The sequence below is a fragment of the Adiantum capillus-veneris genome, chromosome 1 (assembly GCF_014529385.1).
Source record: "Adiantum capillus-veneris isolate H3 chromosome 1, ASM1452938v2, whole genome shotgun sequence".
NCBI lineage: Eukaryota > Viridiplantae > Streptophyta > Polypodiopsida > Polypodiales > Pteridaceae > Adiantum > Adiantum capillus-veneris.
The window spans coordinates 51,681,016-51,753,104 of NC_140931.1; the positions used below are offsets into that span (position 1 = coordinate 51,681,016).

At 41.6% G+C, this 72,089-nt stretch overlaps 1 protein-coding gene and 1 pseudogene across 1 annotated transcript; one reads left to right on the forward strand and one right to left on the reverse strand.

The window, feature by feature from the left end:
- The first annotated feature begins 16,986 nt into the window (after positions 1-16,986).
- LOC147464730 (pentatricopeptide repeat-containing protein At1g19525-like) lies at positions 16,987-17,802 on the forward strand. The gene has a single exon (XM_086510027.1). The coding sequence runs from the start codon at positions 17,002-17,004 to the stop codon at positions 17,800-17,802; it is 801 nt and encodes a 266-aa protein (XP_086366153.1). The 5' UTR covers positions 16,987-17,001.
- A 16,557-nt stretch (positions 17,803-34,359) lies between these two features.
- Positions 34,360-52,428, reverse strand: LOC147464731 (uncharacterized; annotated as a pseudogene).
- Positions 52,429-72,089: the final 19,661 nt, after the last annotated feature.

The following is a 72,089-nucleotide window of genomic DNA, read 5'->3' on the forward strand; positions in this document are numbered from 1 at the left end:
GACTTATGACCTAAGGAAATCCAGAAGTTGTCAAGTTTGATGCATTATGCACATTGCTGTTGCAAGAGTCACTTTCCAGAAAAAACAGGATTAGGCAGCATCATGCAGTTGAACAGGCTTTTATTGCTTCTTAAAGAAAGGGTGGTAACAACAATGCAACCACTTCTTATGGTTCTGCTGCGAGTGGAAAAAATTATGTTCCTAATGCTTCTGCTGGCAGCAATTCGTCTGGAAATTCTGGTGATAAGGGCAAAAAGAAGATGCGTTGCCATTATTATAAAGCCAATGATCACTTGATCAAGTCGTGTCCTAAGTTGAAGGCCAAAGAGGCTAAGAAGAAAGAGGGTGGTTCCACTGCAAATGCTGGTTCCACTACAAATGCAGCCATTGTTGAGTCTTCTGTGAAAGGAGACTGTAATGTTGATGTTGATGCAGAATGGGCTTTTAGCGCAGAGTGCACTTACAATCCTTCTGTCCATGATGCATGCTTGTCAGTTGTTGCAGATTCACATGTGTGGTATTTCGACAGTGGTGCTACAAAGCACATTACCTCACATCGTGAATTGGTTACCTCTCTTGAGTCTGTCCCTCATGGGAATTCAGTCACTTGTACCAACAACGCCTCTTATCCAGTTCAGGGAGTTGGAAAGGTTGTGCTTACTGCTGCTAATGGTAGTTCTTTCACACTTGTTGATGCACTTTATGTACCTGGGATCAAGAAGAATCTCTTGTCTGTATCCGCACTGGCTAGACTTGAACTTCTAGTCAAATTTGTGGATGACAGATATACAGTTCATGATCTCAGTTTTGGTGATGAAATTGTTGCATCTGGGCTTTTGTGCCGTGGGCTGTATAAGCTCACTTTGTATGACAAGTGTGGACAAAATTTTGCAAATGCTGTTGCAGATTCAAGGGCTATTTCAGATGCAAAACTTTGGCATGCTCGTTTTGGTCATCCGAATTTTTCCAGTTTGCTGTGTTTGCAGAAATCTAATATGGTTGCTTCTTTGACGCCTCTTGAAGCACCTGTCAAACATGTTTGTGAAGGCTGTATTTTGGGTAAGATGCAGCGTTCTAAATTTCCAAAGGATGGTTTAGTTCGGCCACATGCAGGTTGTAGCTTGTGCATAGTGATGTTGTGGGCCCATGCAAACTCCGTCCTTGGGCAATTACCTATACTTCGTGACTTTCATTGATGATTACTCCAGGCATGCATGGGTATTTCCACTTAAAGCGAAGTCCGAATTTTTATGTGCTTCAAACAATTTCTGGCTATGGCTGAGGCTATGGCTGAAAATGTCTCGAAATGTACTATGGGCAGCCTCCGTTTAGATCGAGGGGGGGAGTATATGTCTCATGAATTTAATGCATTTCTGGCTAGTCGTGGGATAAAACACCAATGTACAGTGCCTTATACACCTCAGCAAAATGGTGTTGCTGAGAGGAAAAACAGTTCACTGACGGAAATGGCACGATGTATGGTCAAAAGTTAAGCTTTGCCGCATTCTTTTTGGCTTGAGGCCATCATGTGTGCCACTTATGTACTTAACACGTGTCCTACAAAATCTTTGCAGTCTATTACTCCATATGAAGCATGGCATGATAGAAAGCCTTCTATTGAGCACATGCATGTTTTTGGCTGTTTGGCATATGCTTTGGTGCCACAAGTGCAGCGCAGAAAATTGGATGATAAGGCTGTCAAATGTATTTTTGTTGGTTATAGTGCTGAAAGCAAAGGTTACAGGTTGTATCATCCGCACACAAAAGGTATTCTGGTTTCTCGGGATGTAGTGTTTGTCGAAGATTCTGTTCAGCACTTACTGTCATGTACTAGAGACAGTAATGTAAGCTCACGGGACATTTATGACACTTTGTTGCCTCTTTTCAGTGGTAGAAATACGAATGTAAGTTCCAATGAGGCAAATGTACAACCTATGGGGGTTTCTGAAAATGTTACAGATCAGCCTATTACTGATGCAGATGCACATGATGTACTTGATGAGGAAAGGGCTGAAAATGAGCAGGCTAGAGGTATGCCAAAATGGCTGGTGCACACTTTGCGTGACAGTAAATTGGATGCACCTTTGTCTGTTCGTACTCGTTCAGGCTCTCGCCATGCATCTTATGCATCAGATTGTTATGATTTGGTTGTGTCTAGTTTACATGATGTTGAGGAGCTTCTGTCTTTTGATGAAGCACAAAATTCAAAAAATTGGATGGCTGCCATGCAATCAGAATATGATGCACTTATAAAAAATGACACATGGACTTTATGTGATTTGCCTCCTGGCAAAAAGGCCATTGGTACGAAGTGGGTTTACAAGTTAAAACGCAAGCCGGATGGTGAGATCGATCGCCATAAGGCTCGACTTGTTGCAAAGGGTTATGCACATCAAAAAGGCATTGAGACTTTTTATCCCACTTATCGTATGACTACTATGCATTTTCTATGTGCATTGGAAACTCATTTTGGTTGGGATGTACATCAATCAGACATTGTTACTGCTTTCTTGAATGGTGACATATTTGAGGAAGTTTATGTAACGCAGCCTCGCGGTTTTGTCATAAAAGGACAAGAGGACAAAGTGTGCAGATGTAAGAAGGCTTTGTATGGGTTGAAGCAATCTCCTCATGCTTGGTATGAGAAAGCTGACACTCATTTGGTTAAACGAGGCTTTCGTAACCGTCCAACAGAAAGCACATTGTATGTAAAGCGTGAGGATGATGTATTTCTCATTGTGGTTCTTTATGTTGATGATTTGATGATCACTGGACCAAATGAGAGACATATTGCTGAATTTAAGGCTGATTTGAATGCTACTTTCAAGATGAAAGATTTGGGGCTGTTGCATCATTACTTGGGTATACAGTTTAAGCAGTGTGATGGTGGTATTGCCTTGTGTCAGAAAAGTTACAAAGAGACATTGCTATGTAAGTTTGGACTTGAGGATTGCAAACCTATTGCCACTCCCATGGAAACAAGTTTGAAGTTGAGTCTACATGATGCTGGTGATCCTGCTGATGTCACTCTTTACCAAACTGCTGTTGGCTGCCTCATTTATGTATGCAACACGAGGCCAGATATTCAGTTTGCAGTCTCACAGGTCAGCAGATTTATGCATAGCCCAGGGTCTAAGCATTGGCACGCTGTCAAGAGGATTTTCCACTACCTTAGTGGCACTTTACATCTTGGCTTGTTTTATCCCAAGGGGGGATCATTGCCGCCAGACTTACATGCTTTTTCGGACTCAGATTGGGCTGGTTGTTTTGACACGCGAGGGTCCACAAGTAGTTTTTGTTTCATGCTTGGCAGTTCATGTATATCATGGTTGAGCAAGAAGCAACCTACTGTGGCCACTTTGAGTTGTGAGGCTGAGTATAGGGCAGTCTTCACAGCTATGGTTGAGTGTGTATGGCTCATACGCCTTATGGCTGATTTGGGTGTTGGATAGGAGACTGCCAACACTATCTACACTGACAGTCAGAGCGCATTGGCAGTTTGCGAGGAAACCAGTTTTTCATGCTCGCACAAAGCACATTGAGGTGCATTACCACTATGTCAGGGAGAGGCTCTCAACAGGAGATATCAGCTTGGCTTATGTGCCAACACAGGACAACCTTGCAGATCTTTTCACAAAGGAATTGTCTCGTGAGAAGCTTGAAGCTTTCCACAAATCTTTGGGCTTACTCCCCTTTGTGTACTGATCCTGTCCTCAGGGCATGGCACTTCCCTTTACTCATGTGCCAACTCTCGTTCACCGCATCACTCCAGGGGGGATTTGTTACCATATACATATGGTAGTGATGTGTGTGAACACACTAGGACCGCCGGGCATTTTTTTCCTCTTTAGGAGGTTTTTCCCCCATGCATTGTATATACGCCCATCAATCTAGGGCTATCAATTTTTTCACTGCACACTAAGTAACACACTCTCTATTGTTTGCCTTGAGCTTCCTTCGTCTTCTCCAAGCTGTGTGTGTTTCTCTGCAACCCTAATTCCAACAGTCTCATGAGATTCTTGGATACAAGGAAGGCTAAACAACCAACCTTATCGCAAATGGAGACTCCCTTGGTAAGATCAATGGATCCTCCATATGTTGTTTCTCTAGGGGTCTCAGTGCAATCTAAGCCCACAAGTGATAGCTTTACCTTTCCAAGTCTAGCTCATCTTTCCCTTGATGACACCACGGCTACCATGCCTACCCCAATGATAAACATGCCAAGAAACACGCCATGGACCTCATTTGTTAGTAAAGCACCGCTACATGGTAGCTCAATGCCTGCAACAGTACCTACACGTGTGTACCAATTGTATACACCTATAGGTCCTCGTACTCATGTAGTTCCTACCCCTCCCATTGTTTCAACAACCTATGCTCCACAACCACAACACCCAAGCTCTTTTTTCCATGGGACCATACCGGCTAGCATTAGCATCTTTCCCTTGATGTCACCACGGCTACCATGCCTACCCCAATGATAGACATGCGAAGAAACATGCCATGGATCTCATTTTTTCGTAAAGCACCGCTACATGGTAGCTCAATGCCTGCAACAGTACCTACAAGTGTGTACCAATTGTATACATTGTATAGGTCCTCATACTCATGTAGATCCTACCTCTCCCATTGTTTCAACAACCTTTGCTCCACAAACACAACACCCAAGCTCTTATTTCCACGGGCTAGCATTAGCATGTCACATCCGACGTCTACTATGCCTAGGGCCACACATATGAACTTTGGGCCGCCACATGGCACAACACCGTACCAAACGTGCATGGTGGGAATGGAAGCTAAGCCCTACACTATTATAAATTTTATGTGTATACCTTAAGTATGCATAAGTATATGCATTTTCCATTTAGCATGCAAAAAGCTAGTTGAAGTCTGATGTGTCACTCTTGTTGGGAATGGGCTTCCATCCCGTGCTTCTTTGTGAACCTCTTCTTGGAGCCATGATGAAATGAGCCTATAGAACATACCTCCTATCTACTAGGAATCCTAGGTGGCATATGACATGTATAGCATGGCCAAAAGTGTCCTTAGTCATACTATACCCCATGAGGTGTCATTCTACACATAGTAGGTGCACTTTGGAGTGTTATGGACCTAGAAAAATCCCTTAAAAAAGTGGCTACGAGTTTGTTTGATGTCATCCATGATGTATGCCAAGCTCTCTCTCAATTTTTTATGAAGCTACTTTATGCACATGTTCTCACCATAGCTCAACAACTCTTGACATGTGGCGGCAAGGAGAAGATATTTGGAGAAAGATCTAGAAGAACCTCTAGATATTTCTTGAAGAGAAAGATCTAGAAACTTTGAAGATAATTTTGAGATATTTGGAAAAGAGAGACACTTGTCACACAAATCCCTTGGATATTTCTAAGCAAATATCTTCTTCTAGAGGCAACTTCACCTATAAATAGAGCCTCTTGCCCCTCACTTGGGCATCAAGCAAACCATCAAGCAATCAAGCGCTCAAGCAATCCCCATAATCAAGCCACTCTATCAAGACATCACCCAACCTCCTAGCCATCTCCTTGAAGAAAAATTTCTCTCAATTTCAGCCCAACACATCTTGAGCTTGCTACTTCGTGCCTCAAGCCTTCTATCTCCTCACTTGTAATACTCATACACTCTATGTAACTTTCTTTCGTCAATAAAGACGCATTGTTGATGGCTTGCAAATGGTGTTGGGGACTACTACGCAATATTTAATTCATCAAGTTGGCTACAATACCACAAAGTCTTGGTTGTGCTTCACTTCTTTGGCTTGAGCTTGTGTGGGTCTTTGTGTGTTGGTTGTCTCTCGTATCTCTTTCCTCCATTGTTTGACTGCTTTTTGAGCTTTCTTAGATGAATAACCCCAATGGTGTAACTTTTCAGCCCTTTCACTTTGTGCAACATATTAGAATTAACGTTTGTATTAGCCGTAAAATCCACTTCCAACAGAGAATTGTGTTACTCTTTGGGCCAGAAAGACTGCAAGAGATTCTCTTTCTCCACGTCCACTTATTTTGCCACTACTAGACTACTCTAATTCTTTTGATGTGCACATATTTATTCTCCTCTAGGGGTTGAGTCTTGCTTTCTTAATATTACTATGAACCAAGAAGACTTGTACACATGGCTCACTCCTATCGCTAGGCAAAATATCTACATCTTTGGAAGCACTAAGTTACAGTTTCAAAGAACCATTCGCATTCTATTTGGAGCACAACGACTTGCTGTTATAAATGCATTGGTGAACCCTTTCATCTTACCTTTGATTAGATATGATCAAAGCCTCGATGTTTTCATCTTTGTTTTGTTTTGAGGGTTTCACGTGTGCGTATGTGTGTGTCTACGTGTAAGATTCCGATGGCTTCACACAATGTATTTTCTACAAACACTAAGCTTGCTTAAGTGAAAAGCTTCATAGTCTCCCCACCAACCCTCACAGCTAGAGGCCCGGCGCCTTCCTGGCAAGACCGCCAAATCTTTGACAACGTGGAACCCAAGGGCTTTCTATGTGCCAAGCCCAATGCCAATACCTACTCCACATGTAGTCTCTGGAGCACCTTCACCCATGGTGCCTGCTCACTTAGGTGACTTGGCAACATTTGATCAAGCTATCGGTCGATCTATTGCTGAGAATATGTGTAACATGCCTGATAGAGAACCTAGAAGTAAGGTAGTACAAATAGCCAAGATCACACAAAAATTTAGTGGAGATGGGGATGTGAGAAAGCCTATCAACTTTAGCAGATCTCACCAAGGCCATTCAAGAGAGACTTAGAGACAATCGTGCTCCACAAAACAATCATATGTATCCAAGAAGAGAGCAACAATGGTCCTCAGTATGCTATGGTCCGCATAGTACCAGTGAATGCCCTACTTTTAGAGTAAAATTTAATGGGAATTGCAATGCCTGTGGTGGGAGGTATGGTCATCAAGCTAAGGGTTGGATAGTATTTAAGCGCGCGATGGCCAATAGACCAATCTTAGCATGGATAGACACACCTCAAGTGCCTGCATTGATGCAGGCCCCACCTCTTGAACAAACGTCACAACACATGGTCCCTAGGGCCCAAAATGTTGTTCAAAAAACACCCTTACCACCTCTAGTGCTAGGATCGCAACCACCACATTCAAGAATCACGTCTGTGAATCAAGTGGGTTGTGAGTTATCTATTGCTTGTTTGGAAGGCTATGAGGAAGATATAGACCCTAATATTGCCTATGGGATTGATGCGCTTGAAGAAAGTCCACAATACTACATGGAGGACTATTGGAGACAAGTCAAACATGTCTATCAAGTAGTTGCTTTTGCTGCAAGAGGCCAAAATATCAATTACACTGCCAAGAGACCACCTCTTCAATGCTATGAGTGTGGAGGTCCACATCGCGTGGCCGAGTGTTCTACTAGGCTACAAAAGAACGCCACACTAATGCAAACCAATCAAGCGAGCACGTCTACAAGGCCGATACTCATATAAATCGATGTGGCATAGATCATTTGATTTCCCAATGTTCAAATAATCCAAATGCGCCGAAGATCATGCCATTAAACATGATTGAGGTTATTGAGGAGCCAACACAAAGTACACCTGTGGTACGAGTAAACCTACTCACATGATCGATGCTCCAAAAACAAAATTATATTCTTGAAGAAAGAGACACGGCATCAATTTCCCAATCTCAAGAAAAGAAGAAAACACGAAGGAAGAGATCGCAAAAAGCAACAAAGCCAGTCCCCAGTTCAAAGATAAACATAGGGACTGGTGATGACCCTGTACATATGAACGACGTTGAATAGGATTCTAATTCACGTGAAACCATGGAGACCAAAACGACCACTAAGAAAGAAACCAACAAGGAAGATCATCATGAGCCACAATGGCTAGGACCCAAGAAGAAGATAGGAACTTACCCAAACTCTACAGATTAAGCAAGTCAAGCAATTAAGGAGTTTGGTAGAAGATACCCAAAGGGATCTAGAGCCAACACCTAGGCAGATCCACATTACAGACACAGTATTCCCTACACAACAACAACCTCACCAAGTCCATAGACAGCCATACCTAATGTCATCCAAGGAGAAAGTGAATTAAAGTCATGGGAAAGTGGACATACTCACTTCTTGCTGGAAAGAATGTTTACAGAGGGACCACCTGACCCTATTGAAGAAATGGAGATCCCATCTTCCCCATGTCAAGGGATTGAAGCCCAAAAGGTGCCTTTAAATATTGTTGATTTCATGGCTTCAGAAGTCAAAACCACCATCATGTCCAAACTATATGGAGACCCTGAGCTATTCTTAGCTCTTCGATCTTTCCTCAATGGAGAACTGAAAGTTGGCCTACCACAGTTTGCACAGATGGATGGAGCTAGGGAGATGCCAATAGAGGAGGAACACATAGATCCACAACCCAACCTAGATGAGAACCTTGTTGTAGAAATACCTGTTAACAAGTTGGGACAATACTTTGAGGGTGATGAATCCAATGCAACCATTCCAACCACTACCAAGGGATTAACTGTGAAGGGAATCCTTGATGGTGGCGTTGAGGCTAGCATTGTGACTAAAAATTGCTGGGAAACTATGCGAGGACCTCACCTTGAGACCACAACCATAGTAGTAAAGATGGCCAATGGGTCTATTGTTAAACCTATTGGGATTCTAGAAGATCTCAAGATCAAGGTCTTTGGACATAAAATAAGAAATACCTTCATTGTTATGGATTTCTCCAAGCACACTATGGCATCTGAGATGATCTGAGGACGTCCTTTCATGAGGGAAGCAAAAAGTGTGCATGACTGGTCTAAAAACCATGTCTACTTGTTGCAGTTCCAGGACTCTGTTATTCAAGTAGATCTTGTAATGGGTCGAGCACATCCTCTAGGAAACAGGTTTATAATTTATCATAGATCTGACAGCACAGTTCACTCGGCCCCATTGCAGTATTGTTACACATGTAAAGTGGACACTGATGTTGGGAAAGATTCACCTTATATGGATGTACTATCTGGGATGACTGAGTCGGACAATGTGTATTGGGTTGTCATAAAATCTAATATCTAACCAACCCAAATGATTTTCTCATATTAAATTGATCACTTAATGTGGGAGAATAAACGGGAACAAGTGTTAAGATATAGATATGTGCTTATAGATCTATCTCAACACGGAGCCAATAGTAAAGGGGCCCAAATGGGAGATGGTCTATCAAGAGCAAGGCTAACCAATGGAGCATAAGACCTTAGGGTTAGCTTCATTGAAGACCTCCAATAATGTGTGTAAAAGTCCTTTGACCTTAGGTAAGCTAGGGCTGAGCTTGAGGTGGGAACCCAGCCCAAACTCGAGGTGCTTGTTGTGCTTGTCCTGCTTGAGGTGCTTGTCATGCTTGAGGTGCTTGATTAAGATGCTTGAGGTGCTTGACTGGCTCCATGCTTGAGGTGCTTGACTTGGTGCATGATTAAGGTGCTTGAGGTGCCTTGAGAAGCTTGCCTGAGATGCTTGTGGGAACACCCCCTACTTCAAGTGCTTAGTCATGCTTGATGACTAAGGGGCTTGCTCATCCAAAGTCAAAAAGATCCCTACAAGGAGGGGGGCGAGCCTACAAGGGGGGGGGGGGGGGGGGGGGCATGAGAGAGACACACACACACACACACACACACACACACAAGGGAAGCCCCAGCTTGAAGAGGCAGCAAGGACACTTGTCAAGTTCCTCCTCATGTTGCCCTCATGGTGTGCCTGAAACCTATTGGTTGGCCATCCAAGGGGTCAAATGATAATAAAGGATATTTAATTAATTGATTTTGCATTTATCAAGTCCTCTCTCTCAAAGGGGAAAGGGGAATACTTGTCCCAAGGCTATCCATGTTGCTTGTAATGGCTCCTGCTTGTGATTGGCTAGGCCTGGAGGGGTCCAATGAGCTTCAAGCATGAGCTACAAGGGGGGGTCGACCCAAGCAAGCTAGGGGGGTGCTTAGGGGGTATACTCACCCACACACACTCACAAACACTCTCATTGTGTACTATGCAAAGTGCAAGAGCTGCCTCTCTTTCTCCAAGCAAGTAGAGGTTGAGAGCCTACACCAACACTCTTGGCTATGGAGTGCAAATCCATACAAGAGCCATGCTTCAATGCTTGATCTTGCCATCTATTTCTTCTTCATTACTATGCTATTATGTATGCTAGCACAAGAGTTATGATAAGTGAGGAACTAGCTCTTTCTCGTATGAAATGTTTCTTCTTCCTCTTCCCTACCCTCATTCCCTGCTAGCTCTCTCCACCTTCGAAGGTGTTTGAGGTCTTGGGACTGAGGCTTGGTATAGTTAAAGCTTTCTTCAAGTTTAGGTTATGCTATGATGGTGATGCATGAAGCTTTCCATCTTCATTGCTTCACCTAGGTCACAAGGAACACAAAGAATGTATTGTAACAAGTCTCTCTTTATGTGAGAAATCATAATACAAATGCCTATTGGAGGGGGGACCGGCTCTACATAAATCCGGTCCTCAACTGTTGTCATGTTCTCTAAATTCTCTCTCTTGCAAAAGTATTGTCTATGCCAAGTTAACTAATTGCTATGATTATGTTGCTATCTTCAATTATGTCAACCCGCTATGCTCACAAAATCATTTCTTGAAAGTACTCTCATTAAATTCCGCTACTCTCAAATTGAATAGGCAAATTCCATTACAGGGTTCACTTAGCAGCAACCACATATACTTGAGGAAATAGGGGGACAACCTGGGTAACACTTGAGGGGGATGAAATGTCACCACTCATACCCTTACATATGCTAGAAGCAATGCATATAGCTTCTGATGACCTACAACATGAAGGTTTGACTGGCATTGGAACAAGTAGCGTATCACAAGACTATAGCCCACATGATTTGGGGTCAGAATCATCAGTTGAAATTGACTCTAAGGACGAAGAATCTAAGTTAAATCTTAGTACCAATGTAAGGACAAACCATTCAGAGCCCAGTGGTACCCTAGATGACAATCTATCCACGAGAGCAAAATACACAAGTAGGGATTCATCTAGTGACTCTTCACTAGAGATCAACCGTAATAAAAAATTAGACAAGAAGAGTAAGAGATATAAGAGGCGATGATATCGAGAAAATGTGCGTGCTAGAATAAATGAAAAGAAATATACCGCAGAATGGCTTAATTATATAGGGGCATGTGATGCTCATCGAAAGCTGGTAGATAACTGGGGTGAATACCTTCAAAGTGTTATGTGGTGTAGACCACAACCCATTGACATCGCACTGCAAGAGTCTAAAGAGAAGCCAAAGTTGAGCCGTACCGTAAGGAGACGACAAAATCGAGAGTTAGCTCAACAACAAAAGGAATCGGAAGTGAAATCATAGTCCACAGAACAACAGGACCCCACATACGTACACCCTGCACGTGAACATTTCAAATCCTACACCACAGAGGAACGTAAGGTTGTGTATACAAAGGCTCAAAGAAAACCTATCGATGGAAGCAATGGAGTTTATGACGGTCCAGCGACAGTTAAGGAAATAGAGTTAGCATACCTAGGAGAAAAGTCCAAACATATTTTAATTCCCCAAGATCTCACGGAGACAGAGGAATTCTCAAGGAATTCAAGGATATATTTTCCTGGACATATCATGATATGAAAGGTGTTCCACCTTCTGTGGTGCAATCCACAATCCCCATGAATAGCATGGCTAAACCAGTTCAGCAACAACCTTACCCAATGAATCCTAAATATGCAAAGATCATTCAAGAAGAGATTGAAAAGCTTGTGAAATGAGGATTCATATACCCTATTGAGCACTCAGAATGGCTGTCTCCAATAGTGATTGTGCCAAAAAAGAATGGAAAACTCAGAGTATGCGTGGATCTCAAGAAGGTCAATGCCACCACTAGGAGGAACCATTACCCCTTGCCATATTCAAAACATGTGCTTGAAAGAGTTGCAGAGAAGGAAGCTTATAGCTTTTTAGATGGGTACTATGGCTACAATCAAATCACAATTGCACTAGAGGACCAAGATAAAACAACCTTTATAACCAAATTTGGAGTGTTCGCATTTCGTGCTATGGCTTTTGGCTTAACCAATGCCACTGCTACCTTTCAAAGATTAATAAACATTGCTTTTAGAGAGTATTTGAGGGAGTTTTGCGAAGCTTTCCTAGATGAACTTTGTGTTTATTCCTCTCGGAAAGAACATCTATCATGCTTACGAAAAGTGTTTGAGAAGTGCAGATTGTATTGCATCTCCTTAAACCCTTTCAAATGCCAATTTTGGGTTAAACATGGAGTCATTTTAGGACATATAGTGTCCAAAAATGGGATTCCACAGATGAGAGAAAAATTAAAGCCATTGTTCAATTACCACCACCTACAAACTATAAAGGAGTTCAAAGGTTCATGGGCCATGTTGGTTATTACCGACGCTTTATTTTAAACTTTGCCGAGATAGCTCGTCCATTGTACAAACTTCTTATTGAGTTTCACTAGACCGCGGAGTGTCACCATGCTTTTGAGTCATTAAAAAAGACCTTAACTAGCGCTCCTATTCTACGAGTGCCCGATTGGAATGTAATTTTCCATGTGCATATTGATGCATAGAACTTTGCTATTGGGTGTGTTCTAGCTCAACCAGAAGAACATAAATTGGCCTACCCCATTAGATTTGCAAGTTGTCAATTATATGCAGTAAAGAAATTCCGCTACTACCTTCTTGCCAACAAGTTTGTTTTCTATGTGGATCATCAAGCCTTGTTGTATCTAGTAAATAAACCTTGTTCCACGAGAAGAATTACACGATGGTTGTTAATTCTCCTTGAGTTTGATTTTACCGTTGTGGTGAGACCTGGTAAAAGACATGTCATGGCGGATCATTTGTCTCGTATACCTAATGGTGAAGCCTCTACTGGAGTCGATGATGAATTGCCCAATACTTCCTTATTTCTAATAGAGACCATACCTGAATGGAGTGAGAAGATTGTGAACTTTCTAATGAATGGTTTTCCACCCAAACAGCTTCGAAGGACATAGCTCAAAAACTGTTAAAAGAATGTGAACCTTATTCTCTCATTGCAGGAACTCTCTACAGGCTAGGGAAGGATGATATTCTTAGACGTTAAGTCCGTGAGGATGAGTATTTATACATACTGCAAGAAGCCTACATGGGTATAGCCGGAGGACATTTCTTGGGCGAACTAACAGCTAGAAAGATGTTGCAATCAGGCTATTGGTGGCCTACCTTATTCAACGATGCATCACTTTTTGCAAAAGGGTGTGATGAATGCCAACGTTACAAGATCACACAACGAAAGGATAAGATGCCCTTACATCCTGTTAAAGTGACTCAACCATTTGAAAAATGGGGTTTGGACTTTGTAGGCCCAATTAGTCCGACAGCTCGTAGCACTCAATCTCGATATATTATCGTTGCCAATGACTATGTGACAAAGTGGATGGAAGCCAGGGCGACACATAAGACTGATGCAAGGTCAATTGCCAAGTTTCTCTTTGAGAACATTATTACAAGATTTGGTTGTCCCTTTGAGATTATGAATGATAATGGCACTCATTTTATAAATGGAGTGATAAAAGAACTCACTACCAACTTCATGATAGCTCACCATAAGTCCACACCTTATTATCCACAAGAAAATGGCCAAGCTGAGAGTACCAACAAGACCTTAATATCTATCTTGACCAAAACGGTGAAAGCTCATCGCACAGATTGGGATTTGAAGCTAACTTCAGCCCTATGGGCTTATCGTACTTCTTACAAAGTAGATATTAATTGTACACCATTCAAAATGGTATATGGCCAAGCAGCAGTTATACCATGGGAGTTTGTAATTCCTAGTCTACGTGTAGCTTCACAACAAGCTTGGGATGGTAACCCTTTAGTTGAGCGCTTATACATTCTTGAGAGGTTAGATGAAGAAAGGCAATTGGCCGTGCAAAACGCACTTGTGGAGAAAGATAGGAGGAACAAATGACTTGACCGTCATCTAAAGAACAAAGATATCAATGTTGGTGATAAAGTGCTTATGTATGGAGTGCGTACGCACCAAAAAGAAAAAGTTGGATTATGCGAGAAAGGACCATATAGAGTATGTGAAATCACCCCACAAGGAACCATTCGTGTGGAGACTCTAGATGGAGTTGAAACCATTGGATTCTTCACTGGAAGTAAATTAAAAAGGTACTATGATCCTCTAAGCCAGGAAGAGTTACAAGCCATCCATCAAAAGAGAGCAGCCAAAGAACAGGCAGAGCTTAAAAAGATCCAAGCAAGAGATGAGGCTCGAGAAAGAAAACAACGTCTTAGACGCCAACGAGAGGCTAATCTGGGAATCACGAAAGCATTTTTTGATGACACTGATGATGATTTATTGGAATCTGAGCCACCTCTACGAGCTTGAGTGCTAGCCTTGCTGGCTGCACACAATGCATCATCTTTGTTGAAATTTGTCTTCTTGTGCGCGGCACTTCGTTCTTTCCGGGGGGGGGGGGTTCCTCTCCATAGGTTTTTTTCAACTTATCTTCCTTTTATTTACCCCTTGATGGACACTCAGTCCTTAACTAAGATGTATCTCACAACCCCCTCCCTTCACAGAACTCTCTGTAATGTTTTGTTTGCAGTCCCATAGGTCATATCTAACCTTCGTGGACGATAATTGATCTCTATGTGTGTGTGTGTGTGTGTGTGTGTGTGTGCATTCAAAAATACAATTGATATGTGTGTGTGTGTGTGTGTGTGTGCATTCAAAAATACAATTTCTTTGCCATTGTCGGTCCCCCCTCCCCTCCCCCCCCAAGGTATGAGGGGCAACCCTGCGAGGGGGGTGTTAAGCATAAGTTTTATTGGTGTTGTACCAACATTGATGTTGTTGACAGACATACAATTATCATAGGCAAATCCAAATTGTTGCCTACATGACAAATCACATGGTGTTGATAACAATGCCATATGTCCACATGATTCATGACATTCAGAGGTTGATGGTGTGAGCGTAAATGGTGATGACAATAATATGCGCCTAGCAGAGGTACCACACAACCTTGTTGCTAATGTTTGTGAGCCATTAATATGACATGAGAATCTGATGAGCATAATCTGGTTGTTCACAAGAGAGAGGCATGATTGCGATCTTGAATTCCAGCTAGGCTCATTGCAATCTCAGGGAAGGCACGTCGATGTGCCCTCTTCCAAGCAATAAGTTTGCATCAATCTCAAGGAGGGCGTGTTGACATGCCCTCCTCTAAACAATAAATTTACAATTGGAAAGTCCAATCTCAGGGAGGGCCCATCGATGTGCCCTCATCCAATGATGAAATATTGAAAGGAAAATATCAAAATTTCTCAGAGGAAACATTGAGGTGTCCTTCCAATGACTTGAATTTCTCTTTCCCTATTTCATCCTTGAGTGAGGGCACGTCGACATGCCCTCCCTGATATTGTAATTTCTCAATGTTGATTAGTTATTTTAATTCTTTTGTCTACCAAATTTAAATCTTTTTAAGATGGGAGACAGCATGATAGTCATTTGATTGCTTCTAGTGTTGTGATCTAAGGATCACAGCTTTGTGGTGTTTGCAGTCTTGTGAGTCCATATTGTTCATCTAAGCAAATGAAGTGACCAAGAGTCTCAAAAAAGAAGGATACTCCAATAAGTAGTCAAATTTTGGGTGAAGTTAGTAATGAGGTGGAGACAAGTTTTCAAGATAGAGAGGATTTGGGTGAAGATGGAGAAAGTCAACCTAATCCAGAAGGTGTCAATGTGGTGATTTTGTTCCAGCTGAAGCCCTTGCAATTGTGCCTTTTGTGGTAAGGCCTGAGGTTGGTCAAGATGACATTAAAGAAGCAGAGATCTACGAACAAAGGACAAGATATTTTGAATAAAATACAATTGTTTAATTGGCTATCATGAGTGTCCTTCTATCCCTCTTTGTAGGTTGATGCCTCATGCAAAAGTTAGAGGACTCAGAAATGAAGTGGGTGGTTTGAAGGTTGCTTTTGACAAAGAGGGTTATGTGGTTGAAAAAGGTGCTTTTATTGTTTCTTTGTGGACTTTTTCACACCAAGGGTGCTTCATCTCAAAAGAAAAATCCATCTACGTATAGGATGTCTTCTCAACTACGCGTAGGATGTCTTGCTCTGCCTCCTCTGCTCTACTCATGCATGCCCTGCTCACGTCCGCTCTACTCTGCTCGCGCCTGCCCTGCGTTGCCTAGCTGAGAGAGAGAGAGAGAGATGAAATGAAATTTTATATTAAACATCTTCAAAAGGCCAAAATGACCTATGAGATCAAACCGATACAATCTTGGTGGATCTAATACAATGTCTGGGTACAAAAATAAAATGAAGTGAAAAACTAAAATCTTCACTGATAGATGTGAACTAAGCAGCTAGCTGTAATTGTGTAGGATATGAGTAGGGGGGTGAAAGTAGTGACTTGGGGCTATTACAACACAATGTGGGTGTGCGTGTGGGAATATAGTGGGTGAGAACTGATACAAGATGATGAGCAAGGTGTACAATCCTCAAAAGAGCTAAAACGTAGGAGATCCATCATTGTTCTTCGCTGGCGGATCTCATCAATCTCCTCCATGGTAGAGAGAGAGAGAGAGAGAGAGAGAGAGAGAGAGAGAGAGAGAGAGAGAGAGAGAGAGAGAGAGAGAGAGAGAGAGATAATGGTCCATTATTAATGCACTTTTGAAGTTCGAAGCCATAATTTGCAAAGAATTCTAGTAAAATACATGAACTTAGAACGTTATGATGATGTAGACAGGTTGACGAGTACTTTGGATGACAAGGGCTTTCCCCCTGATTTTGTAGCATGCACTTTGTTGATTGATATGAATTGCAAACTGAAGAGGCTTGATAAAGCTAGAGAGATGTTCGATGGAATACGTTCAATGAGCATGCAATAAAATGATTGAGTTTTACTCTGAAACTGGGAATCCTGAAGAGGGAGAAACATTGCTAGCAAAAATGGAGGAGGAAAAGCTGCATGTATCTGTTGATACTTACCTTACGGTTCTTAATGGCTATGGGAAACAAGGTAAAGCTGTAGAGGCCTTGAAAATTTTCTCAATTATGAACGAGGATGCCTTCTTAAGGCTACAGATGGCGCCTGGTATCTACTCAGCTCTTATGAATGCTTATATTCACTCAAATTTGCTACCATCTGCTGTCCTCAAAATGGAAGATATGATGAATTCAGGATTTGCTCCTTTAGATGAGTCAGTCAGCATGCTTACTGCTGCCTTCGAGAAAAAAAATCAGTTTCAAAGGGCGGTAGACGTGCTGCTAAAGCTAGAAAGCATGGCGATAAGGCCCGGGGTGGAGACTCTGATGACGCTAATTGGATGGTTTGGAAAGCTGGGCTTGGTTGAGGAGGCAGAAACTCTTTTCAAGAACCTCAAAGAGAAAGTCGATGTTCCGGATTGCAAAGCTTACGCTAGTCTTTTTTCAGTGGATGCTAGAGCAGGTTTCGTTGATAAGGCGAAGGCTCTTCTCGCTGAGGAGGTTGAGATTAATGCTTCAGCTTACGAGCTAATGATTGTTTCCCTGCTGGATGGCAAGGATCGTGAGGAGGCTCAGTCCATGCGAGATCGGATGATTGCCCAAGGTCTCACCCCATCTGATGAGGTATTAGGAATTCAAGCAGAGAGCTTTCTTGCAGGTGTTAGCGAGCCTTCAGAAGGAGCAACACAAAGCTTAGGGATAGAAACCGAAAGTTTTCTTGCGGGTGTGAGTAAGCGTGCGGAGGAGGCACCCGACACTCTGTGAGGAATAATCACCACTCTGAATTTCATGTCAGCTTCTTTGAAGTCTTTATTGTTGCTATGACAGAGTGGTGCTCTTTTTCGAACCTTTTTCTTGAGTAGCAAGGTATATCTTCAATCAAAGTGCGTATACGACATCTACAAACAAATGTTTGTGCATTGATTCCACATATTTATCAAAGATTGGACAACGTTTCAACTGTTTGAAATGCTTATATTGCTTGGTTACAATCGTAGGTAGTTGTGATCATGGCAATCAGCTAAGATTCGGGCAGAGATAAGCCTGAATCATGCCAGATTGTCAGATAGCAAACAAGTGGTTCTTTTATTGAATTTTTTTTTTATTTTTATTTTTTTGCAAAACTCACAATTGTGAGTGAATTATATTGAGCAGCCGAAAAAATTACAAGGTTTTGTCATGCTCATGTTAAGCCATAACAACATCCAGGAATCATAATTACAACGGTTATAAGGGCAGCCACTCCTACCGATGGCCAAGGTTTGCCCCCGGTATTCCGTCTACTTACAGCAAGGCACAAGTAGTCCTAGACCACTCCTCCGACTGATGCTTGCGCCCGAGTGCCCATATTAGCGCTTTGCTTTCCTGTATAATTTCTGCGAAGCTTGCCATGTCAAATCCTCCTTCAAACACACGGCAGTTCCTTGTTTGCCATACATTATGAAAGAAGAAGTATCTAACAATCTGAGTGCTGACGAGGACTACCTGAGTTTTTACCTCCAAAGCATAGGTCAGTCTTGAAAAAACTAATTTTCCATGTTCTCCGGACCCACTTGCATACTTTCCCTGCGAGGCCTTTTATAGCTGGGCAGTCCATGAAAAGGTGGGCCAGATCTTCACTAGTCAACCTGCACCCCAAGCATCGATCTAACCCAATCCCTCTCTCCTGAATCTTCACCCCCGTCGGTAGAGCACCCCAAATAACCTTCCATAAGAAAACCTTCATGTATTGTGGAACCTTTGGCTTCCATATGTTCTCCATTACATGTTCCCACCTTTCCTCCGGCCATTGCTTTTTCCATATCTTATTAAGGGGGCTAGACCAATTCTTCTTTTGCATCATTGTCTGATAAATGATTTTATTATGGGGTCTCCACAAGAGACTGCTTCCAGGCCATTTCCAGGCTTTCCAGTCCAACTCCGAGTCATAGATTTTGGCATCACTAGATTGTCAAGTTCTTTCATCACTTTGTGGACAAGCAAGACCTCCAAGCTATTGAGTTGGTACTGAGAAATCATAAGGTCAATGGTTTTCCAACTCTTGTTGGCATTGTCCCAGAAGTGCTCAAGTCGGATCAGACCCTTATTATTCAACTTCCTTGCTGTCTCAATCCAATAGGGATTTTGTGGAGGATCTACAACTTTGGAGAGCCAGGGGGACCAATGTAAGATGGAGTTCTTGAAGTATCTGGCTTCTTCCCCCACTTTAAGACTCCTGCTACTCTATTGGATTTTCTTACCAATTCTCCTGAGCTGCCCCCCAGTCTTAAGGTAGACCACGCCGGGGCAAGCAGCATGTCATGAATCTCCACCCCTCTCCACTTTCCTCCCTTCAAGCCAAGTTTAGCTGCTTCTATCATATCTCTGATCATAACTGCCCAAACTTGATCCTGTTTAGCCAAGGAAACCACAAATTTGGCGCAACAAGCTTCTGCATGGGTCACATGGTTAAGAATCCCGAGGCCTCCTTGATTCCCGAGCCAAGCAACCGACTCCCAACTGGCCCATTGCCATGGCCTGGAAGATTTCGTGTTATTTTTCCATAAAAATGTTTTTACTGGTTTTAAGAACTCTTTCCAGTGACACTTAGCCATCTTGAGAAGCGGGCTAGTGAAGGCAATATAAGGCATCATGAAGGCATTCATCACTTTTTTCCACTTGGGAATGGGAGAAGAGCATACTCCCACCTACTCATTTTTGTTTTGATTTTTTCAAGCACCCACTCGAATCTTTGCTTGTGAGTTACATCCACCCCCAAGGGGCTCCCAGATGTCTAAGGATCTTTCCTTTTGTGACAATCTCCCCTGATCAGACAGAAGGATCAAATGAGTCATTTTCTGATAGGGAAATCATCCTTGACTTCTCTATATTACACTGGGACCGAAGCTACCAAGAACATTTGTACAATCTCCATAGCTTTTTTGATGACCTGGGGGCATGCCTTCAAGAAGAGGAGACAATCATCTGCAAAAAGTTTTGCCAGGAGTTGTCTATTTCCTAGTAAAACAAGGTCTTGCACCTCCCCGCGCTCAGCACTAGCTTCGAGCGTCGTGATTAGAGGATGTGATCCTATGGCGAAAAGTAGGGGGGCAAGAGGGCATCCCTGTTTAATAGACCTTTTAACCTCAAAAGAGCCCACAATTCTACCGTTAAATAGGAGCTCTGACTGGCTTCCAGCCCCCATTACACGAACACTCCAACAGAGGCGCGGCCCAAAGCCTAGAGCTTCCATGATGGCTTCTATATATGTCCATGTTATTGTGTCATAGGCCTTGTCCAAGTCCAACTGCAGTAGAATGCACTCCTGCTTTGTGACAGTTGCGTACTCTATGCCCACCATTGTTGCCAATATGTTATCATATATGGACCTTCCTTTAATGAAACCATGTTGATGGGGGGAGATGATCTTGGTTAGTAAGGGGGCTAGTCTGAGGGCCACTGCTTTAGCTATAATTTTGTAGGACACCGACATCATCATAATAGGGCGCCAATGTTGTAGTTTAGAGCAGTAGATCTGTTTTGGGATGGGCTTGATAAGCGCTCTCTTCACACTTGTCTCCAACGACCCATCGAACATGGCTTTATTAACCAAACTTGTGATTGGGGCCTTGAGATCATCCCAAAATTCTGCATAGAATTCCACCGTCATCCCATCCCGACCAGGGAACTTTTCCTTGCCAAGGGCTTGCAATGCTAGTGAACATTCGTCTTCAGAAAATGCCCATTCCAAGCTATTAGCTTCTGAGTGGGGAATTTCCTTTTTAACACTCTGTAGTCCCTCTGGCTTCCTCCACTTCTTGGGATGGGTCTCCAGCCGTCCAATGATTTGACTGAGATAGCTAGCATCATACCAGCCATTTCATCCTGGTTATGAACTGCTGTCCCTTTCTCATCATCGAACGAGCGGACGTGGCCCCGGCTCTTCTTGATTTTTAGAGCCCTAAAAAAATGAGCTTGATTGGAGGCTTCCGGTTGCAAATAAATCTCCCTAGAGAGAAGTCTAGCCTTTTTGATATCTTCTACCTACTCATTAGCGAGGTTCGATTTGGCTTCAAGCCATCGTTTGTGTTCGCCCTCAGTAGTCTGCCCATTTTATAGTGGTAAGCAATTGTACCTCCACTGAAAGATGCAACAGGTGATCCTCCCTAGCTTTCTTGATTCGGGGGCCCGAGGTTTTGATTGCTTTCTGGATCCTCCGAGAAAAGAGGTCCCACGCATTGTGCTTGTTGAGGTCGACATATTTTTTTAGCTTACCCAGTGCTTTCTTGGCTAGATTCCTAAAAAGAGGGTCTTTGAAGAGGTGCCCCTGTTACCAACAGTTTTTTTTAACCTCTTGGGGCCTCTCCTCCTCTTTATTCTTCTTAAATTGAATGCAGAGGAATGTGATCCGAGAGGATTGTTGTTGGGACTACCTTCATTTCCATCAGCGTTGGCATCCAGTCAGCTTGGTGCGAGCAATAGCATTTGTTCAGTCTGGAGGCAGTGCGGGCATACTGAAGGCTTGTGTAGGTGAACCCAAGAGTGCTGTTCCATGGGCCAACATCCCATAAGTGGATCATTGCCCACTTTGCGCACAAAATTTTCCATTTAGACCTTTCTGAGCCAGCCACCAGCACATTGGAGGATCTTGTTCTATCCTGCTCTTTTCTACCATGTTAAAGTCACCAACCAACAACCACTCCCTTCAATAGGGGTATCTCTGACATGCATCCATAGTTTGGCTCTATCTTTTGCATTGCAAGGGCTATACACATTCACAATGGTGAGGGGACGCCCTTCCCCTCTGATTCTAATCCGCAGGATCCTGCCGGATGGGTGGTTAAGAACCAACTTCCGCTCCAATTCTCTGTCCACAATGCTAAGGACGCCACTGAAGGCGTTATTTCCTTCTCTATAGAATACCAATTTCTTTCCTAGCATCTGCTTTCTCTTGCTATGGGCGTCTAAATGGTGTTCCTGAATGGCCCAAAAGTTGACTGTCTTCTCCTTTTTTATTTCCTCCCAAAAAAGGGTACTCTTCTTCTAGGTTTTCAACCCCTTTACGTTCCAAGATTGGATAGTGAGAGACTCCATCATTAATACGGAGTTCATTGGGATAGAGGAACGAATTCTTCAGCATCCGAATCATTCCCCCCTGGTCTCAGGAGAATCCGGGGGTTCCAAGTCAGAGGATTTATTTTCTTGTAGTGTTGCAAATGGATTGTGTAGAGGGATAATGAACCCCCCTTATTTTGAAGGGGTGGAGGATGCATTAGATCCTTTCACCTCCAGCGTTATGACAACTTGCAACACTTTGGAGTCTCTTACTACTGCCTACACTCTTTTGGCTCTTTTCAGACCCGGGACTTGGACAGCCGTCGCCGTTGTTACTGTCATAAATTTGGGGGTAGCAGCGGGAGTAATGATCCTATTCATATTTCCTCTACCTTCAGAAGCTTTTTGTATGGGAACGGATTCTTCCACCATCTTTTCCTTCATATTTGTATCCATTTTCTCACACACCATCCCTCCTTCACCCTTCCGTGTATTTGTCCCTTCATTATTGTCTCCCTGCTTCTCCAGCCCTCCCATCGGGGATTCCATTTTATTGGGGCCCTGTACTGCCGGAGCTGTAGTACCATTAGAATTCAATGGGAAATCCTTGGCAAAGTGACCAAAGTTGTTGCATTTAAAACATGCCCCAAAGTAAGTTTCAAAGTTTAGCGGAATGGTAACAAGCCCAACTCCGACATTGATAACCATGCTTTTAGGTGGCGTTTTAGACAAATCCCATCCTATACAAACCCTGTTTGAAGTTCTGTCAAACCCTCTCTTACTAGGTATAAATAAGGGAGTGCCCAGTTGGCTAGCAAGCATCCTGAGATTATCCCACAGCCAGCTAGGCAGTCCCACAAGCTCTACCCAGACCGGATGAACCGCTTGCAAAGATTCAGCTGAGTCGAACACTGGCTCCCAAGGCACCACACACACCATAGTCATATTAAATACTAGGGGCCCTTTGTCGAAGATCTTATCCACATCAGAGGCCTCTTTGAATCTCACTGAGCAAAACGATTTAGCTAGGTATGAAGTACTTTCAACTGCTCCTCCATGACCAAGGATTTGAGGGCCTTGCAGCCATTGGATCATCTCAAATCTGTTCGGGATTCTTCCAGTGAATCCAAATACAAGCGTCATCTTAGCTTGGATGGCTAGCTATTTTTTTATCCGTGCTAGTGGAATCGCTACAGTAATAGCCTCGACAACCTCCACATGCTGTGGAGGAGGGATTTTTAAAAGCAGAGAAGGCTCGATCTACCAACCCGTTGATCCGAGCCTATCATAAATTTTTGTTTATTATATTTTGTTGGTTTTCCTTGCTTCTAGAGGTTTACAATAAAAGAAAGAGTGAGAACAACCTCTTGGAAATTTTTTTGAAAAAAAAAGATTTGATAGGAATTTTTTCTTGACTAGTTCATCGGAGGTGAAAGGTAGAGGGAGAACCTAGTGGTAAAGGGAAGGGAAAATATGTAAATGTGAAAAGAAAAGATATGATGTGGTTGTGGAGCCATGCACCCATGATTCAAGGGTCATGAGTGGCTCATATCATCATGGCTTTGGAGCCATATGATGATTCAAACAAATGGGACCCAAGTGGAAGACTTGGTAAAGGAAGGAACCAGACACATGATTTTGCTGAATTTTTAAAAAATACTTCCACTCCGATCCAAGAAAAGTTGTCTTCATCAAAGTTGTAGCTGATGAGCTGGAGATTCTGGCCATATTTTTTTATAATTTTTGCATCTACAGTCTAGGAGATATGGCCAAAATGGCGGACGCCAGTTTTTCAACTATGGTGGAGACCACCCCCTCTACCTTTACACACACACACCCTTCCTTTTCCACATTGAGACCTTCTCTAAAAATCAGCCATTAGTCTTCTCACCCTCCTCTCCTTCCTCCTCTCTCTAAAGCTCAAAAACCCATCAAAATTCCTCTTCTAATCACCTCTCAAGTCATGCTTAATCTTGTTGTAATTCATAAGTTCTCATTCAACCCCTTTCTATTATTACTAGATATGTATTGATTTTATGTAGATTCTTTACATTTTAAAATAAGGAAGCTCTTGGACTCAAGCTATGGAGGAAGGAGTGAAGACAACACAAGTGATGATGGAGCTAATTGGTCAACAAATCACTTGGAAGGAGCTTCTTCATTGGTTGAATGTCCCTAATCAAGCTTCATTTGTACAAATTACACTTGGATCTTAACCTCACTCCTAATCACTCTCTTTCCTATATAAAGAGGCCTTCCCCTTTGTGATTTTAAGCCTCCCTTAGTTCCATTGAGTCTTTGTATCACTCACCATGTGCCCATAAGCTCATTCATTCACTCTATTCTTGCACATTCTAGAGTGCAAATTGTTTCATGCTAGTAATCTCTCCTTCTCTTACTTATGTTAATTAAGAGAAATCTTTTATATATGTGTGAGAGTGCTTGATGTGATCTTGGGAGTGTTTGAAGTCATCCATTCCCTGTACACACACTAAGGTTAATGCTTCATTCATAGTGATCTCTCTCTCTCTCTCCTCTCTCTCTCTCTCTCTCTCTCTCTCTCTCTCTTTGTGTAGCGGTCCTAGCCCACGCTTCCAAGACTAGGTGGTGCCCTTATCTCATTTCCCTTGTGGCGCAATGGAGTTTGTTTTGGTGTAGAGGCCGCCATTCCAAATTTCCTTCGTCACCGTCTTCTACCAGCACACTGAGTTCTGAATGGGAGCAAGTTCTTTTGTTGTTGTTAGGGCCGGACTCAAGCATCTTGTTGACTTCCAAGAGCTGTTGTTGCAGTCTAGCTTTTGTATTCTTTAGGTTTTTGATATCCCCTTACACTTGAATCCCTTCTGCTGAGCTTTTTCCATTATCCCTAGAGTTAGGCCCCTTGAGTATGCTAGCAAACGATATACCTGGCCTGCAAGTAGCCGATGAACTTGACGCTTTATTTACATTCACACAGATTGGTCCCTGAGGAACCCCGTCTTTGATGGTTTTTACTTCGAATTTGAACCCTTGTGCTGAGCCCATTTTCACTTCTGTTTCTCATAGGGGACTTTTTCGGTCGGAGCAATTTTGAGCTCTTGCATGGTTGATACCTTTGGCGAGCTGGGTCCTGACATTTCCGTGTCATGCTCCGATCTCAAGACCAAGCCGCCGCCTATATTCATTGGCACCGCTAGCTCCGTTTCGGACATTTTCCTTGCCGCTAATATCTGCGAGAATTTGCAAATGTCCTCATTTATGGCGAGACCGTCGATTCCATTAGCATATAACCTTTAGTAGCTTATCAATTGCTCAATTACAATTGGGCCAACCGCAAACTCCCGGCTTTAAGGCTCTGGTGTGAAAGGGGTACCATGCAAAAGGGAGGTCTTAAAGAGCAAGGTGATAATTAACTAAAGTTGCCAACGATTATTAACACTTGCTACCAACGATAATTAACGTATGTTGCAAACGATTATTAACTACGATGCCATCGCGATTATTAAGTGCTGAGGGGTATTGTGCAGCAAGTTGAGTGGAGGGGGGCGTGCTGGAGTGGGGGGGGGGAGATGCGGTGCACTAGCAACTTGGCGCTACCCTATTCATCTCCTCCAAGCCGCTGAGGCTGACGTCCAAAAGCTCCCTATTTTGTGGGTCCAGAATGGCCTCGGCGCACAAGGAGCATACCTTGCAGGTGAACAAACCTCACTCCGGAGTATGCCACACACTCATGCACAGCGAGACCTAGTCCCAAGAAGCCTGCACGCTTCTTCTACCCTGCTACCGCCATCACCACGCTACTATTGAAACTTTCTTCTGTGTCATGCATTTTTCTTTCATCATTTCACTTCCTAATCTTACCGAAATGCTCATACTTTACTCTTTTATTGAAATGTTAATGGAAGTCATTGTCATACCAATATTTTTGGTTTTGGCCCCCCTTCTCTCTCTCTCTCTCTCTCTCTCTCTCTCTCTCTCTCTCTCTCTCTCTCTCTCTCTCTCTCTCTCTCTCTCGTCACTACCGGTTGAACAAATGCTAAGCCTTGTATTGGCTTAAGAGTAGCAGAGTCACACGCCATCTTTAACTTATAGGTCTTTGTTCTTTTTTATCTTGCTTGCCCAATGCCTTCTTCAATTCATAGCCCATGGGGCAAGCGCATGCACGCACACCCGTGTTTTCCAAAACTTGGAAAACCTAAAAATAAGAGTCATATTGAATATATTTAAGGTTTTTTAGATTTATTTTCCACAATTTCAAAGGTCATCTCTTATAGTCTTTGCTCGTTTTGATCTTGCTTGTCAAATGCCTTCTTTGACTCACAGCCCATGGGGCAAGCGTGTGCATGTGCGCGAACGCACACCCTTGTTTTCCAAAACTTGGAAAACGTACAACTAAGAGTCATATTGAGTATATTTGAAGGTTTTAAGATTTAATTTTCCACCATTTAAGAGGTCGTCTCACCTTCAAATGTTTAATTTGGCAGTAAATTTCAAATTTTGTAGGTGGAGGTTTATTTCGAGCATGTGCAGTATGCAAACACGTTCTCTCATAATGATTTTCATACTTTGCAAGGAGTACCAAAATGTCATCCAAAGAGTTTCATAAAAAAGTCACGAGGTAATTTATTAAAAAACAATTTTAAACACTAGATTTTTGTCCATCTTTCCCACTTCAAGTTGGGTGCCATGTGCACACACAAACTTACACACCTTTCTTTGTTTACCGATTTAGCTCCTCACTTATGGGTAAGGTCATTGAACCCTTGCCCATGATTCTTCCATACCCGTGTGAACGGTGTCTATGATGAGATTGCCTCACTCCATATTCTCTAAGTTTAATTTTGCCAAGAATCCCCATCAATTTAAACTTTCTATGGAACTTCTCTCCTGGATTTCCCCCCTTTCTCACTATGTGATATGAGGCACACTTGCTAGTTGGCCTTCTTTGACATCGCTCATACCATTAGGGTTGCACTAGTCCTCTCAATTGAGCAATAGATCTGAGTCCAAACTATGCAATCTATAAATCATGCCGAATAGTGAGCGGTAGTATACTTTTGGCCGAGGAGGGGCTCGCCCAAAATGGAGGTGGGTGCGTAAGGGATGGATAATAAATCATACAAAACACACACACGTTGGTGTGCACGTGCACACACTATGTTTTATGCAGTCATGATTTCAACCTTGTAGAACGAGTCCAATACTTAAACACCAAGCTACACATTCATTACTCCCCTTTAAATAACAAGACAACAAATGAGTGCCAGTTTAATTGTCAGCATGTTGTACCTTGAGGCTACCCATCATTTTTCACATTCAATGAGGGATTTCCATTACATAAGAGTAGTAGAGCGGCTAGAAGGCAAGTAGGTTGAGAGACATGACTATCTCCAGGGGGAGCTTTAGTTGGGATACGTGCACTTAGAGTAAATACATGCATAAAAGGTGTAGGCCACAAACGAAACCATAGTGGACCTTAAGAACTAGAGATATGCCTTGAGAATATAGTATGCATCACTAGCCTTGTAAGAATGTATGGCACACAAGGAACCGCCGTGTGTTTGAAGGTGGATCTAAGGTGGCAAGCTTCACAGAAATTATACACGAAAGCAAAGTGCTAATATGGATGCTCGGCACAAGCAAAACTTGGAGGATTGGTCAAGGACTATTGGTGCCTTGTTGTCAGCAAATGGAATGCCTAGGAAGGGGGAAAACTTGGCCAATGGTAAAAATAGAAGATCTCAGAAGGACATGGTAATTGACCTTGTGTATCAAGGATAGGGAGCGGTTCTAAGGGGTGGCTACCCATATAGCCGATGTAACTGTGGTCCCTGGATGATGTCATGGCTCAACACGAGCATGGCAAGACCTTGTAATTTTTAGGGATGATCAATATAATGCACTCACAATTGTGAGTTCTGCTTTTTTTTTTTTTTTAAAGGGCTTGTACAAGAGTAAAAAAACATTGGGAGTTTTGCGTAGTTAAGGGAATAGTTTTGGAGGAATAATAGAAGAGTCCATGCAATAAAGTATGTTCTTATTTTGATCATATAAGAGCCATTATTGCCTAGGGTTGATTTTTTAGACGGGCACACGCCTTTCAAATTTCAAGGTATTCAATAATAATTTTAATATATGTTGTAAATGGTAGCCTTCAAAAACAAGGTGAGAGATCACAGAGGCCTGCAACATGATGAATAAATGGGGAGTGGCTATGTCAAAGGTGGTCAGAAGGTAGCATAATGTATGTCGCGGAGTGATCGGTCCAGTACATGTAGCTGGATCCTGATTCGTATTCGAAGATTGCAGAGCTCGCCCAAATATGGTCCAAAGAAGATCCGTACATAGTTGTAACATCTTTTACCAATTGTCGGATGTTATATTTGTTTAGGAAAGAGGAAAGCTGATATTAGGAAGTATTAGGAACTTTAATGTCAATGTTGAAGTCACCCAAGATAATGATTGGAATTTCCATAGTGTGTTGTTGAAGCAATGTTTTTAATACGTCTATTAAATTTGTTAGCCTTGTTGAAGGTGTGAATTTTAAAGGGAAACTATTTTGATGATTTTGTTGTTTGTGAACTTGATTTTTGTATGCAACATCTCAATTCCCGGACGAGAAATATTCCCATGGTCAAAGTGGATTAGTGTTTCTTGTTGGAGAACTGAAACACCCAGCTTTGCATTAAATTGGTGTTGTAGAAAGCCTGGTATTGGATGTGGTTTTTTTTTTTTTAGTCTTGTCTCTTGCAAACAAAGTACATGCGATGTCATGAGGATGGAATTTGTTGTAATCTTTCTTATGTGTTTATTGAAGGACACAATGTTGAGAGATTGAATTATAATATGTGTGTTTGAGTAAGCTTTTAATGACTTTTGAGTGGAGATCCATTTAGCTTGTGCTTTTAGGCGATCTAGTTCTTTTAGTACAGGTTGGTAGACCTTGATATGGGAAGGTTGTATTCTTTTGAGCAGGTAAAGATTAGTTGGGTCTCGGACGCATGACAATGCTGTGTATGTGAGACCATGTGTTCTTATGTGTTCAGGATTGAAGGTTAGTGTTTGCAATATAAGACCCTGGGAGCGATGAATTGTTCGAGCACTAGCTGGTTGCAATGGGAATTGGTATCTGGAGATGATGTTCAAGCTTTTCCCGACTTGGAATTCACGAACGACTCGTTCTACTGGGGTCCATTCTTTGTTAATGGTCGATGAATACAATGCTTGATTTTCATAGCGTTTTCTCTTTCCAATGAGAGAGTTGGAGAAATGAACCTAAATTATTGTTTTTTTGCTTGTTTTTGTGTTTTTGTATCCCTTCTGCTCATTAACCAATCCATCAAGAATATCCAAGTTCTCTGCGCATAACTCGACAACAATGCCTGCTTTTAGGTTGAGTGTGGAATGCAATCCTCTAGTGGATTTGGGATCTGCAGGAATGCTAATTGTTTTGTTGCATGAGTTATTTCTTTTGTCAATAGCGATGAAAGTTTGAGGCGTTCCCTCCATTTGATTGAAAATGGCAATATTATGAGCGTCCTTTTCTTTGTTGGAGTAAAACAGATGAGAAACTTGACGGTTGGTTGGAACAGGTCTATAGTAGTTGTTGTTAAGATATTCGGTCCTTAGAAGTATGTTGTGCAATTCGAAGTCTATTAAGATATCTATGATTGTTCGATCATTTTGTCGCATTGTTAGGTAAGTTCGTAGCATTTGTGGATGAGTGTGCCAATATGATGGGAAAATTGCTTCTAAAAGCGTATGTTTTTGCGAGAGTGTCCTTAATAGAGCTTGCCTGACACAGATCACCACAAAGAACGACATCCAACCCACCTAACGATTTATCGTGATTGCGCTTGATTGCTTACAAACAAGAGTCAGTCATGGAGAACACGCTTGAACCTATCAAGGAGACCTCATCAAAAACTACAAGTTTCAAGTCTTTATAAAGGAGAGAAAGTGCATTCAACTTTTCGGCACTCAATCTTGTTTGTGTAGAAGTAATTAGAGGCAAGTAAAGTGCTAAGTGGATTGTGGTGCCACCAATATTAAAAGTTGCCTTTCCTGTGTATGTCATTAGCAATGCTTTTGGAGATTCTGAACTTGGTGCGCTTCTATGGTTGTAAAATCGTTGCAATGCTTCCACTAACAATAGTAATGTGATTTTTTTTCCTGTTCTTGCACCTCCTATGAGAAAGAGGTGTATTTGTTTATTGGGTTGAATTCGTTTTTTCAATATTATGTCGTCAAATATGTGTCGTTGTTGGTCATTTAATTTTTCAATGCCTGCATGAAAGTCATCATTTTTCATGGAGGTGTACTTGAAATGTTGCAAGTGGAAAGTGTTTTTAGAGTGCATATTAATGTGCAGGTCATTAAAAATGTCTGCATCATGCGAGGCATGTGAGTCATTGTTGGTTGTACTAGTTGTGGTCGGGGAGGAAATGTAATACATTTGGTTTTTTTCTATTGGGCTTGGGTCTTTATTGAACTTGAGCTCATTTGATTTTATGGCTTGTATATATTCATTATATACATCACTCCATATACAGGATTCTGTCAAATGTTGGTCTTCGTTATTGTCCAAGGAAGGTATAACAAGCATTGTTCTCTATAGTGGTCTTCTGGGTTTTTAAGGATGTTATATTTCATGAATCTTATGATCTTAGCTTTGCCCAATGGTTTGTAAGTCGTTCCGTCTTGTTTAATTGTTGATGCATATTCAGCCAAGCATAGATGATGGAGACTTTGTGGTCTTTCATCATATTTATCAATAATGTTTTGGAAGAATATGTTTGTGTCAGATGAGTGTAGTTTTTGTAGAGATGCTTTCCTTTTGAGAACTAATGCACATTGATCAGGAGGGTTAGTACTTATGTAAACAAAGTCACGAGTTGTAGTATGGAGTGGTAATGATAGCGCTATGTAAGATGCTTGTTGTGCACTAATTTGTTGTGTGTTGAGAATAGTGTTGCCGACCTTACGTAGCCGCTCAATTGTTGTTGCGTTGTTGGCCACACAAATATCAAATTGAGATTTTATTGCTGCTATCAATGTGTTGTCGATTTTTGTCATGTATGATGTGCAATAACTTGCTGCGCCATGTGCGTTCAAGACGAATTGAATATCAGTGTTTGCATCCCATAGTGTTGCAATTGTGGGGTTGAAATTGTTTGTATAAATGTCCTTCATGTTTCATTTCAAGAAGATTGTTGCTGCAGATAGTGAGTTTGTTATTGCCAAAGCATATTCTTCGAATGTCAAATGCACGCTTTGTAACCATTCCTCAAAAGAAATGCTAGTTTCAGTGGGAAGTGTATCGAGGCTATTCTGAATGCATTTAAAAGTTTTCTTGCTTCTCATATGGTTGTCATAGTCATTGCTAGTCGGTCTGAGAATGATTTTGAATGGCATGGGGAACCTTGGGAAGGCAAAACGACAGGATTTTCCTTTCTTGAGGCAAGTTTTTCTATGATGGTGCGTTTGTATTTCATAAAGGTCTGATGGAAGCTTGGAGCCGTATGTACTTATGTACCTGTCTATGAATGCCACAATAGCATCATCTGTGTCATGTTCAAATATAGGAGCTTGTTCAAGCCATAAAAGACCATGATCATGCTGGCGTGGCCACGACTTTGAAACTCTATCACGAAGAAATAATGAAGAATTTTTCCGCATAATTTGCTATCGTTTAGTGCTCGTTTCATGGCTGTGAAGCGGTTAAGGTAGAAGTGAGCTGTTGTTATTGGATCTGCTCGCACCAAACATCTACGGAAGGAGCTATCGCTTTCATCGCTATCTTGTTTAAGCGGCACTATTTGTTCCAAGGCATCAACAAGTTTTTCCCAATGTTTTTCAGCTGAAGAAAATGTCACAAAGAAAGTTGGTGGCCCTAGTTTTCGAATCATGCCGAAAACATTTGTTTTATATTTTTCTTTGTAATTTGGTGAGGTACGAAGCACTTCGAAGTCTCTGTATCCTAGTTGTGACGAGACTACTTTTCTATGTTTGTGTCCTGACAAACATGTCCAGCAAACAAGGTTCCTCCCTCAAGTTTTGCTTTGCGTAGGCATATCCAAATGGAGGATAGTATTTTTTGCGTCATGATTTTCACTGATTTGAAAAATAAGTTTTTGATGTTGAGGGCAAAACATCTATCTTTGTGCATAAGCTCCCATTTGGCTACTGTTTGGTAATTTTTAGATACGTATTGGTGGTATTTTCTAGGCTCTCCAAAGTAGATCGTAGGAAAACTGAGCTCCTCATAGAACACATCAGCAAATAAACCAAGTGGATTGTTCCCCTCTAATGGTGCGACATACAAAATTTTATTGTTATAATCAACAACTTGCTCAACAGTAGTGATGCTGTGCAGGAGCACATCAGTGTCAATAGCTTCCTCGTTCTCCATCTCATATGTGTTTGTGTCTAGGGAAAGTGATGAGTGTGAGATTTCTTAAAAGTGTGCAAGCCATTTATCATTTATGGTTATGTTTTCCTTCTTATACAAAGAGGTATGAAGAAGAGCGTGTGTGGCCTTTAGTGTCAGCAATGGTCTAACAAGGCCAGATAAGTAGCAATGTGTGTACTCAAGCTTCCGTTTGAGCCCTATCAAGACTGAAGCCTCATCTTGGATAAATCAAGGAAGAACTTGTTGTGTTTTTTTTTATATTTTCAAGGACATTCATGACACTGCCTCGCAAACCATATTGGCCATCATAAGTTAGTTCTCAAATCTTTGCGAGCGGTATGCGGATGGAGACCAAGCATGCTTCGACATTGTTCAGTTGTTGCAGGACTGGCGGCAGAGGGTCGCTAAAGCCCAATGTATGCAAGCTCTCAAACAGCAGCATAAATCTGTTTGATTTGCGTTTGCATGAACGACAACAGAATAGAGAGGAGCATCTTTTTCGTTTTCCACCTCCAGCATGTAAGCACAGTGGAGGAATGAAATGCATGACTTGCGAGCGAAAAAACAACCGGCCACACTTTTCGCATGGATATGTAGGTATGTCATTAAACCTCTTTAGGAATTTGTTTACAATCTTGTTTTTTTGTTGTGAATGAATGGAAGGATGTTGCTGCAATGAGGCAGTCTCTATGAGCTTTATATACCTTAGTCGCTTCAATTTTGTTGTAATTGCAGAGTGTGTATGGACACAAAGTGGTTGCTTTTCAATAAATAGATCTGCGATTTGAGTAGCTGGTTTATGCATGTTCTCTCTCCACAAGTGGGTTAATAAATCACACTCTTCAATTGTCCAATGGACAAGTTTACGACATGATTGTGAAGTCGTGAAAGCATAATATATGAAGCCGATAATAGATCCATCTATAATTAGAAGTCCTTTTTTGAACTGCTCAATTGATTTTCCAACTACTTGTTTTTTGTTGTGTACACTTGTAGCATTGTAAAGGATTATGGTAAGTGTTTTTTCGAATTTGTGAGCGAAAATATTGATGACTTCCATTGTGAGACTCATCGATGTTTTACAAGTATCGTATAAAGCATACAATTGTATAGCTCTTTCACTGAATGACTCTAGCTGTGATCCAAAGAAGAATGAAGCTGAAGAGTGTGTGATAGAATTTGTTAAGTGGTTCTCAAACAAGCATTGTTGCATTATAAGTCTAAATGACTCAAAGCTTAAGTTTATTTGCGATACACTATGGAGTGCTAGAAACGATTGTTGATTAAGAGGATGTGTTTGCATAAATAGCATGTCAATGTCTATCTCTTTTGGAATATTGAAACCAATAGGATTTTCCATTATAGAGAGAGGAAGATAGTAGTGTTTGTTGTTTTGCATATAATTGATAGATAGAGAGAGGAATTGAGGAGTAGACACACACACACAGAGAGAGAGAGAGAGAGAGAGAGAGCTTGTGTGTTGCTTTACAAGCAATGGACACACACACACACACGCACACACACACACACACACAGAAGAAGAAGAAGAATGTGTGTGTGTGTGTGTGTGTGTGTGTGTGTGAGAGAGAGAGAGAGAGAGAGAATGTTTTGTGTATCTATGTGTGCATATTTGTATTTGATTCTAGATCGATAGAGAGAGAGAGAGAGAGAGAGAGAGAAGAGAAGAGAAATACAGAAATGTTTTGAGTTCTCAATTCGCGGAAGAAGCGAACAATACTTACAAGCATAAACACAATACTTAGAACCACAACCAAAAGTGTGCAAAAGCACGTTACAAAGAAATAGAGGATGGAAGCATTGGTCTTGTTTGAGGATATAGTTAGAACAAGCAAGAAAAGTAAAGGGTAGCTAGTAATGAAAAGCAAACATTCACAAGACTAAGATTCAGTTTGATACGCCACCACGTGGCCACTCGCGTTGATTTTGAAACGGCCAAACCGTGAGGTTGTTGCCAAGATATCTCTTGCCTCGGAAACGGACTCAGTGTAAATTTGGTTGAAGGTTCTATTCAATGCAAGCACTAAATCGGCTGCTGCACCAATAACTTGCACATCAAGAAGTTTTTTGTCTTTTGTTGCAATATGTGCTTCCAACTTCGGTGTTGTGATTATTGTGGTGTTGTTATTGCAAAATCCACAATAAGGTGCCTGCCTAAGTCTACACACTTTTGTGGATTTACAATTCGAACAATGCTTCTCCAACAGCACATATTGAAGTTGACGAATCGAAGGGTGCCAACAACCTGGACAAGGCAACTATGTAAGAAAATGAGAGAAGTCACTTCTGATATATCACTATATGCTATATGAGTACACCTCACGATTGTAGCCCAAATTTTCTGTTTGAGCCTGAAAGACGGCGGCAAGCTCCTCTCTGAGGCGTGCACTACGAACAGGCACTAGAATTGTAACATCCAGTATTGACAAGCTATTGGCCTTGGCAAGGAATGCACCGATGTTTCTTGCAACGCACATTACAGGGCCATCAACAACCATTTCTTGAAGCAATTTTTGGCAATCATCTTTGCGAGAGTTCACAAAACTCAGCTACAGGAAAAGATTTAATATGGAAACAAAATCAAAAAGAGCATCAATATATCATGGAAGATTTCAAATGTATAATAAAAGAGAAAAAAAAAATAAGCAAGATAGGTCAATTTTTACAAATGCCCTATATGATGGGAGAGGACCATCTGCAATCAGAAGGTCACCAACAGACCCACCAAATCTTGACTGCGAGTTGTGCTTTTGTAAAATAACAAAAGCAAGTGTGCTCAATTGAGAACGTCCACTCGAAGATTGTTGTGCACCTATCTCATCAAGAAATGCACGTATCTTGCAATCAGGGGTAAATGTAAGAGACACGATGAAAGGTTTTGTTGTGCTTACAGCAGTAGTAGCATCGATGTACAAGGAATACAGTGCTGACCTCCCATCTGCCCTATTTTTTCATCTAACAACTGGGCTGTCAATGTGAACAAATTCAATGAGGTGGAGCTTGTCTACGTAGAGCTATATGTATGGATCATTGATCACCACCGTAATAGTGTCGATGCATTCTTCATCAACCAAGTCAAGATTCAAGTAACGGTTGTATTTTAGTTGGTCAAGACTAACTTTGTAGGTTCCATATAGATTCAATATCTGGCCCTCAATACAGAATCGTGGGCTTGAGTCAGAGATATGAGTGATCAAGAATTGTGGGAGAAGACTTTGAGGAAATAGAACAATGCTAAGATCAATAGGCTTCTTATCTAGTTGAGATGATTCACCCAATCCATACAAGCCAGAAGGTTGAACAAAAGGCTCAATTTCAATCGGGCTCGGATCGTTGGCATTGTTAAGAGGTATGTCCTTAATAGGGTTTGGGACAATTGTTTCTTGGAGTGGCAAGGGAGGCTCAATAGAAAAAGGCTCAATATCAAGAGGTGTTGGCTTGTTTAGCGCATGGGATAGAACAATTGTTTCAACATATGGTTCCTTCTTGATATTAATGTGCTCCACCACGGGTTGCTTGTCTACATAATCCAAAAGATAGCAACAAAAACAAACAACTCTATGAGTTGATGAAATCACTCTCAGAAAGACATGTTTTTCCAATAATGAATGCTCACATGCAGAGTTCACCGGGTCGTTCAAATGAAACAATGCGCGTGCAGTAGGCTTGTGAGGCCTATGAAAGTCCTGCTTCGATCTTTTGTAAGACACTGCTGATGTGCAAGCATTTGGGGGCGCGTCGAAACGTTTATCGCTTGAGATAAGCGTACCTTCTGCCAACCTTCGAAGCTCTGTAGAAAATTAATTATGAGCACCTAACACCTTCCATATACAATGAAAATTTTAATAATGATAGGTAGAAACACAAGCACTCATTTGTCACACGAACTGTTCAAGGTGACAACCTTGCCGTATAACTACTCCTTGTATATCAAAGCACCTAGAAGACAAAGAGGCGCTTTCAATTATAGGAAGGTGGTAATCATATGAGAGTGGCAAATGTTGTTGCGATACAAGTGTATGTATGTCTGTGTGTGTTGTAGAGAGAGAGAGAGAGAGAGAGAGAGAGAGAGAGAGAGAGAGAGACAGAGAGAGAGATATGGTCAATGATTATGCAACGATAATGACGAGATATTAACCACCGTAGATGACATGACACAAGACAAGATAATAATTCTTATCCTCATATATTACATAAGTAGCTTAGTTATGATGAAAGGAAGTTTAACACAAAATATGATGACCATAAGTCCATAGATGGCCTATTGAAAAGAGAGCATGTTGACCAAGTATGATTACTCAAGACTGGCCTACCAATTGGCTTCTTAAAAGATAGCAAACTTAAGAAACGCTTGTATACACGATAGATGGCCTATTGAAAGGAGAGCATGTTGACCAAGTATGATTACTCAAGAGTGTCCTACCAATTGGTTTCTTAAAAGCTAGCAAACTTAAGAAACGTTTGTATGTATCCGCAAATATGACCTAGAACATTGATCTTTGAACTACATATTAAAAGGATTGTAGTCGTGCAAGCCTATATTCATGGAGAGAAGCCACAATGCGGGGACACAAAAGAAATCTTAGGTGTGTCGCACAGCACATGCATATGAAATGATCAAGCCATTTCGACCTTTGAACCATATAGTAGAAGGATTGTAGCCGTGTAAGCCTATGTTCATGGAGAGAAGGCACAATGCGACGATGTGAAAGAAATCCTAGGTGTGTATGCTCATTGCTTAAACATGTCGAGGGTTATGAAAGCTAGATTTTAAAAAACCAAGAACGGCTTGGTGGAACGCGAGCAAAAAACCAAGACTACACGATCACTCAATAACAAAACAAGACGACAAGAAGAGAATCAGCGAAGCAACCATCACATTTCCATAACAATAATCAAAGTAAGCATGATTAGACAATAATATCGAACAATCTCACAATGAGTAACACATTCATAATGCCGATCGACAATAGATTCGATGATACAAATTCTTAAAGAGTTTGGCCAAGGAAAAACAGTAAGTAGAACAAGACAAAAATCTTCAATAGGTCTCACCGCCTTCAAAATCCATGCTATCAGCACCATCAGAATCTCCACTGCTTACGTACCATTCTCGACCTTCAGAAGCAAAAAAACTCCCACTATTTGGAAGCCATTGCCAAGCAAAGTAATTTTAGCACAAAGTATTTTCACACAGTTCTTTAGATACACAAAGGCACGACAATGCCTGCTTTTTTTCTTCCAGATTTTTAGGAGGAGGGCATTTCCTGATGGTATCCACTTTGCATTTATCCATGTATAGGCCGTTAGCTGAAATAACATGCCCTAAATAATGAATTTCATCTTTGAGAAAATCACATTTAGATTCCTTGGCATATAACTTGTTTGTGCGTAACAACTCAAATACCTGCTGAGATGTTGTAAGTGTTCTTCTTCAGAAGCACTATAAACTAGAATGTTGTCGAGGAAAACAATGACAAATTTGCCCAAATATGGCTTCAAAACATTATCCATAAGTGTCATGAATGTTGCGGGCGCATTGGTTAACCCAAAGGACATCACCAAAAGCTCGTAGTGTCCAAACCGTGTTTGGAATGCAGTCTTAGGTATATCGGCAAGCCAAATACGGACTTGGTGATATCCTGACCGCAAGTCGATTTTTGTAAAAATGCGAGCATGAGTTAGCTTATCAAATAACTCATCTACTTTTGGCAATGGGTATTTATTCTTAACTGTAACCGCATTTAAGCCCCGGTACACATGCGCATACTACCGTCCTTTTTCTTTACTAAAAGGATAGGCGAAGCCCATGGTGAAGAACTGGGTTGTATAAACCCTCAACAGACTCAATGTTAGAAAGAAAATGAGAGAGTGAGTAACACAAGAAAACCTGATCTATTTCATTATCAGAAATGAGCTGCATAAGCTCAGCAGTACAAATCAGTGGTGATGAAGGTATATCCTTTTCTCCTAACAACAACACATGTGCGCCATGGGATTCAAACATCAAGCTGTTGTGCTCATAGCTACGCTTCAATGATGGTCCTAGGCTATGCAACCACTCCCTACCAAGAACCACATCAGCCCTTTTCATGTTTATAACCTGAAAATCCAAACAAGTAGAGTACCCTTGTACTTCCAATGGAACAGCTCCGCATTGAGTATCCCATATTTCAGTATCATGTCTATTCATCATTGCTACCTTGTAGCGGTGGGTACTCGGAGTTTGAGGCAGTTTGAGCTTTTTCACCAATCCATAATTGATGAAATTGTGAGTAGCACTATCATCTACCAAGATATGCACCTTGTGCCCTTGCAGATATTCGTGCATATGTACTAACTCATGTGGTCCAAAGGTTTGTTGCCACATGGAAGCTGTGAGACAGCATTGATGCACCACCTCAATGTGTGTTACTTCCACTGTGGAGAATTTTGAGGAAGACTCAAGAGGCAGTAGGTGCACCGTGTGCACTGCTTTCTCCTTCCCCTGAGCAGCAGATTTCCCGTTGGGACAATCCTTTTTTCCATGACCTCTTCCTAAACACTGAAAACATAACTTCTCTTTCTTGGCTTTATCAAAATCCTCAAGAAAGAGAGGACCCCTGGACCCCTTGGGTTTTTTAGATGCATCTGAATTAGCAACTAGAAATTTTCTTTTATTGTGCCCGTACTGAGTGCGTGTATTACCATGTATACTAGCAGGCACATTACTATTATGTGGTTTCTTCTCATCAGAGTCATCATGAATATGTGCTTTCACTATGGCTTCCTCAAGTGTTTTAGGGTCTTGGGTCTTGACATACTTCTTAAGCTCGGGTGTAAGACCTCGTATGAGCCCTCGTACTTGTTGAAAGGTATCCAAGCCTTCCAAATTGAGGATAACGTCCCGATAGTGAGAGATATATTCAAGGAGTGATGGGTATTGGCGCATGGAACATGTGTCCCAAGCCGTCCAATTCCGATCGCCCTCGTTTGTAGGCAAAAATTCCTTGCTAAACATTGCTTCAAAGGCTGCCCAACTCTTGATGTTCTTCTCCTTGAGAGACATCCACCATTTGTAGGCCTTACCTTCCAGAGTTAAGCTTGTATGTAGAGATCTGAATGCATCCGGAGTACGCCGTAAGGCGTGAATTCCATCCCATTTGCTGAGAAAGATGTTCACTGCATCCTTATTGCGGTCTCGGTCTTCGCCCTTAAAGACTGGTGGTTTAAAGTTCTTTAACAAGTCATCCACCTCTTTCGCAGTGAGAGTATGCAACGTATCATTAATTGGGCCTTACCCTTGTGTGCCAACGTGCTCATGCATGTGGGTGTCAGCAAGACTCTTAGACTGCCAGAGTGCGGTGAAAGAAGTACTCAGAAAAAATACCTGATATTGAGAGCACTCACAAAGTATAGCAGCCTTGCAAACTCCACTTGTGCGTCGTAGCAACTGACCGTCAAAGAAGAAACAACTTGCAAAATCGGTGTAGAAAGCAAACCTCGAAAAATCGTCGTTGGCTTGCAAGAGGATTGAAATCTTGTAGTCGAGATGGTTGAATCGTCACCGCTTTGAAGAAGCTTGATAATTGAAAGCTTCCATAATCGGTGAACAATTATGGTGCCTAAACGCCAAGCGAAACCGTCACAAGTGTAAAAATTCAAAAATCTGGAAATTCTGCAAGGACTGAGCGGAATCGTGAGCCGTCAAGCTCAAAGGGAAAGCCGACATGGCTTGATGCTTGCACCGATCAAGGAGGTTCTTGCTTGTGACTTGCTGTTCTTGTGGGAAAGACCACCAAGAAGGGAAAAGGCTCAAAAAACCAAAATCTTTGACCATGCCATGTGAAAAAGAAAACAAAATTTGACGATTTTTGTGCAGACAGCGTGTTGAGAAATCGTGGAAGGATGGGGAGGTGTGTGCGCCTTGCACAACAGCAATTAGACCAAGATCTCTTGGAATCCAACCATTGAAGCCATGGCCGTCCTCCCAAGCCCAAGCTTGCATAGTTTCGTGCACCACACAGAGGCGTCCCAATCGGGAAACAGTACCCGAAATAGACAAAAACGACTGCTATTTTGGGAAAATCTCTAAAAAGATCATGGTTCACACCTTAAAGCCCTCCTTTTAGGAGCCAAAAGTGAGAACGCTTAGAGAGAGAGTGGAAGAGAGACCTCCTAGGCCACCTAAGCTCTGATACCAATGTAAGAACTAGGGAATCTAGGCCTGAGATCCTCCTCCCAACCCCCCATTATATAGGCGGGCTCCTAGCCCCTTGCCCTAGATGGATCCCCTGTCCACACTGTCTAGCCCGGCCCTTGGCCGAAGTCCATGACCATCCTAGTCCTTAGGTTTGGGCCTTGCCCCTACAGAACCCTTGTCCTGACAACTTTCATCGTTGTTCACCAAGTTGTGATCTCGTTCATCTTTGTCGGTTTTCCTTTACTTGTTTGAAAATTGAAAATTCTCTCTTTCACTATTGAAATGGTTCTCTCTCTAGAACATAATTTCTCTTCTTCTTTCTTGCCCATGACACTCAAATATTTTCAATGTTTCTTGCTACCTGATACACACACAATCTTCCCACTTATACACGCACACAATCATGTATGCTAATACATCCTCATACATCTCTCTAGCTCTGCTTCTTTGTCTTGGTCTCTTTCTACATCTCTCTAGTAGGTTTCTATACTACCATCAATTCTCTCTATATCTCTTTCTCTCACAATTTCCCTTTTTGGCTCATACACCCAAATACACATACAACTCTCGCACAAACACACCCTTGAACACACACCCACACACACCCCACATGCTGACATACACACACACACACCCCACCTATGTTAATTTGCCTTCCAATCAATTTCTTACTCTCTCTTTAATCAACTTATTTCTCTTTCTTCTTGCTCTAAATTTCTATGCTACATGGAATGGTTCTCTCTTTCTCTGACTAATTCTCATACACACATATACTATATCAAGCATACACACAAGAATGCATCATCAAAAAACATTCACACACACACACACACACACGCGCGCATAATCATCAAAATCACACACACACACACATAAGGAACACTGCTCCAAACCTACTCAATTCTACCTCTAGCTTTCCCTCTCTCTTTAATTCCTGTGGTGATTCCTCTCTATCACTCTCTCTCTCTCTCTCTCTCTCTCTCTCAATTAAATACACACATACACACACTCACACAAAAAACCTTTCCCACTCTGCTGTCAATCTCCTCTCCCCTTTCTTGCTCTTGCTTAGTGCTACACAATGACAAAGCTCTTTTTTTTCTCACTCTCTACACACAGGATAATGCACCCTCCCCATGGGAGGATGCACATCCATGCAACCCCCCTCAACTCTCTTCTTCTCCTCCCCTGCTTTTATTTTTCTCTCTCTGGCAACCCCCATGCATCCCATGACTCTTCCCTCATAATGTTCTAGATCAGAACTGAAAAATTTCAATTTCTTTTTAACTTGTTGGTTCCTTATTAAAATAAAACAAAATCAATTAAGGTATTTAAGTCTTGATCCCACACTCACTCTCTTAAGAGGATAAATTTTAATGTCATAAGGACAATCCTTTAAGATCTATCTTGACAATAGTCTCGAGCTTAAAATTTCTTCTCTCTCTTAGTTCCTCTCTAGCAACCACTTCTTCAAGTCCCATGAATTTTGTTGCCCACATCTCCCATGATGAGGCATGTTGAAACACATAAGAAAACATTTTTTTGATATCTTCTTTAAACTCACATTCTCACACGATCGTAAAGACCGTCCCAAAAGACTTCAAAACTTTACATCAACAAGTCTCAAACTCTAGATTTATCCTTAAAGATGGGCAACCAAGATATCCAATCTTCACACTTGTGTACTATAGTTATTTCAATTTCCTCTTCTTATATAGATATTACCCTACAAGATTGACTAGAAAGAGACTAGCAACAACTTATGGAATCTAGTACTATGGCCATAGGTTTAGGCTAATACCCATCACGAGTGTGCTTTCAAATGGAACTCATAGGTTTAGGCCATAGTTTTAGGCTAATACCCATCACGAGTGTGCTTCCAAATGGAGATCATAAATATTATTTGACAATAAGTAAAATTGACAAAAGCAAGCTTAAACACGATACTAATGCAGCTAATTAGATGTATATGCTCCTACAATGCACAAAACTCATAAATATTATGAGAGCAAAATTAAATCTAACAAAAGCAATCTTAAACATGGTCCTAAAGTAGCTAATTTTAACCCTAGCTTGATACAATCAATGAAAATGTTTAGGGGTTGACATTCCTCCCCCACTGAAATGAGAATTTATCCTTGACAAACAATACAGATGTGCTACACTTTAATTTGCTTATATGGCACTGCAAACCCCCCAAATTTGCAGGTACATTTGACTGTAACTTTTGAAAAGAAAAAACTTTCTTTTCGTGTGAGTGCGGGGTGGTAAGTGGGGATTGACTAAGGTTGTCAATCATGGAAGGGTGGATTGATTAGTCAGGTAACTATCCATTCCCGCGCACTAAAACGTTTTAGAAACTACTCACTTGGAAGAGGAATCCACCAACGGTTGTGCCCTCACATATGTTAGGGGGAAAAAAGCGTTGGCTAAGGAAACCATAATCTGAATGATGAAGTTATAGGGCCGGAATATGAAATTTTTTTTGTGGGCCGTTTGAATACATTGTCCCGTTTTCGCTGCGAGACAGGACTAGGTCTGCTTCTAATGCTATAGACCCAAGCCATTGTCAATGGTAAAGGTCTATTCCTTGGATTTTTCTTGTTTAGAGACTCCGATTTTTATAAGTCCTAGAGACCTGTCAAGGATCCCATCCCAATCTTGGTGTAGTCGGGGTTGGGGACATTACAGTCAACTTGATGATACATAAGCGTATCACATGATTGAGGCCCCCCTACTCTGGAGATACACGAGAGGGAATCCCTTTTGAACCTCATGCCACAAAAATATGGCGACCAACCCCAAGATATTTTACATAGGGTAGCTGATAAAGTTCTAGTTGTCCTTAAGAATGACAACACCAAGGATCTAGATAAGAAGAAAGAGTTTGAAAAGCTACTAAACATTGCATGCACAGAAAAAGATTGGGAAACTTATTATAGATTACAATGATGGTTGTAAAGCTGGTATCATGGGTGCAGGAGAATCTCTTGATCATGCCATTGATGTTTCTACTGAGTTTGCATACGAACAAGAAGAAGAGAAGAGTGACTTGAATGATGTGCAAGAAGACAACAATAGATAAAATGAGGATGCAGATGTGGAGACAAAGGCTATGCAGATGGTGGTATTGATGATGATGATGTTGACGAGGCTAATGGGGGTTTGAATGTCCAAGATACTGATGCCTAGTGACTACATAGAAGAAGAATAGTCAAGTTTATGGTAGCATTGACCCCAACAAATCTAGAAGCTTGTTGAAAAAGTCTTAAAGATGTTAGCTAAGGGAGAGGACAGGGAGGTTCCATATCTTCTCATTGGTATAGCTATCTTAGTTTTCTAGTGGAGTAAATCAACTCTTTGAAATACCAAGAACAACACCCTCATGTGAAAGATTCTTTAATTGGCTTGTTAGGGCATGTGTCTTATGGCACAAGCACTTAATATCCCCCCCCCCCCCCCCGGTGGGTCCCCCCCTCCCTTATGTATATGGTACGAGCATGAAATAATGGAGGGCTACCCCTGTTGTATACGCTTATGTCTAACCTTTAAAAACCCCCCTCTTGTACACTCACGTGATACCATACAAAAATCCATAGTGAATCCCCCGGGAATACCCGTTAACAAGTTGGGGCAATACTTTGAAGGTGATGAATCTAATGCAACCCTACCAATCACTACTAAAGGATTAATTGTGAGGGAGTCCTTGATGGTGGTGCGGGAGTCAGCATTGTAACAAAAAGTTGTTGGGAGAGTGCTATATAATGCCTTATTAGATACAAGGGCTAAGCACAATTTGTTATCATATGGAGTTTGGTGTCAATTAGGGAAATTGACCCTATCCCAGAGTACAATGCAAGTCAAGGGAATTAATAAAAAGAAAACTGATATTCCTGGAATCCTTCAGTCCCCTGTTGTCTATGACAAAGGAAGCATAGTTCAGAGCTTTTTGGTCATGCCTGAGGGAACTATGGAGGGCAACATAAACCTTGGACGCACATGGATGTTGGCAACCAAATGCACTATTGATTGGGGTACTTCTAGTGTCACGACACGGCCACCAACTCTTACCCCTACCATTGAAGAAAAGTCACCTACATTGCAAACTCTAGTGAAGTTGCAAGATAGCCAAGATCCACAAACCAAAGTGGTTAACTCGTCTTTGTCAATTGTCCATGAACCTAGCACTTCAACACTTGCAATGAGAAGTAATATTACAAGGACTCAACATGCACCACCTATGAGTACATATCAATGGGTTGCAACGGCCTTACTTCCAAATACCTCCACCCTTACACCCAATTCAAGAAAAACTTCTCATAGAAAACCAAGAGTGCACTCTAGTGGAGTCAAGACCAAATCACATTGGATTCCAAAACAACTATTAGAAGGCCAAGGGTACTATGGTGGAAATGAGAAAATATGGATAACTAAACGTAAAATGTGCCTTTCCCTATCACCTACAGAACCATGTGAGTCAAACAATGTAAATCCAAAGCCAATGGCAGATCGTGGAAAGGAAAAGATCACGGAATGCTTCCAAAGCTCGTTTGGGTTCCAAGGTAAAACCAATTTATTCCACCTAGCTCGGGAAGGGGGGAATCCCGCCAAGATTCTAGCTCCTCATGTAATGCATCCATAGAGGTAAAAGCTTCTCCACAACCTCCACCTACAATAGTGGACCTCCATGAAGCTACAAAGGAATCCACACCTCCCATTGTCCAAGAATCACCTGAGGAACCACTTCAAATTTTTTCCTGGGAGAGTACCTTACCACCCTTACAACTTGATGAGACACCTAAGGTAATAGAAAACTAATGGGAAAAATCCCCACCTATTACCAACTGGAACAATTGGTTTCAAAGGGTGACAACATCATTCCAAAAGGTATGATCTACCCAAGGAAGGGGAGAGTGTTTGCTGACATCCATTATTCACTTGCTCCCCTCTTAACCTTCCTCCCTGACCTCTCAATCTTTCAATCCTAGGGAATGTACATATATAGCTCTATACTCAAGACAAAAAGGAAAAAGTAAAAGAGAAAGAGCCACCAAACTATAATCTGGAAACCTACAAATTCTAGTACAGGACGTAAGAATCATAATGACATATTATGCACAAGGACACGACCTTTTGACACAACCCTTATAATGATTGCACTCTAAACATCATCTATCTATGTGTACAGATATGGCTAGTATGCTAGAGTCATCCACTCCTACCTTGGGTGAGAGGTACCCTCTTTACTTTCACAAGTGTTTCACATAGTCTACCCCGTGCTTGCTTGTGAATGGGATTAGATACGCTAGCGAGTGAGAAGAATTTCGAGGAAATAGAAAGTCTGATACGTCTCTTGACCATGATTGACCCATACTTAGTAGAGGACGTCTCTCCGATTTCACAAGCTTACCCTCTTGACCAAGATGACTATAGATGCCTAGTGACGTTCTTAGTGAACCTTTGTGCCTCTAATGATAAGGAAGAGTTACATGATTACACGGATGGCACGTATGGTCTCATGGATGATGACTTTGTTTTTCTTGATGATGACGAAGATAGGGGTTTAGACCTAGGGCTACTGCCCATCTATTCAATATCCTATTCCCCTGACTCTCTAGGGGGTGCAAATAATTAGGTTAGGGTTCATTATGTTGTGTGATTGTGTTCAATAAAGGTTGGTGCCTCTTCCCACTGATGGGCCTCCTAGAGGTATTCCTTGTGTTTTCAGCACAATATTCAGCACATTTATTTAGTATTAAACCATTAGATTTTCAATATGATTCTCTATCATAATTCCTTGTCTAGGTTTAAGAAACAAGCAGTCTGACTAAGCTAGTTTGACCAAGTTAGGTGTTAGAGATCTTCTCTTAATACCATAGGGAATGCCTTCTTACTAATCAATGGTTACTTTAGGTTCTTATTCCGATTTAGGCAGCATTGTGTGCAATGTACTAGGTCTTTGTAGTGGGCTTAGTCCCTATTGACCTTTAGCTTAAGTATTATAAAGGGAGTTTACTAGTGTGACGAGCCTGGGGAGGGTAACGGTATCAATATGACCCCCCAAAGTTACAAAATTAAAAGGCAATGAAAAACAAAACACAAAAGTGCCAACAATGTAAAATCCTTATTCGATATTTCACTCAAATGTAGTGCTTATGGTACCAGAGCCCTAGAGGTTCCCAGTGTCGGTGCTTTTCGTTGAAAAGCAAAAAGCCCAAGGCATACAAAATAAGCACACACATTGAATGAATCAATGTGAAAAAACTTTGGGGGGTCAAAGAAAAGGGAATAATTCAGGTGATGATTTCATAAGTAATTCCTTTTATCGTAGCTTAACTAGAAAGTCTTCTAGGTATAGCCTCTAGTCAGCCCTTGAACATGAAATACTTTGCTCTCGTGATTAAACAGCTTAATTGACCAAAGGGAATTGAGAAGCTTGCCCATGCTATTAATAAGTTGACCTCTAGTGTCTCACGACTGTTGAATTAGCGACCCCAGACTTGTTTTTTTTAAACCTTTACAAAGTGCTTATGCGTTTAATTATATTAGGGTTTAATGTTTACTGCTAAAAAATTGTTTAATATTCTGTTACCAATCAATTTGTGTGCCTATTCCCTGCATATGCTTTTTAATTGTATATGAGAATGCAATTACTGTGCGATTTATGGTTGATTTTGCAGTGTTTGAAGAGGGCTCAAGACTACAAACTCGGATGCTCTTCCACCTCGATGAACGGGCTTCATCTCAATAGCTTCTGAGGACGGAATCTACATCAGGAAGGGGGACATGTTAACCCTTACGGACACCCTATCACCTTCAATGGACGCCTTATCATTATTTAATTGAGTCAAGGACCGGGCTTGTCGGTCCAATAGGAAAAGGGTAAGAGTGATCATTGATGAGAGGTGCACTCTAAAACTGGAACATATAACGTTTGGCTAAGATTGACTAAGTGTGGGTACCCAAATGTGAATAGATGAGCCCATATAAAAGTCAATCTAAACCTAAAATGTCTCATTCTCTCATTTGTGCAATTGAAGAGTTCTCTTGCTCCATCTCCATCTTCTTCTTCATCACCTTGTATGTTGTGTGTATGCGTGAGAGAAGTAGGTGCAAGATGTTGCCCAATAATTAGCAACAAATAGAATATCAAGATGAGTGTTCATGCCAACAAATTGAAGACATCCAATCAAGTTAGCATAAGGCTTATTTGTAACAAGCTGACCGCCATTTTCAGAAGTGTTCTTTGTGAGTTTGTAACTTGGACATTAAGCAATATAGGTGATCCCATGTGGAGTCCAGCAACCCCCCAAAAGGTTCCTAGAAGCTTGGGGGTACCTCCTCCTTTGTAGGGCTGATCTGGGCTGGTCCTAGACCCTGTTCACACTAGCCTTGGCCACCAGAAGGCTATAAAAAGGCCCATAAGCTCTCATTTTATACATTCTCCTAGGAATTTCTCTCATTATTTGAGAGAATCTTTATAGACCTCTTAAGAGAAAAAATCTTAAAGAGGATTAATCCAGGTAATTAGGATTAGTGAATTGCTTAGCAGTTAAGCGAGGTTTAATTTTCTCTCTGCTAATTGTAAATTAGGAATGATTAAGCTTCTTAATACCATAAATTACTCTTATTATATCTAAGTAATCCATGTAAACTTAATTCTCCTATTTCTTAATAGTAATTAGTACTAATTAACTATTGTATTAATCAAAATAGCTTGATTTATGGCCTAATTTAGGCATGAATCATTGTAATTAGCTTCATTAATCTTATGATAATTTGTAGTGCTTCATTACACTGTTATTAAACTGCAATAATTATGTGAAAAATTAGTTAATCATTTTGCTAATTATTAGGGTTATTAAGCTTATTTTTACTTAAAGTTAAGTGGGAATATGTGAGTTAGATAATTATGTTATAATTATCAAAGTTAGAAAAAAATCATTAGAAAGTCATGGTAATCAGGTCAAGTACAAAATTAGTAGGTTAACTTAGATAATGATGTGATAGTTATCAGAGCTAAAAAAAATCATTAGAAATTTGTGGTAATTAGATAAAATACAATAAATTAATTGAGATAATTATCTTAGCAAATTACCCTGATTGTTGATATAAAGCAAAGGGGGAAATTAATAAATTAAGTTAGGTAATTATGTGATAATTATCAGAGCTAGGAAACATCATTAGGAAGTTGTGGTAATCAGACCAAGTACAAAAAATAGTTTAGTTAATTATCTTAGCCAAATTACTCTTAGTTTTAATATAAAGTAAAGGGGGGAATTAGTAAGTTAAGTTAGATAAATATGTGATAATTATCAGAGTTAGAAAACATCACTAGGAAGCCGTGGTAATTATATCAAGCACAAAAAATTAATTTAGATAATTATCTTAGCTAAAAGACCTTGATTTTTGACCTAAGTCAAGAGAAAAAATTTTCTAATTGAGTTAGATATTTATATATAAATTATCATGGGTATAAAACATCATTAGAAATATGTGATAATCATCTCAAGCTTAAAAAAATAAATTATCCAAGTAAATGGGCTTATTTGGTATGATTTTTTCTATAAAATTAACTAGGGAAAAAAGGGAAATAATTAATATAATTAGGGAAAAAGTACTAGATCTTTGAAATACTCTAAAAACCCTACATGAATATATCATAGCCTAAATAAGGCTAAGAGATTACTAGGGTTAAAACAATTCAATTTGGACCCTAGAAATTGAATAGGAAAATAGATAAGTAGTTGAGCAGCTAATAAGAATACTCAAGGACTTGGGTACGTTGTTGGACCACTCCTAGGTTTTTTAAGAGGTTAAGTTTGTATATTATAATCTCATGGCTGAAAAATCCTTTTAAAGGATATTAGAAGGCCCCAAAAAGGACATGTACCAGTGATCAAATGGATGAGGAGTTTTTGCCCAAGAGGGGCAAAGGTACACATGATCATGAGGCCGGCCCTAGTATCATTCCTTCAGATGTGACCATGTGTCCCCTGAAGAGGTGCAGCAAGTTGCAATTCTTGACCAGTCACAGGTGAGTTTAAGTTCTCAAGGTTCAGTTAATTTTTTTATATAAAGGTTTAAGGTAATTTAACATTGCATACGTTAAGTATTAGTTAGAATCACTAGGATTGAGTAAACTGGCCAAGAACGGAAGATTAAATCTTCCAAGAAACACCGAGCATTTGATTGAAGAGAAATAAGAAAGAAATGCCTTGGTTCATCTAGGTGACTAGGGAATGAACTGATTGACCATCCTTAGGGTAGCTTGTCTCAAGATCACCCTGACATTTTGATATTGTTCTCTCAAGTGGAGAGTAATGGAAGCTATGTGGCTTCAGAGCAGTCCGCTACCTCCATGAATGCCGAGTCTCTACTCCGTTCATGTCATTGTTTCTTAAATGTTAGGATATGGTCTTTATCCTAGGGGAGTCGCCCGCTTGTGTGGGCAACTGGCTAGGGTGTATGGGCACCCAAACTTTTGTTTTTAAATAAGGAGAGGTGTATGGGCACCCATTGTGTATGTGATCTTGAGACAAGTAGAGTGCTAGTAAAAGTTTTGATATGACAATACATTGTCTTAAGTTTAAGGATGTCTATTTTATGAAAGCCTGTTTTTAATGCTGATTTCAATAACTTGTTTTAATAAACTGTTGTATGGGAAAGTTAAAAGGAAACCATTATTTTATATGTCAAGAATAATGTGGTAGTAATTAGAAAACAAAAAATTATGTGTGAGTGCGGGGTGGTAAGTGGGGATCGACTCAGGTTGTCAATAATGGACGGATGGACTTGATTAGTGAAATAACTATCCATTCAGGCGCACTAACGATAGAAGACTTATTCAATGGAAGAGGAGTCCACCAACAGCTGTGCTCTCACTCTTGTAGAGGGAAAAAAACGTTGGATGAGGATACCTTAGCCCATGTGTGGAGGTTATAGGGCCGAAAATATTTTTGGATTTTTAAGATTTTGTCCCGTTTTTGCTTGCGAGATAGACTAGGTCTTTCTCTAGGGCTATAGTCCCAAGCCATTGCCAATGGTAAAGGTCTATTCCCTCGATTATTTTCTTTGAGACTCAGACTTTGATAGGCCTAGAGACCTATTAAGGACCCCCATCTTGACCTTTGGTGTCGGGGTGGTTGTGGGCAGTTTTCACTTGGTATCAAAGCATGTGTTAATTAAGCCCTTGGACCTAGGGAAAGATGAAGGTACTATGAAAAAAAATTGTGGGTTTGATTAAAGAGATTAAAGATGTGTATAATTGAAATAAGAGAGAGGAAGAAAAAGAGAAATATTATCCCCATCTTTGCAGGAAGACTTCCATCATGCTTTCCGCAAGTTTATGATCTTCAATATCATGTTTTTGGGAGCTTGCTCATCCCGAAGGTACACAATTTGGAAAAGTGTGATGAAGTTACTAGACTACATGTTCTCCCCATCCACTGGGGGAATTAGTTGGGGAGGGTCTAGTCAAGTATTCCCACCATTTTTTTGGCCAATGTCTCTTCCATATTTTTTGAGGGGGCTACTCCAATCATCCTCCTGCATTAATGCTTGGTATATGCCTTTAGAGTGAGGTTTCCAAAAGAGGCTACCCTCCGGCCATCTCCAAGCGTTCCATTCAAACTTTGATTCACAAATTGTCATAGCCACATTATCAAGCTCTTTTATCACCCTAATGACTAGCAAGATCTCAAAGCCATTCAGCTGATATTGGTTTGCTAGAGAGTCAATAGTTTTCCAGCTCTTACTATTGCCGTCCCATAATTTCTCTAGTCGAATGAGACCCTTATTATTCACTTTCTTGGACATTTCTATCCAATAGGGGCTATGTGGTGGCCCCAAGACTTTAGAGGGCCAGGGGGGAACAGTGTAAGCTAGGGTTCTTGAAATACCTGGCTACTTCCCCCCATTCCAAAACCTCAGCTGCTCTTTTGCTCTTCCTCATCAGGTCCCTTGAAAGTCCACCCGAGCTAAGGGAAGACCACTTCGGGGACAGAAGTTTGTCATGTATCATCACCTCCTTCCACTTTCCACCTTTTGATCCCACATTTGCTGCATCGAGCCGCTTCCGTGGTCATGATAGCCCAAGCTTGCTCTTGTTTAGCCAATGAGACTATAATTTTGGCACAAAGGGCCTCAACATGGGATACCGGGTTAAGAATACCGAGACCTCCTTGGTCTACTAGACGAGCGACTATCTCCCATCTTGCCCATTGCCATGGACGGGAGGTTTTTGTGTTGTTCTTCCAAAGAAACCTTTTAACTGCTCTTAAGAATTCTTTCCAATTGCACTTAGCCATCTTGAGGATGGGACTGAGGAAAGCAATGTACAGGAGCATATAAGAATTTATCACTCTAATCCAAATGTGGAAGGGAGGAGAGCAAACTGCCACCTTCTCATCTTTGTTCTGATTTTTTCAAGAATCCATTGAAATATTTGTTTGTGGGTTATGTCCACCCCTAAGAGGGCTCCTAGGTGTCTGAATAAACTTCCTTTTGAGATAATCTCCCCTGACCAAACTGAAGGGTCGACAGAGTCGTTTTCTGACAGGGAGATAAGCCTTGACTTCTCTTTATTGCACTTGGAACCCGAGGCCACGGAGAATGTTTGCACAATCTCTAGAGCTCTCTTGAGGACTTGGGGGCATGCCTTCAAGAACATGAGCGAATCATCTGTAAGCATTTTGGCCAGGAGCTGGTTATTGCCCGGAATTGTCACGCCTTGAATCTCCCCTCGTGCCGCACTGGCTTCGAGCATCGTGATGAGAGGATGCAATCTGATGGCAAAAAGCAAGGGGGCCAGGGACATCCTTGCTTAATAGACCTTTTCACTCAAAAGAGCCCACAATTCTATCATTGAATAGGAGCTCTAACTGGCTGCCAACTCCAAGTATGCAAATAAGGCGACAAAGGTGAGGCCCAAAGCCCAAAGCCCCCATGACATCTTCTACATAGGACCATTCAATCTTGTCATAAGCCTTGTCGAGGTCCAACTGCAGTAGAATGCAATCTTGTTTGGAAAAGGTTGCGTACTCAATTCCCACCATTGCTGCCAAGATATTGTCATATATGGATCTCCCTTTAATAAATCCATGACTCCAAGTATGCGAATGAGGCGACAAAGGTGAGGCCCAAAGCCCAAAGCCCCCATGACATCTTCCACATAGGACCATTATATCCTCTCTCATAAGCCTTGTCGAGGTCCACCAGAATGCAGTCTTTTTAGAAAAGGTTGGGTACTCAATTCCCACCATTGCTGCCAAGATATTGTCATATATGGATCTCCCTTTAATAAACCCGTGTTGATGGGGAGAGATGATTCTATTCAAGAGGGGGGCAAGCCTGAGAGCGATCGCCTTGGCAATAATTTTGTATGCTACTGACGTCATAGTAATGGGGCGCCATGCTTAAGTTGAGAGCATGGCCATACCTGTTTTTGGATGGTTTGATAAGCCCTCTTTTAACACTTGTATCCAAGCACTCTTCGAAAATAGCTTGATTAGCCATCCGAGTGATTGGACTTTTGAGATTTGGGGGGGGGGGGGGGGGGGGGGGGGGGGGGGGGGGGGTTGTTCCTTTATAGAAAGCCAATGGATGTAGCTTTGAAGTTTGGAGAATGCATTTGAAAGGACATGATTACTTTTTTTTTCAAGATTTTCCAAGGCTCTTTTGAGAGACACATACAATGTTGGGGAAAGTCTTTTTGGCCTCCTAAAGTCCTTAGGAGAAGGTCGTTTAAATTTCTTTACTAGACAAGTGTGCCTAAGAGAGCTTTAAAAGACTCAGCCTTTCGCTAGCCTTTAAGGAATGTGGAGCTCTCTGGTTTTCGCCATAGCTTAGTTCAGAGCAGGCTTCATTTCCTATTCCCAGCAGTCGTACAGTTGTACAGTCTCTCTGGTTTTCGCCATCGCTTAGTTCAGAGCAGGTTTCATTTCCTTTGTGGCCACCATCATTCAAATCCGTGGTTTTAGCATCTTAATAATCGTAGTTTTGGCATCTTAATAATTGTAGTTTTGGAAAGTAAATAATCGCCTTTCCTTTTCTGGTGGATGCCTTAAACCTCTGTATCAAGTACACGGAAAAAAAAAATAGAAGGAAAAAATAAAGAGAGAAAGTAATGCAGTAGGGGTTCTCTTTGTCGCTGCGCAGCCCCCCTTCCATTGTGATGGCAAGTGAAGCCGAGGCTCTACCCATGGAAGAAGACATCATCCAGTTCTCAAAAATGCTCAAAGAGAGAAAAGTGGTGAGACCGTTCCGATGGAGGAAGGGGACGGGTCGGCATTGCAACCGACATCCGCAACAATAATAAGCGGAGACCAGACCATGGGGGTGGACAAGGCTGTCTCGTCAGGAAATGTCACTTTCAACGAGAACAAAGAAAAAATGATTGGCCTTACTGGGCAAAAAACCAACTTCGAAGTTAAGGCCCTCGAGGCTAGTGAGCCTTAGGGTCCGATCTATGCAAATGGCAGCAAGAGGACTTTCGATTCTGCATCTCTTCGACCAGGCGTCTCATTCGCGAGTCTCCTTAAGGGTCTTGACTCTAAAGATAGTGCTAAAGGCTTAGCAGAGGAGCCGTCATGTAGTGAAATACGGGAAAAGTTGATGAATGTAAAGGGCCGGCTTGAACAGGAACTCAGAGAAGTCAACAAGCAATTAGAGCTCCCCCCAAACAACAACAAAAGAACTTGCTCACAGTCCGAATGCAGTGGATTATGTGAAACCGGGTTAGCAGATCGGACTTACACTGCTTTAAAGAAGTCTCTGCCACAGCAGGTGGAGATCACAGAAGCTATTACCATGGAAATTCTGCCAGGGCTTATAAAAAAGCAACTCGCTGTACAAGCCAAGCTCACGCTTGTATTTGGATTCAGTGGGAGAGTCCCGAATAAATATGAGCTGACTCAATGGCTACGCAGTTTGCACGTTCTGGGACATATGGGTGCATTTGAGAATACCTCTTACCTGACCAAGGGCTTCTATTCAGTAAGATTTGAAGAGGCCTCTGATGTGTCAAAATCCCTAGATAAAGGACCGACCCCTGGTGTTCAATAGGACTTTTGTTCAAGGGGGAGAACCAATCATCCTTGTGCATGAGCTCTTTTTTAGATGTACTTGGTATGGGGTTTTAAAAGAGATCTATCCTTGGCCCATTTCCATGCTTTCCATTCAAATGTGGATTCCTGAATTGGCATCAGACTGGTAATCAAGCCCTCAACAACTCTACAAACAAGTATCTTTTCCATGCCATTAAGTTGAAAATGATCTGCTAGTTGTCCAGAAGATTTCCAACGTCTGTTGGTTTTATCCCAGAAGTGTCTCAGCCGTTGGAGTCCTTTATTGTTTAGTCTTCTTGCTACCTCCCTCCAGTAGGGGTTTAGACTAACTCCATCCACCTTTGACAACCATAGGGACCAGTGTGTTGTGGAGTTTTGGAAGTACCTGGTTAGTTCCCCCCATGCCACAGTATTGCATTTTCGTACCAGCTCTCCTCCTGTTGTGCCCCCCAATTTCAAATCAGCCCATCCATGGGCTAAAAGTTTTTCGTGCACCTCCATCTCATTCCACTGACCATCTTTAGAGAAAAGCTTTGACTTGTCAATCATATCCTTGGTCATGATAGCCCAGGCTTGTTCTTGTTTTGCTATTGAGACCACAAACTTGGCGCAGAGAGCCTGGTCATGGACCACCGGGTTGTGTATTCCGAGGCCTCCTTGGGAAGTCGGTCGAGCAAAAACTTCCCACTTTGCCCACTGCCATGGTGACAAGACCTTGGTGTTGTTCTTCCATAAGAATCTCTTAACAGGCTTCAAAAACTCCTTCCAATTATACTCGGCTATTTTGAGCAAGAATGAATTGATCACTTTTATGCGACTTGGGAAGGGGAGCAGCTGAAACTCCCATCTTCTCATTTTTTTGGTTACCTTCTTGAAGACCCACTGAAAACCTTTGCTTGTGAGTAACATTCACCCCTAAGGGGGCACCCAGATGACGAAATATTCTTCCTTTAGTCACGATCTCCCTTGACCAATGTGATGGGTCAAATGTGTCATCTTCCGTCAGGGAGATCAATCTTGACTTCTCAATACTAAACTTTGCTCCTAAAGCCATGGCAAAAGTCTGCACAATCTCTACTGCCTTCCTGAGAACGTGAGGGTAGGATTATAAGAACAGGAGGGAGTCATCTGCGAACATTTTGGCTAAGAGTTGGTCATTTCCGGGCAAAGACAAACCTTGAATTTCACCCCGTGCAGCAGCTGCCTCGAGCATCGTCACAAGGGGATGCGAGCCGATGGCAAAAAGAAGAGGGGCCAATGGGGCATCCTTTCTTGATCGACCTTCTGGTTCCAAAAGTGCCTACAATTCTTTCAATGAACAAGAGCTCAGAATGCCCTCCTACACCCAGGGTGTGAATCAAACGACAAAGTCCTGGCCCAAAGCCTAAAGTTTTCATGACATATTCAATAAAAGACCACATACTTCTGTCACATGCCTTGTCCAGATCAAGCTACAGCAAGATGCACTTCTGCTTTGTGAAGGCAGCATACTCAATGCCAACCATTGCCGCCAAGATATTGTCATAAGTCGACCTTCCTTTAACGAACCCATGCTAATGGGGAGAGATAACCTTGTCCAGGAGGGAAGGCATTCGAAGAGCAACTGCTTTGGTGATGACTTTATATGACACTGTCATCATAGTTATGGGGCGCCAATGCTTAACATGAGAGCAACATAGTTGTTTTGCAATAGGCTTGATGAGGCCTCTTTTCACAGAAGAATCCAACTGCCCCTTGACAAAAGCTTGATTAGCCATATAGGTGAAGGGGCCCTTGAAGTCATCCCAAAACTCTCTAAAGAATTCAGTGGTCATGCCATCCCACCTAGGGGACTTCTCCTTGCCAAGAGTTTGCAATGCGTACGAGCACTCATCTTCATAGAAGGCCAGCTCAAGACGACTGGCTTCAGGTTGATTGATTTTTTTAACGACACTCTCGAGCAAGATTGCTCTTGCCGCATCCACTTCTTGAGACCGGGTCTCAGGTTGACCAATGATTGGCTTAAGTGATCTAGCATCATTCGGGCCATAACATCCGGGTCATGTGCGGTGTATCCCTCCTCGTCTGTAAGACAGTGAATAGAGCTGCGACTTTTTTTTATTTTTAAGGATCTAAAGAAATGTGCTTGATTAGCGACCTCAGGTTGAAGAAGGGTCTCCTTGGACAACAGTCTCGCCCTCCTTACCAGATCGAGCTGTCGCTCAACGAGGTTGGCTCTTGTCAGAAGCCCAATGGATTGAGATCACGACAAACAATTGGAAGCCACAATGGCCCCAATATATGAAGGTGTTCCTTTGGAAGGTGCTTTGGGGGGCCTTGCCAACGCGTGTTAAGATACAAGCACGAGGAATAGGGACCGACAGCTGCTCAGGGTGCCGAGGGGCCAGTGAAGACCTTGCACACCTTTTTATGGACTGCCCAACCATAAGAGGCCTAGCAGGGAAGGTGTGCAAATGGATACAAAGAACGTGAAAAATTGGTTTTTTCAAGAAGGATCCATTCCTTGGAGGAAAATGGTTTAGAAGTCCTACCCTTCTTGTATATACTCAGATTGTTAGGTATTGCTTCTTTCATAATATCTGAAAGGACAGGAACTGCTGTGTCTTTAATCATGAAATTTATGTTGCCAGCTTCTCAACGATTGTTCAAGAAAGTGAGGAGCTAATTTATAAGTTTAGTGAAAGCCATGACTGGATTGGGGCAACCCATGCCATTCAATCGAATCCCTTATAGGGTTTTGGAGCATAGTGGGTTTTTGTGATTTGTAAGCCTACTATTATATCCGACTCCCAAGGCTCGGCCTGAGCTTGAAGACGGTTTGTAATTCTCTTAACGACAATCTAATACAATCACTCACAATTGTGAGTGGTTGTATTAGAAAGAGAAAATAGAAAATGCTATTCTTTAAGTCTCAAGGAACACAAAGAATGTATTGTACCTAGTCCCTCTTTATTAGGAGAATATATAATATAGAATCCTTTTGGATGGGAGACAGGCTCCAAATAAATCAGGTTCTTAATTGTTGTCAATTTCTCTAGTTCTCTCTATTTTACAAGTATTGTTCATGCCAAGATAACTAGAGATAATGTTTATTTTGCTACTTTCAATCAAGTACTCTCCCTATGCTCATTAGAAGTTCTCTAAAAGAAATGATCACTACTGTCATTTTAATTCTGCAAAAATCAATGGTATTAGCCTAATTCCATTACATTGGTATTAGAGCTATTGGTTTCTCTTTTTAAGAAGAGAGGTCCTTTAGTTTTCCACAAAGGTTGGAGTTGTTCATTGCAAGAGGGTAAGTGGAACATGGATCTATTACCTCGGTTGGAATGAACAGAGTTCAAGGTACACCATTGGGAACTATAGACTTAATAATGGAGTCTTTTGGGACTTTTCTTTGACGTAACCTTATTGAGCTACTGGCAAGCTTGACACGAAGCATATCAATTGGACACTATTAGACCCTCTCCACTACTCTTTGCAATTAACAATCTCTAAACCATGTGTGTGGTTGCTTGAGTGCTAATTTTCAAAAGTTAAGAAGAGTAGAAACTAAGGTTTTGAAGTTGCCAAAGAACAAAGTAGCTTACACATAAATTTAGTTAGCATGGATGACAATAATAAAGAGAGTAGAATGAGATGATGTTTATTTTTCACATGAAGGTGCAACGAATGATGCCCCCATTTTTGTGAACTATCTTCTCACTAGGTTGCAACAAGCCATGGGCAACCCACTTTACAAACTTAAGTTGCGCACCCATGGGATTCTCCAAACACCCCAGGTGGAGAGAGAGCTTAGGAAGCCTCTTGTTGAGACTTCCAAAAGAAGATTCATCGGTGAGATAAGAGGAGGAACCAAATGAAAGAGAAAGAAGTGAATCTCCAAAGCCTTTGGAGGATGTGGCCTTGCAGAGATGGTGGTCCCAACGATCTTCAATTCCTCCCAGGAGGAAAAGGGATCATATAGTACTTCTCCTCGCAATTCCAAGAAGGAAGGGAGGAATCAAAAGAAGAAAAGGGAGAGAAAGAGGTCACCCTCTTATCCATCTTCATCATCTTCTTCCTCTTCCAATGAAAGCAGCGGATTATCTCCTAATGAGTTCAAGAGGAGAGGCCATTGGAAGACTTATGCTACTTGGAAAAGGTCCTACAAGCTCAAGAAGTTCAAAGAGGGAGAAAAGAACATCTCTTATCTCACCTATCATGGCACCGTTGGTACCACGAGAGCAAAGTCTTGGTCTTTATCCAACAATTTAATGCAGCCTTTGGAGATGAAGGCTTCATGGAATCGTCTAAGCTAAGACATGTGCCCCTTGTTGGAAATTAATATAGCAACAAAAACAACAAAATTGAGGAGAAAGGAGTCTACAAAGGTAAGAATAAACTCTCTCTTGAAGAGTTATAGAGTTTTTGCAAAGACAACAAATGTTTCCAGTGTAGGGAGTAGGGACATGGCTATCGCACATGCCGCAAAAGGAATGCACACAACTGAGCCACCTAGGGCTTCTATGGTTGAAGCCCCAAAATTAAAAAAATTGTGGTTGCAAAGTATCTCCCATTTCCTATGCTTGGGAAAGGTGAGAGTGCATGATTCCTTTGTCCTTTTTTACCCTGGTTCATCTCACAACTTTATATCAATGGAGTTGGCTACCAAGTTAGGCATACAAGCTTTTGAGATGAGAGACACTAGGACTATCGATGGGGCTTTCGAGGGACAAAACTCCTCTTTACTCCCTTGATTGGCAAATTGAAACTTCATGTCCACAGCTATGTTGACAAAGAGGACTTTTTGATCTCCCCTCTCCAACATGAGGATGTTATCTTAGGGGCACCATGGTTCAATTTCACGACTGCAAATATGAACTTCCCTAAAAGGAGAATATCTTTTTAATTATAGGAGAAAGAACATGTATATAGATGCTAATGAGTCAGGTCATACTATACCCCTTGTAAATACGCTTGCTTTTGATAAGTCAATGGAAAGCTCAATTTCTGTGTACATCATTTTTGTTAAAGTTTCCATAAATGATCCTAATGTTTTACTAAACAAAAATGGTAGGAATCAAGAGGAATTAGAGTTGTTTAATTTCCTAAATATATTCCAACATGTTTTTATCGATGATATATTTGGAGAGTTACCTCCAAAACGAGGGGATGATGACCGTACAATAGAGCTTCTACCTGGGAGCTCACCGCCCAATAAGCCTCCCTATCAAGTTGTATAAACTCAAGAGGAGTTCATGAGGCAAGTACATAAACTGGTTGAGAAAGGGATGGTGAAACCTAGCTCCTCTCCTTTCTGTTCACCAATCCTTCTAGTACAAAATAAGACGGCACATACCGCACTTGATAGGATCACTATCAACAAAATAGATTTATCGTGCCATGGGTAAAAGACCTGTTTGACAAGTTACAAGGGTCTACCTACTTTAGCAGGATTAACCTTAAAGTGAAATACAAATAAGGATGATGAGATATGTAAAGACCTCTTTTTGCATGACGTTGTGAGCGGGATGAAAACACACACAGCGCCTCTATAACGACCCGACACACACTCTTGGAATGATACACACACACACTATGGGGCACCACTCAGCTTACACAACACACCTGGCCGAGACAGGGAACACACCTCTGGAGTGAGAGGATAGAGACTATCCCCTTGCCCACTCCACACACACACACACACACACACACACAAAAACCTAAGCTCAAAAGAAGAGAATTTCTGATGTTTAGATACAATTGAGCTTGGGCCAACACCAATGGGGCAAATAGCTCACACAATATGGGTAAAAGATACCAGATACAATCACAAATTGGAGCAAAAGCTTCACTCATAGGAGAAACTTACACAGCCAAAAAAGAAGAAAAAGAGTGAGGAATTTGGCAAAATGGATAGCGCCATCGCGTTCGAAACGGCCCAAAACCCCAGTCTACAATGTCAAAGTGCTCAAATCCGACATCCGATGAGCAGTTTACGACCAAAACAGGCTCCAAAAACCCCAAAAGCACTCCTGCGGTTGTTCCTCCTCTCTTCTCCACGTTTTTTCTGGTCTTCTCTCTGTTTTTCCAGTTCCCACACTTAGCTTTATTACTTGGGCACCCTTGGACTTTTAGATGACCTCAAACGGACCCCGAACAAGCCAAAAACTGACCTCGCAGTGCATAGTTGTCACCTTTTTGCATCATCCGCACACCTGGCACTCAGCTTTTCTCAATAATGCATCCCTCAACCATGTGAAGTAGCCCCAAAAAGTGGTCCTCATGATGACCTTTCTGCATAATTATCACAAGAAAACACCCACGTCGTGTCCGTACTTCTCCGCGTGCAAGTACTGACCCCATTCGACGTCCTGACGCCACTAGATGCCATCTGACGCACCTGCTTACCTCATGTCGTCGGCCCGCAGATAGCTGCCTCGAGAAGTTTTACATGCTACCAACTCCTCCTTATTGTAGAAAAAACACACTGGTACTGATAATAGTGAAAATCGTTGCACTATGTACACCTTGTCCTACCTGTACACACGTGGGCCCCACGTAACCACCTGGCTATGGAAATTGGGCAATCCTTTATTCGATGCACCATGCATGTGTATGTACATATGCGCAATCCCTTGCTCCAAAAAACTCCTGACATAATTTGCCCATCCCCTAGCCTACTAGATCATTCATGATCAGCAGCAGCAAAAAGCGATATGAGACTCGCAGCGTCACAAGTCTCCTCATCCTTCACCAACACTCCTTGATCCACATACAACTCATCTTACTCCACCATCATTAACCTGGCATGATATAATTTAAGACGCAATCCATTTACCCTTGACTTATGTAGAATCCCATCCAGGTTAGCCAACTGATATGTATCATTTGGAAAACACTCCACTACCTTGAAAGGGCCTTCCCACTTAATCTGAAACTTCTTTTGGAAGGTGTTGTCCAGCTTACTGTTGTAACGCAAAACTAATTCATGCTTCTTGATACCCTTACTTTTGACCTTTTCATTTATCTTTGCCAAAGCCTTATCCTGAATCTGCCGATAATGCTCCAATGCGCTCATCCTATCCAACTGAACCTCCTGTAACTGTAAGAGCCTCTCTTTGAATGCATTACTAGACGGCCCAAGTAGCTTCTCTAGCATCTTTACTGCAGGCAACTCTACTTCCACAGGCAATAGTGCTTCCTTTCCATATACCAAATGAAATGGAGTAAACCATGTACCTGTCTTCACCGAAGTACGGTAAGCCCATAATGCACTAAGCAATTCCAAATCCCAATTCTTTCCTTGGTGCTCTGTCACTTTCGAAAGAATCTGTACCAACTCACCATTGAATCTTTCATTTAAGCCATTACACTGTGGGTAATAAGGAGTGTTATGCTGGTGCCTAATCTTCATCTTTGCACATAAAAAATCTAGCAGTTTAGCTCTAAAGCTAGGCCCCTTATCGGAAAGTAGCTCCAGTGGCACCCCAAACTTGCAACATATTTCATCATACACAAATTTTGCCACATCCTTTGTAGTGATCTGTTTTACTGCTATAGCCTCTGCCCATCTAGAGAGATAGTCCACTACAGTCAAAATATAGCTTTTGCCCCTACTTGTGATAGGTAACGGGCCTATTGCATCAATTCCCCACTTTTCAAACACATCAAACGCCATAATGGTTTTTCGTAGCTCTGGCTTCAACACTCTCTTCCCAAATGGTTGACACCTATTGCAAGACCTACACCAATGGTGAACATCCTTGTGCAAACTAGGCCATACATACCCCTCTTGCAAAATCTTATGCAAGGTGATCTTTAGAGCAAAATGTCCACCACATGCGCCTTCATGATTCTCTTCCAACACTCTGTAAAGCTCCTCCCACCAAGGTACACGTCTCAACACGAGATCAGCCCCTTTCATGTATAAGACATCACCAATCAATTTGTACCTGTATGCTCTACGCACAAAACCATACTTCTTAGACTTCTGAATCTCCTTTGGAATGATTCCTGTTAGCAAAAACTCCTCTTCTTGAGCCAAACTTTCCCGGCCATGATAAAGAGGTAAAGTGGTCCTCAACACAAATAGCTCCCCAATCATGCCTTGAACTGCTTCATGTGCCTCTCCATTTAGAGCACGTTCAATGTGTCTGATGCTCCATGCTTCGAAATTTTTTAACAGGCCTTTAATTCTGAAGCACATTTCCTTCAATGAGGTGTTCTTGCTCTCCATACACCCAACACTTGCTTCACCACTAACAAGGCATCACCTTTTATGCTCAACCTTCGAACCCCATGCTTCAAACAAATGTGTAGTCCGGCTTCCAGAGTAGCATATTCAGCCTCATTGTTACTATGAGCATCCAATTTGAACCCTCTCTTGCATACTAGCTTCCCCTGTGGATCATAAAGTGCTATACCCCCTGAAGCTACATCATGGCTCTTTCTGTATGAACCATCAAAGAAAAACACATGTGCATTGCTGATCTGTGGAACTTCTTCAACTACCTTTCTCACCACCTCTTCCTTAACAATAAGGGGATTCTCCTTGTAGGTCAACAAATCAGCTAGGGTAGCCCTTGTACTATCTTCCACTAGAAAAGAGAACTCAAACTCTTGCAGCTCAATTACCCATTTCTTCACCACATTTGACATGTTAGTGCCATTAATTAACTGTGGCAAAAAGGCATAACTCGTCAAGAAAACAAAAGGTCATGGTAGCAAGTAATGACGAAATCGTTGGCAAGAAAATATTACACTAGCCATCACTAGCTCTACTTCCGAGAACTTTCTCTCCGCTACCAACTTCACTCGGCTTGCACAATACACTGGCCTCATATAATGGCTGCCCTTCCCCTTTTGCAATAGCATGGCTCCAATGGAATCATCCCCTACTGAGGGATTTACATAAAAAACTTTCTCCCAATCAGGAGCCTGCATGGCTGACAACCCCCCTAACACCTCTTCCGCCTCTTGAAACACTTGTCATCCCATTGCAATGGATCATGCTTTGCCACTTGTTGTAATGGATAAAGAATCTGAGAAGACAATGGAATAAACCTTGCCATGTACTTCACTTTTTGTATAAAGGTTGCCAATTGCTTCGTACTCGTAGGTGATGGAAGAAGAATAATAGACTTAACCTTGTCTGGATCAGCCTCAATGCCATTTTCTGACACCATGTGGCCCAATAACTTCACCCTTGGCTGTGCTAGATGACATTTCTTTGGATTTAGTTGTCCTCCACATTCATCATATCGAGCCAATACCATCTGCAGCTTCTCATGGTGTTCAGCCCTACTGCTATAAACACAGAAGTCATCCATAAAAGCTTTAACACAACTACCAATGAATGGTTCCAACACCCAATTTGCTCTTTCTTGATAGAAGGAAGGTCCATTTGACAACCCAAATGGCAATACTGTGTAGCAATAGCAGCCCCATGGCGTAATAAAAATGGTCTTTGTGCGGTCTTTAAGAGCAATCTTCAATTGAAAATAGCTTGAAAAACCATCACACACACTGTACCTCTCATAACCTACCACTGAATCCAAGATCTGATCAATGAATGGAAGAGGATATGGGTTCTTCTTAGTGGCTGCGTTTAGGGGTTTAAAATCTACAAAAATTCTCCACTTCCCATCCTTCTTTGGACTGACTACAACTGGACTCACCCATTCTGTGGTCTCCACAGGGACTATGAACCCTGCCTTCAATAACTTGTCCACCTCTTCTCGCAAGGCTTCCATTTTCTCTTGACCCATACTTCTTAGCCTTTGTCACACTGGCTTAGCACCTTCTTTCAGCTCTATATGCATCTCTTCACCCTTGAACCCTCTGATCTCTTCATATGAAGTAATGAACAAATCAAGAAAACTAGCCAGCATGTGCAAATATATCTCCTTCTCCATAGTTGAGAGGTCTCCACTAATCATTTGTGTCATCAATTCCTGCTTCTTTGACAACTCAAACTTGGTTTGCATTAGCCCTTCAATCACTTCATAAGGCTCTTCACTTTCATCTTCAACCTCATTCGCAAATGCAACTAAACCAAACTCCTGGATTTCTTTGTCCATCAAAAGAAATGCAACATCAGCAGCCTCATCACTGTTGGTAGTGCTATCACTGTCCTCATCTGTCACCGTGGAAGATTCTTCATCACTAGACTCATCCTCATCTTCATAAAGCTCCTCTAATCATTTCCTTGTGTCCATATTATAAAGCTTCTTGGTACCTGTCTTTCCATAGAGGCTAATCGTACCATGTCGCCAATCTTGAACAGCTCCCACTGCACGTAACCATAGTCTACCCAGTATAATAGGATATGCTCCCAACCCTGTTGGCATCACATGAAAATCAACCACTGCCTTTGCATCATATGCCTCCACTTCTAAGCTCTTTACAACACCCAAGCATTTTACTTTTTGATGGTTTGCCAATCTGATCCGAAAACCTGACACCCCAGCCACTGTGAGACCCATCTTCTCAACACATGAGTGTGTTATGACGCATATTTGGGCTCCGCCATCCACATAACCTTGTCCCAAATTTTTCCTTTTATGCCACACATCTACTATTGGAAAAATGTCTGGTAGCTCATCCATTGCCAACACCTTTACTGAACCTCTCTCTGGCTCTTTCTCCATTGGGTTAACCATCCTCTTCCACTGTCGCTTTAGCTTAGGCACCATCTCTATAAGCTGCCCAAAAGTAACACCTGCCTTCCTGTTCGTTAGATCCTCCTTCAAGTCATAGCTTAATTGCCCATCCCCTAGTGGAAAATCTGAAACATGAAACTTTCGACGAGCTCTCCTTTTCCTCTTGGCCTTGACATCCTCGCCTTCATGGCTCTTTCCTTTCTTCTTACTAGGACCTGGGGCACTTCTTCCTTCCTTATCCTCTGTGGTCATCTTCCCAATAGGCATCACTAATGTATCCTCTAGCTTTGATGCCTTCTCCAAGGTGACTACACTTAGCACTTTTGTCTTTCCCTTTTCCTCTTGGCTTAATCCACTGGTTCCTTCATCTCCCTTAATTTCGATGCCAAAATCATTTGACCTAGTTAACACCTGTCTTGGCAATGGATACATGTCTCCCCCCATCCTTGGTGGCTTATCACATTGCGGGCTGATGTGACCCAACTCTCCACAATTGTAACATGTGGACGTCTGCCTCCAAAACCTACCATTGCTTTGTCCAACACCATTCCTAGGTCTTTCTTCACCTCCTGGCTGATTTGCATACCTCCCTCGACCTCGATTATTTCCCACTTGACCTAGCATGTTTAGGCTGAGATTCTTCATCAAATCTACCACTTGCCTCATATCTTGCCTTAGCCCATCATCTTGCACCGATGTAGTGACCACTGCTGGCATAACCTGAGTAGTAACAGGAACCACTGGTTCATGATGAACCCCTGGCATGTGACCTTGTAAAGAGTCCATAGGCTGAAATTCAGACCTCATGGGCAAAGACTCCACCCCTAACTAGCTCATTTTCCTCAACTTCCACTCTTTGTTCCTTGCTACCTCCAATGCATCTTCATATGTCCTAGGCTTCTTTAGCTCCACTCTCCAACGTATATTCTCCCAAAGACCAGCCAAGAACCTATCCTTCTTCATCATGTCAGGCGGGGGGACCTGTGGTGCTAAGGCCTTGCACATCCGCTCCCATGCCAATGAAAACTTACGTATGTACGCATCTACTGGCTCACCTTCCTTTTGCACCAAAGCCTATACTTCTTGCCACACTTTGTCAGGATCTTCTATCTTCACAAACTCCACTTTTAACCCATGTCGTAGATTGTCCCAACTCAACCTTACAGGTGGATCAGCCACACGCAACTCCTCTTCAAATGCTTTAGACCAAACTCGTGCATCACTCTTCAAACAAATTTGGAGAAGGCGTAACATTTGCGCAGGGTCATGAATCTGGTTGCTAATGCAGGCAACCTCCATCTTTTCCAAAAATTCTTCCACATCTTCATCACTTCTTCCATGAAACTCCGGATAAGAGTAAGCCATGGCTACCCAAGTTATAATGCTTTCAGAACCCCTTCGAACACACGTGCAAGAACCCAAAACTTCTCACTACCCAATCCCCAAAAACTTCAATGGAGCTCAACTTTAGATAAGGACAAACACATGCACATCAAATGAGTTTTCATAGTTAATCATCGGAATGACAACAGGCAAAGGACATTCCAAGATCTCTCTTAATCTTCTTGGCCCGAACATGAAGACTATGCGCTGCTGGAAAAAGATCTTCCTGGACACCTGAACATTTATCTAGATTCTTTGAGTTAAATGAAAAGGAGTGAATTGAGGGCCATTTTGATCATCCATAAAAGCCAACCATGCATCTCCCAAGAAAGCACACCTGTCTTATCCTCTGATTTTGCCAAAATTTTAGCAGAATAACAGTATAAATGGCTCAAAAGACCAAAAAACCAGCCATCATAACTTGGAAAAATTTTGACAGAGTTTCCCCAGAAGTAGAGCAGTAGGAACCCAAAATATAGACTGTATATGTATGCATAAACTGTCAACAATAGAACTCGAGCATCAAATAGGACTCACTAGTACATAGCCTATGGTGAGGTCACGAAAAGGGTGCTCCATCTACCTGTATCACCGAAAGGATCTCCACATTTGAGAATCCCCCAGCTCAATAAAACCTCACGCTATCGACCCTCACACGAAGGCTAATGCAAATCGCGTATAGTCAAGTCTTAGAAATGACTATCTTCCAGACCAAGTCTCAGAAATGGCTGAGAATGCCAAATAAGACCATATATGGCTCCACAAAGGCGTACCATGGCAGTTTCCACAAGTAACGTACAATCCAACAGACAATGCGCTCAAACAGGTGCCAAGTGATGCATACCCACAACAACTGCAAGTGACACCAATGCTAGTATATCACTGTACTCCAGCTACTTGTACCTGTGTGAATCACCTATACCTGTACCTATAACCTGTAACCTGTAACCTGTAATCAGCAACATGTAACCTGTAATGCCGAATCTCGAAGCTTGAAGCTCGAAGCAGAAGGTACTCGAAGAAGATCCTCCGTGGGGGCGCCAAAAGAATGTGAACGGGATGAAAACACACACAGCGCCTCTATAATGACCCGACACACACTCTTGGAATGATACACGCACACACACTATGGGGCACCACTCGGCTTACACAACACACCTGGCCGAGACAGGGAACACACCTCTGGAGTGAGAGGAGAGGGACTATCCATTTGCCCACTCTACACAAACACACACACACACACACACACACACCCAAAAAAATCAGCTCAAAAGAGGAGAATTTCTGATGTTTAGATACAATTGAGCTTAGGCCAACACAAATGGGGCAAATAGCTCACACAATATGGGTAAAAGATACCATATACAATCACAAATTGGAGCAAAAGCTTCGCTCATAGGAGAAACTTACACAGCCAAAACAACAGAAAAAGAGTGAGGAATTTGGCAAAATGGACATCGCCATCGCGTCCGAAACAGCCCAAAACCCCAGTCCACAATGTCAAAGTGCTCAAATCCGACATCGCATGAGCAGTTTACGACCAAAACAGGCTCCAAAAACCCCAAAAACACACCTGCAGCTGTTCCTTCTCTCTTCTCCATGTTTTTTCTGGTCTTCTCTCTATTTTTTCAGTTCCCACACTTAGCTTTATTACTTGGGCACCCTTGGACTGTTAGATGACCTCAAACGGACCCCGAACAGGCCGAAAACTGACCTCGCAGTGCATAGTTGTGTCACCTTTTTGCATCATCCGCACACCTGGCACTCAGCTTTTCTCAATAATGCATCCCGCAACCACGTGAAGTAGCCCCAAAAATTGTTCCTCATGATAACCTTTCTGCATAAGTATCACAAGAAAACACCCACGTCGTGTCCGTACTTCTCCGCGTGCAAGTACTGGCCCCATTTGACATCCTGACGCCACTAGATGCCATCTGACGCACCTGCTTACCTCATGTCGTTGGCCCACGGATAGCTTCCTCGAGAAGTTTTATGCCCTACAAACTCCTCCTTATTGTAGAAAAAACACACTGGTACTGATAATAGTGAAAATCGTTGCACTATGTATACCCTGTCCTACCTGTACACACGTGGGCCCCACGTAACCACGTGGCTATGGAAATTGGGAAATCCTTTATTCGATGCACCATGCATGTGTGTGTACATATGCGCAATCCCTTGCTTCAAAAAACTCCTGACAACGTTTGGTCTTTATGAATATCTTGTCTTGCCTTTTGGCTTCACAAATGCTCCGGCTACCTTCAATCGCTTAATGTAGAATTTTTTTAGATCCCACTGTAAGTTTACTAGAGTGTTCTTTGATGATATTATCATCTAATCCAATTATCTTGAGGAGCATAAGAACCACCTCCAAGTAATCTTTTAAGTTTTGAGAGAGAATATACTTTTCATTAATCAAAAGAAGAGTAACTTTTTCTTGCAAGAGATTCAATACTTTGGCCATATTATCTCTCAAAATGGTATCCAAATGGATCCAACAAAGTTGGAGGCAATAAAAGCATGGCCTGATCCAAGGAATCTACATGAGTTGCAAATCTTTATTGGTGTGTGTGCATACAATAAATGCTTCATAGAAAAATTATAATAAATAGCGGGAGCATTACATGACTTAACAAAAAAGAACGTTAAGTATGCATGGACTGCAAAATAGCAAAATGCTTTTAAGAAGCTCAAAGAGAAGCTAACCTCTCAGACCTGTGCTTTACTGAATCTCTCAAAACCATTTGAGGTCCAATGTGATGCTTGTGGAGATTGCTTTGGAGCAGTCTTGCTTCAAAAAGGGCATGCCATAGCATACGAGAGTCGAAGATTCAATTCCGATGAGTGAGTATTGGGCATATACAAAAAGAAGCTACTAGCTATTCTACATGCCATAAACACATGGAAGCATATCTTCTGGAGATTCCATTCATCCTATGAACGGGTCACCAAAGCCTTAAGTACTTTATGATGCAAACCAAGATTTTCAATAAACAAATGAGATGGGAAAATTTTCTTTTGCAATTTAACTTTCATATTGCTCACATTGCTGGCAAGCACAAATTACAATCATGTGACTGATGCACTATCACAATGACCAAGGGCAAATGCAGTGTCTATAGCAACTCACAATGATCTATCTTTCATGATAGATGAGTATGCTAATGATCCCAATTTCAAAGATATAATTTCAGCCCCTGCATTAGGGAAGAAAGAGGAACCATTCACCTTGCAGGATGGTTATCTTCTCTATGGCAATATGCTATGAGTTACTAGCTCACTCTGTGAGAAAGTAATGTCTGAATCCCATGCCCCTTCTTATGCCGAGCATAGATGGATTCAACTTACTCTTCAAGTAGTAGAGACCTACTTCTATTGGCCTGCCATGAAAGTATACATACAAGGATTAGAGACCTACTTCTATTGGCCTGCCATGAAAGTAGACATACAAGGGTATGTTTTGAAATGCGTGGTATGCCAAAAGACAAAGTATGATAGAGGGAAGCAACCAAGATTGCTCCAGGCATTTCCAATGCCTAATTCACCATGTGAGAGAATATCCATGGATTTTATCATTGAATTGCCCAAGTCTATCCATGAGAATACAAGAATATGGACAATAGTTGTTGACAAGTTTAGCAAACAAGCACATTCTATACCTGTCAAGAAGACTATTAAGGCACATCAAATGGCAACCCTCTTTAAATGTCAGATTTTTAAGTACCATGCCTTGCCAACATCCATAGTGTCAAACAAAGATCCTAGAATGACCAGTAATTTTTGGAAGGGTCTCTTTGAGAATCTAGGAACAAGGCTAAATTTCTCTTTGGCCTATCATCCACAAACGAGAGTCAAACTTGCAAATATCGACTGTGGCACATACCGAAGGATGTGCAGGTTTAGAGAGGGGTGGACGTCATGCTGTGGCACGTGCATAGTGGGAACGGAAGCTAAGCCCTACAATATTATAGATTTTATGTGTATGCCTTAAGTGTGCATAAGTATATGCATTTTCTATTTAGCATGCAAAAAGCTAGTCGAAGTCTGATGTGTCACTCTTGTTGGGAATGGGCTTTGTCCTATGATCCCAAGCTTCTTTGTGGACCTCTTCTTGGAGCCATGATGAAATAAGCCTATAAAACATACCTCCTATCTACTAGGCATCCTAGGTTGCATATGACATGTGTAGCATGTCCAAAAGTGGCCTTAGTCATAGTATACCCCATGAGGTGTCATTCTACACATAGTAGGTACACTTTGGAGTGATTATGGACCTAGAAAAATCCCTTAGAAAAGTGGTTACGAGTTTGTTTGATGTCATCCATGATGTATGCAAAGCTCTCTCTCAATTATTTAAGAAGATATTTTATGCACATGTTCCCACCATAGCTCAACAACTCTTGGCGGCTTAACCCTTGACATGTGGCGGCAAGGAGAAGATATTTGGAGAAAGATCTAGAAGAACCTCTAGATATTTCTTGAAGAGAAAGATCCAAAAACTTTGAAGATAATTTCAAGATATTTTGAAAAGATAGATACTTGTCACACAAATCCCTTGAATATTTCTAAGCAAATATGTTCTTCAAGGGGCAACTTCACCTATAAATAGAGCCTCTTCCCCCTCACTTGAGCATCAAGAAAACCATCAGGCAATCAAGTGCTCAAGCAATCCTCACAATCGAGCCATCAAGCCATCACCCAACCTCCTAGCCATCTCCTTGAGTGAAACTTTCTCTCAATTTCAGCCCAACACATCTTGAGCTTGCTACTTCATGCCTCAAGCCTTCTATCTCCTCACTTGTAGTACTCATACACTCTATGCAACCTTCTTTCATCATAAGGAGGCATTGTTGGTGGCTCTCAAATGGTGTTGGGTACTACTCATCTTCTACTTCATCAAGTTGGCTACAAGACCACAAAGTCTTGAGGTGTGCTTCACTTCTTTGGCTTAAGCTTGTGTGGGTCTTTGTGTTGTTTGACTGCTTTCTAATCTTTCTTAGATGAATAATCCAATGGTGTAACCTTTCAACCCTTTCACTTTGTGCAAAATATTAGGATTAATGTTTGTATTAGCCATAAAGTCCACTTCCAACAGAGAATTGTGTTACTCTTTGGGCCGGAAATACTGCGAGAAATTCTTCTTTCTCCACGTCCTCTTATTTGCCACTACTAGACTACTCTAATTCTTTCGATGTGCACATATTTATTCTCCTCTAGGGGTTGAGCCTTGCTTTCTTAATATTACTATGACCAAGAAGACTTGTACACACGGCTCACTCCTATCACTAGGCAAAACATCTACATCTTTGTAAGCACTAAGTCACAGTTTCAAA

Bases quoted from the DNA above. Each gene is read 5' to 3' on its own strand.
- LOC147464730 (XM_086510027.1), top strand. From the start codon at position 17,002: ATGGAGGAGGAAAAGCTGCATGTATCTGTTGATACTTACCTTACGGTT.